The 62,156-nt window shown below is 39.2% G+C and overlaps 1 protein-coding gene and 1 pseudogene across 7 annotated transcripts; both read right to left on the minus strand.

Moving 5' to 3' along the window:
• Positions 1 to 779: 779 nt before the first annotated feature.
• Positions 780 to 40,007, minus strand: KLHL24 (kelch like family member 24). Of its 6 annotated transcripts, none has more exons than XM_082840150.1 (9): positions 39,942 to 40,007; positions 35,053 to 35,179; positions 33,589 to 33,630; positions 28,816 to 29,796; positions 17,291 to 17,475; positions 16,011 to 16,129; positions 12,256 to 12,444; positions 10,956 to 11,144; positions 780 to 5,886 (listed from the first exon to the last, which is right to left on the minus strand). In XM_082840150.1, the coding sequence occupies exons 4-9, from the start codon at positions 29,733 to 29,735 to the stop codon at positions 5,686 to 5,688; spliced, it is 1,803 nt and encodes a 600-aa protein (XP_082696276.1). In that variant the 5' UTR covers positions 29,736 to 29,796; positions 33,589 to 33,630; positions 35,053 to 35,179; positions 39,942 to 40,007; the 3' UTR covers positions 780 to 5,685. The 6 variants fall into 6 exon arrangements, with proteins under 6 accessions (XP_082696276.1, XP_082696275.1, XP_082696280.1 ...); XM_082840149.1 differs by having other exon boundaries at positions 35,049 to 35,179; XM_082840154.1 differs by lacking the exon at positions 12,256 to 12,444 and having other exon boundaries at positions 35,049 to 35,179.
• An 8,421-nt stretch (positions 40,008 to 48,428) lies between these two features.
• On the minus strand, positions 48,429 to 48,610 carry LOC309961964 (translation machinery-associated protein 7B-like; annotated as a pseudogene). Its single transcript has one exon. The product of its transcript is annotated as a translation machinery-associated protein 7B-like (transcript).
• Positions 48,611 to 62,156: the final 13,546 nt, after the last annotated feature.

The raw sequence follows: 62,156 nt of genomic DNA on the forward strand, positions 1-62,156 counted from the left end.
ATATAAAAACTAAGCATAACAAGCTAAAACATTGCTTGCACTTCTTTTTTTTTTTTTTTTTTTGCAGTACGCGGGCCTCTCACTGCTGTGGCCTCTCCCGTTGCGGAGCACAGGCTCTGGACGCACAGGCTCAGCAGCCATGGCTCACGGGCCCAGCCGCTCCGCGGCATGTGGGATCTTCCCAGACCGGGGCACGAACCCGCGTCCCCTGCATCGGCAGGCGGACTCTCAACCACTGCGCCACCAGGAAAGCCCCTGCTTACACTTCTGTAATATATCTTTTCAAGATTTTACTTTTGCTAATGTAAAATCAGACATTGCCTCTGCAGTAAACAACGTGCCCTCTTCGACACCTGCAATAAAATTTCTTAAGTTCTTTACTCTTGATATTACTATAAGGGTATTTTTGAGAGCCAAATCAAAAGAACACTACAGTGCAAATGTTATGGATCACTTTCATAATTAAAAATTAAAATCATAATAAAAAAATTCTGAATAGTAACACATGTGGTTCACACTAAAAAATTGATTATGTGCATATTTATATATAATTACACACAACTCTATAGGAGTATGCAGTGAAGTTGCCTTTTTACTTGTCCCTAAGCCACCAATTCCTCATACACACCAATGTTTTTAGCTTTTTGTTTAGCCTTCTAGTTACTTTGTGAACACACTAGTAAATACATATATTAACTTGTAATTTCCCCCATTCCTTTTTCAAACAACCACTTGAATATATTTAAGGTAAGACAAAACAACGAGCTTTTGGTAAATAAAATTTAATACAACCATAGTCAAGTAATAATGGTTAAAAGACATTTTTTATTAGATACAACTTTTTAAAAATTAAAGACAACTATGCACAAAGTATATTTATACAAGACATGTAAGTATTAGTGTGCTGCAACTAAATTGAAAACAAAGAAATACAAAGCTTTTTTTTTTGTCCCCACTGTGAAGACTCTGGAGCATCTGAAAGCAAAAGACACTTGGCTGCCACAAGTCTGTACAAGCTGTAAAGCACATTATGCTTTTGTTCAACTCTATTATCGTGTTGTCTTAGATAGCTCCAGAAACTCTCAACAAGATTTAAATTAAGAAACCATGGGGAGGGGTGTTGGAGAAAGAAAGACTAAGAACTTTTTCAGGAAAGATAAATGAAAGAGCCTGTAGAAGAAAAAACAAAAGAAACAAAACAGTACATAAGAATGAAACAAAAATAAGTAGACTTACTTTTTTTAATTTAGATGCAGATATTGCAAATGATGTTTACAAGGGTTTAATCAACCTAAGATAGATGTTTTTCTTAATATCTTAAAAAGCACCCTGGCATCAAACAAAAAAAGTCCCCCCAATATAATAAAACTCCAAACACCCAACAACCTTTCTTAACATTTTCTTTCAAGCAACCACAAGGCTGGTGCTCATTAAAGAATTCAAGAAGGGAAATTCACTCTATAGGAAACAAGTATGAAACTTATCTAAGGTAAGCTTTATTTAGATTGAAAGAAAAGTTGAAATAGCACTAGAGAACTTAAGGCATATAAACAAATTCAGATGCAGTTATTTTGAAAACATTAAAACAAATTCTTTTCTTTGGGACAATACATAAGTTATAACTACTGGTATTCAAAACATTTTTTAATGATGATCTTTAGCACTACAAAACTTTAATATCTAAGGCAATCACACAAATGTAAAACATTCATAAAAAACATTTTTAAAAAGTCTGAAGTATGTTGAAACTGTCTCTGGAATTATCAATTCACACTCCTGGCTCAAGTGGTTTCTGATGACTAGCATTAGATGTGACAGTAAGTATAACTAGCTAGTCAAACCTACTGCCTTAAAGGCCAACCAAATTGCCCCATTCTGGTTTCTTGGTATGGTGAATTTATTTAACTAAAAGGAATAATGGTGTGAGGTGATATAAACCTGGTTTTCAATATAATGCACAAGAAATTCTAAGAAAGGCCAAAATTATGTTGAGGTTAACTGGTGTCTTGAGTTTAGGAAAATAAAGGCAGTCCACAGGAAGCCTTTAAGAGACGTTATCTTATCACTTGGCACCACATAAAGAGCAATCTCTTCTCTTTGAAAATACAGTCTGGAGTAGAAGATATCTTTTCCACATATAAATCTCAAGAAACAAAAGGCACACACTGATGATTCAACCCTCTCTTTTCATGTATGGGTTCTCACAGCATTTCTTTTTAAAAAATCTATTGCCATATCCACACAACAGGAAAAAAAAATACACCTGGTTTGTACACTGACAAAAGTAGTATAATTGAACCTTTATATTTTCCTGAGTTTCATTTCAAAAGGGTATGACAGTAGAGATACATAAACAATTCATATTCACTAAGAGAAAATGTATCAGTCCACAAAACATTTTCATCTTTCTAAATATAAAAAAATGAATGTTTAACCACCGCCATGTGTGAAGCCCCTTTACCAAACTGAATTTACTCTAGAATCATGAACTGCAAGTTACTTAGATATGGCACTTTAAACACTCCAATTAGGCAAAAATGACAAGTTAATACCCTCCCTGAGTATTTACATCATTTTTTTGTTAACACCTGGTTTAAATGGAGTAAATACCTATATTTCAGTCATCCAGGGGAAAAAAAAAGGTTACTGAAGATACAATAGGCTACCATTTCATACCTGTGCAGTAAAGTCAGTGGGAAGATTAGAGTAGAAAAGGAAGAAGGCCTTTTTGTTGTAAAAACTAGACCACTTTATAGCTCATTCACATATAGGAACACATGAAAAATGATTAAAGTTCATGGAGAAAAAACTGTACATTTCTGTTGACCCACAAAAAATACTTTTGAATTCCTTCCCCACTGAGGTATATCAAGGGCTAGGTTTAGCAAACTTGTATCTCCCGTCAATTTGTTTTCTGATCTTGTAAAACTGTATGCATTATATAGATTCTGACTGTATATGAGTCATCATACTAATATTCATCATGTACTTTCATATGTAACAAAGTATTCTAGAAATGCCCAAATTAAAAAAATATACTTCTGGAATTGAATTTAATAAGATCAACTAATTTTTACTTTATGTGCCTTTTTCTGATCAGAAACTGATAAAATTCTTGATGTCTGTATGTATGTGTGTAGATGAGCATACCATCTATCTACATATATACACACATGTATTGAATATATACATACACACTAACCCAAAGGCGTATACGAGCATCACCCACCAAAAGAAAATCTGTCAACTATGTGATGAGAGCATGAATATAATCTGATACCATTTTGGTTGATAAATCCCTTTTGATATACTAATTATACCCTAAAATTCTTTATTACTTTATCAATGCTAACATCATTATTTATCAAAAATCAGTAAATGAAAATAAATAATTTAAGAAAATTAAAGTATCAGTTGGGTAACTTTAAAAATTGTTACTTTAATTTCATAGGATTCAAACTAAGTTCTCGGTGGCTACTTAATTTATGTAGTTTTAAATTATGTAGAGAAAAAAATTAAGCAATATTGGCATGAGGTCCATGTTTAAACAAATTCTCTTTTATAGGATTTCCAATTTACTACAACAGACACCTGAACATTAAAAATAAATGTATAACAAAATACAAGTAAATAGTTAATACTTTTATAATAGACGAAAGTACTAAAATACAGGTTATGTTGAGAAAGTCTTCTTTGTGTGAAGTGTCTATTTATGGATGGGCATGATCTTACAAATACACATGAAAATAACAAGTGTCATTTGTATAATTCTCAGCATTTACAAAACATTTTTCTCATATACCACAGAGAATTTCTGAACTAAATAGTTTCCATTATCTACAAAAGGTATGATGCAGAAGTAGAAGTTTACTCTAAAATTAAAACAAGTATCCCAATTGTATCTACTACTGTCTTTCAACTAAAATGGTAGAAAAGTGGTTTCTGAATTGCTCTGATAATTATCACAAAAAGGTACACATCATTTCAAATTATGATCTGAAAAATAAAAATTCCTTAAAGATTTGTTAAGTGTTTTAGAGTTTTCCTCAGAATTCAGATTCCAGCTAGGCATTAAAAGTTGACTCTGTACAGGTTTATTTCAAATCTTTTCATCATTCTAAAATGAGAAAGAAAGAGTAGTTTATCAATGTTAGGTTTTTGATTACTACCTTGTTTTTAACAGAAATCTGGTGACACTATAATCACATATTTGCATCATTTCTCCTATGGCAAATATATAATTATGATGTGAGACAACAATAGTGCCTGGGGAAGTCGAAATATAGCAGGCTACCTGAACATCCCTAAAATGTTTTAAATTATATCTGTCCACCCAGGAATATCAATAATCACGTACACTATAGTTCCTGCCATTTCATTTGCCTTAGAAAAAGTTTTACACTCTTCTCTGAAAACCAGTAAGCTTTATAAACTGGAGTTGAAACATCTAGACAAAGGCAATTTGATGTAGAGAAGCTTGAGAATATTGATCACTATTTTACACAATGGGTACCAAATGAAAGATTTATCTTAGAAGACTGCAACTACTGCTGTTAGTTTCTTCAGATAGCTAATTTTAAAAGAAATATGGACCCACTGAGACAGGTGGTCCCTGCTTTATCCTTTAAGGGCAGCTTAACAGTAGAGACTCCCAGGATTTTTAGCTGTTCACAAGAAAGTAGGATAACCAGGAAGAGGTCCTCACCCAAAGCACCATAGTAATGAGGTCAAACCCTACTGGGCTACGGAGAAAATCTGTCCCTGTTTTTCACAAGATAATATTGCAAAGTGGATTTCAACTCTTCTGCCATGTTCAAGAAAAGGCGCATCCCTTAGAGGATTTAGAGATGATATATAAATACTTTTGAGAGCCACAGTGGGTCATTTTCCCTTCAATGGTCTTAGATGATTTTTTTCTTAGGAACTAACATGTAATTTTAATCTCCATTTTAAGGGCACTTGCTTCTGTATCTCCTCCCCCCAAAATACCTTTAATATAAGAAAATAATTCTAAGAATGAAGTCATAATAATTCAGTATTTTATGATACTCAGATTGTCATCATTACACTTTTATCAATTACAGAAAAAAACCCACAATAAAATTAATCAACTTGGATGTATTTTTTAGTGACAAAGATTTTTAAAACTGGTTTTTCTACCTTAGAATGATTCTAAGTATTCTAAGCATTATATGAGTCAAACTAAATGAAAACTTGCCATGCAATTATATATATATATGTATGTGTGTGTATATATATATATATACACATACATATATATATATACACACACACACACACATATATGTGACAAAGTAAGGAATATACAGTCTTGCAGATAAACATACATAAATGAAGAAACCATCACAAATTCCTAAAAGGTATGCAGGCAGACATTATTTCCTACTCCACATAGGTTTCTTACAAATACTCACAAAGGTACACTCTCAAAGCCCAAGCAAAGACCACTATTACCTTCAACAACAACAAATTTTTTTTTCCCAATTACAGAAAAGCCTTTATTACAGTTTGAAAGATTGATATTTTGGGAAGAAAGGCATGACAATTATTATTTTTACTTTTCTGTGCATATTGCAAAAAGGAGATGTGTCAAGTTCCCACTCTGGAGTTTTTAAAACCTCTCATCTTGGATTGCTGTGGCTTCTTGGGTGAGGTATCCTGGTTTTAGAGCTTAAAGCATTTCTCATTGTATCTATGAATAGTCACACATCCATGATAGGACACTGGCCTGGGCATTGCAGCTACCCCTGTGATGATACTTGTTGCAGGATCATAACAGAGAATTGTGTCTGTGGCTTCTCCATTTTCCCGTCTTCCACCCAGGATATATATTTTACCATTACATACAGACATACCACAGTTTTCCTGTTCAACCAAATTAAAAAAAAAAAATTAACTGTTGACAGTAAGGGATTTGGCAGCAAACTGAAAAGTAAAATAAGACATGCTTTAACAAGTCAAAAAAGGAGACATGAAATAATAAGCTCCCTTTTGCCCAACTCCTATGTGTGAATACTAGGTAAATTTGCATGGGTGAAGGGAGTGTTAAGATAGAATATATGTCACTAATTGGGGTCAAGATATGGGAGGTGAAGTGGGGGTGGTGGACTGAGAGAAGGGTTTTAGTTAACTTAATGGTAGTTGAATGAAAACATCCTTGAAGACTTGCTTCTCCTATTACAGGAAGGTCCTTTATTATAGAAAGTGGCTATTACATGATCAAAGGGTAGGAACATTATTCATTATAGGGGATTACCCACAAGTTGAAAGAATGAATGAGAGTTATAACCAAATTAAAGAAGCACTGTTATTAGGGGCCTTGGATGGGGCACAGAAACTCCCCAGATAACATTTTATAGTTAACTTTCCATGCAATGAGACTCTTAGCTAAATTTTACTCTTCTCTGTCAGTAATACAATTATTATATAAAACAAATACTCTTGCAAGGATAAGAGTGATTCTTCAAAGAAAGAAATTATACTAAAATTGTCTCACTATTGCATGAATCTGGTTATGCTGCAGGTCAATTATTCTTCCATTTAAATTTCACTTTAATTCAGAAAGTTATTGTATATTATTATCCTGTTTCCACATAACCAACAATGAGATGGGTTCTACCAGTGAGTACAATAAACATTTTTACTTGATCAGATTTGCTATATATAAATTTCACTCTTGTAGAAAAAATTAAATCTTGGTGGATTTCTATAATAGAGGATAGTATCTTTGGGTCTAGAAGAATTAGTGAGTATTTTAAAATGTCTACATTAGAGTTTATATACACCCATATTGACTTGGGGCCCATTATCATCAGTGAATGACAAACTTTTATGTAGAATACCACCCATGAATTGTACCAATTATGTACCAGACTATAACATTTTCCATCGAAAGCACAATGAGCTCTTTCTATAAATTCTGAAAGTTCTGAACACAATAAAAGACAACATCCTTAGTTTTCAAGTACAAGCTGGCTTGCACTATTGAACTTTACAGTCACTTTGATGATGATTCTTAAACTATATAATTATAGGATCTATCTTGTTATTAACATCATTTCATAAATAGTGCTCAGAATTAAATGAAGCAAGCAACCTTCAGAACAGATATTCATTCATATCAGGAAATTACTTGCATAGTAGTTTATTTCACTCTATGAGAGTGTTAAGGGTAATGGCAGCTAGTAAGAAAAATAATTCATCAATACATGAAGTTTTAATGTTATTTTTCATGACTTAAATGAAACACAATCTTAATATTGTAAAATATACCCCTCTCCTTAATTATTATTTTTTATAATGCTTAATGCTTAAATGTTAAAACGCCAACAATAAAGAAAAAGAATCAGATTTCTTTTCAATTATTATTCTAAACTTTAACGACATTTTAAATACCTAATCCGCTGAAGAAGGGTAAAAAAAAAATCTTCGTCAGTAAAAAAAAAAAAAGTTCCTGATGAAAGTTAAAAAGCAAAATATGTTTAAAATAGCAAGTTGTGGAATTTAGGAATTATGCAAAGTCAAAAGGCATGGAAATGGCGAGGTAAAAACAGAGAAAAAGGCTGGGTCCATTAGGATTGGGGAAAAAAAGCTCATTTTTTCAGTTCTTTTTTTGTCATTCAACATTCTAAGCATTTAAAAACACCACAACCTTTGACTCAAATAGCTGTCTACCATGAAATTACGGTTGATTTATCATTTTTCATTTGATTAGTATTAAAAGGGTAGGCAGGACTTCCCTGGTGGAGCAGTGGTTAAGAATCCGCCTGTCACTGTAGGGGATATGGGTTCAAGCCCTGGTCCGGGAGGATCCCACATGCCGGGGAGCAACTAAGCCCGTGCGCCACAACTACTGAGCCTGTGCTCTAGAGCCTGTGAGCCACAACTACTGAGCTCACATGCCACAACTACTGAAGCCCGTGTGCCTAGAGCCTGTGCTCTGCAACCGGAGAAGCCACCATGATGAGAAGCCCGCACACCGCAACAAAGACTGGCCCCTGCTCTCCACAACTAGAGAAAGCCCGAGCACAGCAGTGAAGACCCAATGCAGCCAAAAAAAAATTAAAAAAAAAAAAAATTTACCGAGCACCAATCAATCAATGCAAGATACATGAGATGAGTTAGAAAACACAGTATCCTTAAGAAGACTGAATTCCAGTATAGAAATGAACATTTATAACTATAAGGAAATTTATCACTTGCATTATAGAGGTGTTAAGTGTAGTGACAGATCAGAAAAACAAGAGATTAATTCTGAACAGGGCAACCTCAGTTTGTTGTAACTGTGAAGTGGTACTTGAAAGATGAGTAGAATTACAAATAGAGAAGGTAGAAAAGGCATTAAAGGCTAAGAGGACAACATGAATCAAGGCAAGAACACATACCATCTGGATAGCAAATGCAAGCAACAGATACTTAATGTAATTTGGGTAAAGGTGAAGAAAGTGAAGCTGAAAAGGCAAGAAGAGGTCAGACAACAGGAGACCTAGAATGAAGTGGGAAAACTTTTAGATTTTATTCAGTACATTTCCAGAGAAGAGACATAATTTGATTTGCTGAAAAATAACTGGTGGTAAAATGGGTTAGAAAAGCAAGACATTAGAGAAAGGAACACTACTTAGAAAATACTGTTTTAGTTTAGGTAAGAACTGATGAGAACCTGAACAAAAGCAAGAACCACAGGAATGGAAAAGAATAGGAGAAACTCTTGAGGACACAGAACTGATACGATGGATTGATTCAATTTAAGAGAAATCAAGAAAAATTTTAAAAATTAAGTTTCTAAGTGTGAAATAATAGAAAATACATATCAGCCTCTGCCCCCAGTTCCTGACACAGAGCTCCTAAATCCCTTGCAATTTCCTGGTTGATGGGAGTGTCTTTTGTTCTAAGGAGGGACTGTTGCTGGGCTCCTAGATAGGGGTTGGTCACCAGAGAAACCAAGCCATAATTAGAAGCTTGTAAGTTTCACCCCACCCTCCCTTTTCTGGAGAGGGGAGCAGGGCTGGAAACTGAATTATAACTGATCATGTCTACATGATAAAGTCTCCATAAAAATCCCAAAAGTATAGGATTTGGAGAGCTTCTAGGCTGGTAAATGCATCTATGTCCCAGGAGGGTGGTGCACCTCAAATCCATGAGGACAGAAGGTTCTCTGCTTAGGACCCTTCCAGACCTGGCCTTAGGTACTTCTTTATCTGGCTGTTCATCTATGTCCTTTGTAATATACTTTATCATATAACAAACCTGTAAACATAAGTAAGTGTTTTCCTGAGCATTATTACTGAACCCAAGGCGGGGGGGCTGTGGAAACCTTGATTTATAGCTGATTTGTCAGAAGTACTGGTGAAAACCTGAGACTTGTGACTGGCATGTGAAGTGGTGGCAGTCTTGCGGGACTGAGTCCTTAACCTGTGGAACCTGAAGCAAATTTCAGGTCATGTCAGAACTGAATTGAATTGTAAAACACCAGCTGAAGACAGAGATCGGTTGGTGTGGGAATAAACCCACATACCTGGTGTCAGAAGTGCTGTCAGGGAGAAACAGAGTTTTTCCATTCACTAGGTTGTTTGGAAACAGAAGAAGTAAACTTGGGGAAGAAGGTGAATTCTGTTTTAAAGTCTTGGAATGCCACGGAAAACATCAAATAGGCAGTTGGAAATTTGAGTCTGGAGCACAGGAGAGAGGCTTTAATGGAGAATAAGATTTGAAGTCATCAGTACTGAGCAGTAAATGTGATCACTCAGGAACGGAGTATAATCTGGAAAAAGGGCAGGGAAAAGAGGCTCAAGGAATACCCATATTTAAGGGTTGGGTAGAAAAAAACAAGAGAACATGAATGAGACTCAGGAGATTATTAATGACCTTTGGGAGTACAATCTCTCTAGAGTGGTACAGGTAGAGCCAGATTTCCAGCATCAGAGCCATCAAGCATTTTGATGGTGGAAGGAAAGAGGGTAGAGCCACGAAACAAAAGGCCAAGGGAAGGCCTTTATGGGGCAGGGGTAAAGGCCATATAAGGGTACAAGTGCAGTGTGGATGAAAGAGACCCAAGTACAGCCATTTTCTTTATAGCAAAAACAACAAATTACCTAGTTTCTAACTGCAGAAGGAAAGAAACCAGTTTGAGAGAATTTCTTCTCTTTTGAAAATGTGCTAGAGCGAGGGATAAGAACTGGAGTAGGAGTCTCAAAAAGGTTAAGGGGGAAAAAACCCAACAGCCCAAGAGCAATACCTACTTTACCATGGGATGGTAAAAAGTAAGTTATTTCAGGGAAGGAAGTCCAAAAGGGAGGGGATACCTGCATGTGTATGGCTGATTCATTCTGTTGTGCAGTGGAGGCTAACACAGCATTGTAAACCAACCATACTCCAATAAAAATTAATTAAAAAATTAAAAACAAAAGTAAGTTATTTCAATAAATTCCTTGGAAGGAGTTCAAAACAAGAATACCATATGCTTTATGTGGAGTTTAAACAATTTTTGAGGGACTTCCCTGGTGGCTCAGTGGTTAAGAAACCGTCTGCCAATGCAGGGGACATGAGTTTGAGCCCTGGTCCATGAAGATCACACGTGACGCAGAGCAACTAAGCCCGTGCGCCACAACTACTGAGCCCACGTGCCACGACTACTAAAGCCTGCGCGCCTAGAGCTCGCGCTCCACAACAGGAGAAGCCACCGCAATGAGAAGCCCGCGCACTGCAGCGAAGATTAGCCCCCGCTCTCTGCGCTAGAGAAAGCCCGGTGGGCAGCAACGAAGACCCGACGCAAACAAAAATAAATAAATTTATTTATTAAAAAAAAATTTTTTTTTTTGGAAATAATCCAAGCATACATGAAACACATAAATAGTAAAGTTACTGTATATTCATACTGGTCCTGTACTTGGTCTCTCCTACATTGATTATTCTTTTGGACTGTTTTATGTTATTACCTGTCGGCTGAATGTATTCTGTACATGCATCCAGTAATCTTCAACGGGATCATAACAGTATATTGCCTTGGTCAGTCCACCAGCAACATATATCAGGTTGTTTAAGGATACGGCTGTTATACACCTCTTGGCAATTGGGATAGCTGCACGAAGTAGCCAAGAATTGGTTTCTGGATCATAAGATTGAACCTAATAATATATAGAAGTACTTAATTAAAATTTCTCAACAAAAATGCAAATTTACATAATAACTAGTCTGCCAATATACAGAAACATGATTAAAAATAAAATCCCATTAATTCACAGAATTAAGGGAGGTTGGCTTGAGAGTAAAATATCTGAATTATGAAATTCTCAAAAGAAATACTAATTTATTACTATCAAGCAGAATAGAGTAAGAAATACAGACCGTTTCCAAGATGAATGGCTAGCAGGTTTGCTTTTTTTTTTCCATTAAAAATAAGTCTTCAAAAAAAATAAAATAAAATAACAGTCTTATAAATTCTGTTATATAGGATAAGTATGCCTCAATTTGAATATAATTTCTTCACATGTTTAGGGAGTCCTTTCTTCAGAAGAACACCAGCGAACCTCAATTCAGTATACTTTGAATTATCACAAATTCTGAATTAATGAATTCTAAATATGTAACATTTGACATTATATTAAAATTTAATTTAGAAAAAGAATTTATTGATTGACAAAGTTCAGTAAACTATTGCTAAATGAATTAGGCATTAGACACTTGTTTGCAGAATAAACGGGGTATTTTCTGAGACGTCAGGATGGCACATGTTCTTTTGTCTCACGAATTCAATGAACTGCAGCAGCTTTGAGCCATCCTATATTTACATTAGAGAGGTTTTCTTTTCTTTGTTCTAAGAATATTTTCAAAGTATGCAGAAAATGACCCAGTTGGAAGCAGTACAGTATCTTACCCTTTGCTAATTCACTTCCCAATTGTTTTATGTGAATAATTTTTTGATTTTGTAAACTATACCAGTAAAAAGTTTTAAAATGGTTTATAGTATAACGCTGAGATCAGTTTCATCTCAAAAAAACTGGATCACACTTTTAACAGAAAATTGTTGGATATGTTATGATCTCACTTTATGATCTCACTTTAGTAACTTGAAACTCAATGTTTTCCTCCCTAAGTATAAAGTACCAGACAATTTTTAAAAGCCCCCTCACTCTAAGGGACCAAACTACCTACTTGATAGGCCTTCCATATTTCTCTTCTTGTGTATATCATTGGTAATTTCTATTTAAAAAAAAAAAGAGAGAGAGCATGGCTTACCTTATCAGAACAAGTATTATCATCAGGTCCTCCACCAATCACAAACAATTTGCCTATACAGCTAGTCACGGCAGGAGAACTCACTGCTTCCTTAAGGGGGGCAACTTCAGTCCATCGATTTGAAAAGGAATCATAACATTCTACACTGCTAAGTCTGTTTTGCCCATCATAGCCTCCAACAACATATACCTATATGTAAAATACATGGAGAAATCTTAATTATCAAAAGTTTGAATTTTTAACTAGTTGGCTAAAGAATTAAGGGATGGGGGCTTCCCTGGTGGCACAGTGGTTGAGAGTCCGCCTGCCGATGCAGGGGACACGGGTTCGTGCCCCGGTCCGGGAGGATCCCACATGCCGCGGAGCGGCTGGGCCTGCGCGTCCCGAGCCTGTGCTCCGCAACGGGAGAGGCCTCAGCAGTGAGAGGCCCGTGTACCGCCAAAAAAAAAAAAAAAAGAAAGAAAGAATTAAGGGATCTCTCCCCTTTAAAAAGCCCTTGGTAACTGTAATTCCAATATATTTAGCTCAGTTTCTGGACCTTTTAAAAAAATTATCATTCTCTCACCACCACCAAAGAGCCTTTTTAGACATTTTTTTCATAGTAGCCCCCTCCAGTGAAATTTTTAATACCACAGATATATTGTATATCTGTTTATATATTGTATCTGTGCTTTATACACAAAACAGTATGATTTTTTTTCACCCGCCCAAGAACCAATCTTCATCCCCTTAGGAGCAATATTGCTTGCACTGAGAATTACAGGATTTAGCATAAATGCTCATACTCATGGATGGTGAAAATACTTGAATATTATAAAATAATAAAAGCTATGAAACTAAAGTATTAAGTAAGGATTACTAGACTGTGAGATCTTTGAAGGCAGGGCCTATCTTGTTCTTTAATTTAGTCCCTGTAGTACCTAGAAAAGTACCTGATACATTATGAACTCTAGAATGTGTATTTCAAAGGGCTTCCATGTACATTTTCTTTTCACAAATATGAGGAAGGTAGGGCAGATGAACTAATCAACAAGCCATTAATTAAATCAGTTACATGCAGAATAATCCATTAAGCATCACAAGATATACAAGAAACTTTTAACCTATAGAAGCTCTCCTAAAAAAGAAATAAAAAAGCTCTCCTGTTTAACACCTATAATTCTTTTAATGAACAGTCATCATCAACTCTCTTCTGCATCCATATCTAATTAACTATTAAGTTCTACCAAGCGTTCTTTCACAGCATCTCTCACGTCTGTCCCTTCCTTTTGTTTCCCACTGCCACCATCCTTGGGGTCCATATCATTTCACACCTCTCAATCTCCTGGTCTCCACTCTTGTACTCTCTGAACCACAGATTAATCTTCCTAAAACACCTCATCAACTCCTTTTACTAGTTTAACAATGAATGCCTAAGGGCCAAGGCCAAACTTTATACACTGTCATTCAAGTGTGTCCACAAATCTATCTTTCTGTACTCTTCCAAATTTCCTCAGCAGCCAATGCTATTTCAATCTTGCATTTCTCACATTATGTGAAAATTATCTGTTGGTGGGTTTGTTCTCCCAACACCAGGCAGCCCAGAGACGTTAAGTAACTTATTCAAGGTCATGCAGCTAGAAGGGGTATGGAAACTGTGGCACAATGTAGTACTTAAAGGTATGGGCTTTGAAATCAGGAGAGGTAGGTCCATATTTAGCTCTGCCACTGCAAGTAAGACTCTGCTTGGGCAGTTTACCTATCTTCTCTGAGACTCCATCTTAATTTCCTCAATTTAAAAATGTAGACAATAATAGTACCTATCACATAATATAATTTTGGAGATTAAACTTTATTACTATTCCCCTACCTGCATAAACTAAAAACATATGCTGTGCGCCTTAAGATAAAAGGCCTCTAGGTTAGGAAAATCTGAGCTTTTACCCCTGCTTTATCACTTTCTGTGCAACCTTGGGCAAATGACTCGATCTCTCTGGATTCAGTTTCTTTGTAAACTAAAGAAGTTACATTAAATATTCTCTAAGATGCCTTCTTGCTCTAAGATTCTATATTCCAAATCATCCTAGGTTTCCTTAACAGAGTGCATTTACAACTTTAAATAACTTTCTGTGTTTGAATTCAGCCTATATTGTAGTTTTTGGAATAACTGTTTTCCATGAATTGAGTACTTGCTGTGTAAGGTAGGAAGGATTCCTTTTATTTCTTGATTTAGTGCTTCCAAGTTTTGGGCACCTTCAAGTCAAATATGCTAATATTTGTCAAATAAATTTGTGTTCATCAATCCATATATGGTATTTGAGACATCAATCTTTTTCACATGCCTCTGTATGTTCAGACTAAATAATTATAATGTTTTTAGTAAGACCTCATCTCTTTTCAATACCTTAATTATTTTAGCTGCCACTTTCCAGTAATATTTTGTCATCCTTGAGGTATAGCTACCAAAACTGTATATAATATAGTAGGTACTAACAAACCAGTGGTTTTAGAAAATACTCTACTAGTATTTTATTTCCATTACATCTACCTCAAAGTCCTCATTATTTCATAGCTCTTATAGACAGCAGCAACACAGTAGATCAATACTCTTAGGAATTAACAATACCTTTCAAACTGCGCTTTGAGAAGCTCTAGTATTCTATAGTATAGAGATTTCAAGACCTTTCTGTGGGGAGATAGGAGGAGGGAATCAGAACTGATGGGTGGCTGAGTAGGAAGGGTTCCTGGCATTATCTCTGTTCCAACTAGAGCAGTTCTGCTTTCTCACTGGTGGCTCTAAAATGTCTTCAAGAGAGGGCTTAAGAGGCAGCAATCTTTTTAGAAGAGAGTACTAGGGGACCAGACAAAAATATACGTGCAGTATATTCAATATCTTATGATAACCTATAATGGAATATAAGCTGCAAACAAACAAACAACACCCCTAAAACACGAATCACCATGCTGTACACTTGAACACAATATTGTAAATCATCTATACTTCAAAAAAAAATGTGCGAGCAAGTATGCTGCTTTTATTTAGATTGCTCGTTAATTTGAAGTGGCTTTGGAGGAGATGATAGAGACAGAGGCAGGGAAGGGCTACAGAGTCCAAGTTAGCCCTTGATACACAGCTGTATTTTTATCTGCTTTATGTAATAGCTTTTTATATTAGATTTAACTTCAAAAAAGTTACTAGTCTACTAGTGATTCAAAAATCACTAGTCTACAAGTGATTCTCAAGTTCCTCAGGACAGTAAATGGTCCAGAATCAAATTATATGTTTTTCATATTTATTAGCTGCAGCCAATAATAAGCTTGCTTTAAAATTATGTTGGTGAGTTTATCTTAACACTTATTTGTTTTGTCCCTACTTGTACAAATAAAAAAGATAAAATAATATCACTCTACATAAATATATCTTGGCCTGAATGCCAAAGTCAGTAAAAGGAAAAAGACTGCTTGGATTAGACATTGGCCTGTTTTTGTACTTGATGTAACTGCTTTATTTTCCAGTGCTTCTCAGTCATTTAGACCGCATTGGTGCCTGAGAAATGTGCTGCACTGCTACAAATTCCTAGTTGGGAGAACAAAATATCCATTCAAAAGTACAGTGTCAAATTGTTTATATCTTCAGTTTATGTATTGAGGTTAGAAATGGAAGGAAATACAATCTGAGTTCAAAATACCCAGAGGGTGAGTAAAATCAAGGATTCATCTGTGGTATTCATTCTGGAAACGTAACAGCAATAATAATAAAAAGTGGTTTCTCTTACTTTACCAAGGAGGACAGCCATTTTGTGGCGCCATCTGCCTTTATTTAGAGAAGCAACTCTGATCCAAATATTCAACTGTGAGTTATAAATCCAGACATCACGGCCATTGATTCTTCCACCTTTAAATGCAAAACAATGCGCACACACTAACATGTGTATCACCAAGGGATCTTTGCCAAAGGCATAGATAATGAAAACATTGAGTTATTCACCCAGTCCAAGAATTTGAGGATTCAGTTCAATAAATGAAACAAGGACCCTCTTAAAACTTAAAATGCAAATGGTTCTACAGAGCAGATTTAACTTTGTCAGTTGTTATCCTGAGAAATAATAACTATATGTCCCAAATAATAAAATGCAGAATATGAATTTACCAAATGTGTAAGACTGTTCATTTAAGAGTCAGACAACAGAAGCACCCAGACAAAAGAGTTATTCTAGAAAGATTTTAAAAAATCACCCGTTTTTTAAAAAGCATACCATTGTACAAAATGAAGTATGCGTTGTTATATTGTTCAACGTGTAGTAATATAGGAACCTGCAAAGGTGGTAAAATTAAATTTAACTAACAAATTAATCAACAAACTTAATTAAACTTCAGATCATAGATCCTATAGTTATACTTTGTATATAAGTCTGTGACTTTATTGTCTGTTTGATTTTAGAGGTAACATATCACATATTATAATAAAAGTTCAAGTTAAGAATTTTAAGGAAAATCCTATTTCATAAACGTTGGGGAGAATTTCAGAAAACATGGGTGGATTAGAGATGATTAACTGAGTACTTTTCATTTTGCATACGTTACTGTGTTCCTTAAAACAAAGTAAACAGGTAAAAGTTTTAAAAATTGTACCATATTCTATATGCATTTGAGAGCATTTAAAATATGATATGGCCTATTGTTTAGTGCAGGGAACATAGTCAATATCCTGTGATAAACCAAAACGGAAAAGAATATGAAAAAGAATTTATATATGATAACTGAATCACTTTGTTATACAGTAGATATTAACACAACATTGTAAATCAATAAAATAAACTTAAAAAATATGATATAGTTGAAGGCATTTTCTGGGGAATCTTTTGTAAATCATTCTGCATCATCTTGTGCCTGTTTTTAAGAGCAAAAAGTCATTTTCAGTTTTATTTGTTGTATATTGTGATCTGCCTAAGGTGGGCATATCTACTTTCACTGTTTTCTTTTGACACTGTTATGGTTTAAAATGGCCAAGCTGTGATTAAATTAGAAGTAGCTACTGTAATAATTCTTTATTTACCTGAAACAAGAATGTCATTCCTTAGAGCACAGACCGCATACTCTGATTTGGTAAATTCTGGAAGCTTAGCCAAAGACTTCCACTCTCCTGTCACAGGATCATAGCACTCAGTGTATGGAAGATTAAATCCTCCAACTCGTTCACAGCCTCCAACGACAACTATCACCTCAGAATAGCCAGTTGACCTAAAATAATTATTATAAGAATGCAAAATTAAAATACCCTCAAGATTGTTTAAAACCCTAAAAGCATACCATTGTCATAAAGAAAGTAGAACACTATTATAAAGTAAACTGTTTATTCTCTCAGTATATGCCAACTAATACAGCTTGCTAATTACTGACTTTGAGAACGTTTACAAGGGATTTAGTGATATCATCTTTCCACAGAAAATTTCTATGGGTATTTTTTTCTATGAGTTTTACTTTAAAAGTTATAAAATGGTCCAAAGATCCTACCTAATTCAATTGGAACCCTGGTAATATCAAGGATGACTTTCAAATGCAGTCTTGCAGCAATTCAGATATGCATAACCACACAAGGTAAGATAATGCACTTTTTCTAAGTGTAGGAAAATGGAGCTTTTTCATCAGATTGCTGGTTCTAAAAAAACATTCACAGTACAATCTAAGTACCCTTTAGAGAAGTATATGTACTTGTTCAGACACTAGTTTTAAAAATAAACTTGGGCTTCCCTGGTGGCGCAGTGGTTGAGAGTCCGCCTGCTGATGCAGGGGACACGGGTTCGTGCCCCGGTCCGGGAAGATCCCACATGCCGCGGAGCGCCTGGGCCCGTGAGCCATGGCCGCTGAGCCTGCGCGTCCGGAGCCTGTGCTCCGCAACGGGAGAGGCCATAACAGTGAGAGGCCCGTGTACCGCAAAACAAAAATAAATAAATAAACTTTTTTTTGGCTGTGCCTCGTGGCTTGCGGGATCTTAGCGCCCCAACGAGGGATTGAACCTGAGCCCTAGGCAGTGAAAGCGCAGAGTCCTAACCACTGGACTGCCAGGGAATTCCCTAAAAGTAATATTTCTAAAGTTAAGTAAATTAAGGTAATCCAGTTCAAAGTGTTGGGTGGTCACTAAAGATGTTAACAGAGTTTATAACAAAGAATGCTAAAGGAAAAAAGCAAGATGAAAAATTGTACAGAAGGTCTGATCAATACTATGTAAATAATGTGTCTGGAGAGAGCATACCAAAGTGCTAATGATGGTTTTCTCTGGATTGTGTGGCTTCCTCCTTTATATCAACACAAATTTTCAAAACAATAATGAGCATGGGCTACTTTTAGAGTGGAAAAGACAACTTTTAAGAGCACTAAGGGAATCCAAAGTTTACGTTAATTACTGGCTTCTTTTACTTTGTAAAAAGATACTGACAGGAAAAACTAAAAGCTTATCCAAGACTTTTCTTTTTGTTCATAAGGCTCATGGAAATGAAAGTCTTGTAATTGCACTTTATGACTGCTACAATATTAAGTCTCACAAAGAAAAATGCTAACAATGCCTCTTCTCTTACTTAAATGTGGAGGGAAAAAAGACAACATCAGAACACTTATTTGTAGTTTTAGAGTGATGTTTTACAATTACACTAGAAAAAAACAAAGTAAAGCGACATTGGTATGTCCCTTTAACAGAGCTGCTATATTCTAGCTACACTTACAGCTATTTCAACTAATAATCATTCACCTAGTCCATGCCAGGCATACTTTTTCCATTATAAAATCAAAAATATATACTGTAGAAAAGAATTCTGTTCACAGATGCAATAAAAATTACTTTCAGGAACCCAGCAAATTATATTACTCTAACCTAGAATATAGTAAAATATTATCAGAAGGACTCAAATACTATCAATAATATTTACTATTTTCCAAATAATTCCCAAATGAAAATATTAAAAGTAAATAGTGGACAACACCAGACACTTAATAGTATAACTAATGACTAATTTATCCTTCTTTCCATAGAAGTATTATTTCCTAAAATCTTACTTAAAATACTTCTAAGACAAACCCAAGTGATATTCCTCAAAGTCTTATTTACTGATTGAGCAAAACAAAAATTGTTAAATACTGTCAATGGGGTTCAGTCACTCTTAATAGTTTTAATACAAAATGAAGTTAATTATTACATAGAATTTTGACAGAATTTTGTTTTATACTTTCCTTATAGCAGTTTACTTGTTTTATACTTTCCCTTTGCTTGCACTTGCTTGCTTTTTCAAGACTTCTTAGCCCAGTAAACATATATTGTCTGTTTTGCACCTTGGAACAAGAAGAGAAAACAGCACAAAAAGCTAATGGCTAAAACATTTAGTCTCACTAAATAAGGGATTATTTTAGTGTCTATATGTGTAAATATCTGAAAGGATCAGCAAACTAGTAATTTTGCCTGACTGAAAGTCTTATTTGTGACCAAATGGCTTTTAACTTAATTAGAGATGAATCTGGTGTTCTCATTAGAGACCGTTAACTCAATAAAATAGTTATTTTTATTTCTTGAGCTCAGAAAAATACTTATCTCAGGCAGGAAGATGATTGCCTTAAAGGAAATGAGTTGCTGCAGCTGATAATGGTGACTAGAATAAAAAAGCGGCCAAGATGATAGTATAGGATGAATAAAATTCTGGATACCCATGCAATCTATTTTTTAGGGTAAATGTTACTTTATTAACCCTTTTAAATGAAAATTCTGATTTTCTGCTGTGACAAACTAACAAATATTTGCTGCTTTAGTATTACATCTCACCATTTGTTCCTATGAAAGTGGGACAAGCAAATTATCTTTTTTCTACATTGGTAAATATTTTTTAAAAAGCCATCACACTCTTTTATCATAAACTTGAGAAAAGATCAAATTAAAAAGTCACATTCTCTGATTTATGTGAAAGCTAAAATAATTATAAATCCACAGAATATTCTAAACCTAATCAGTAAAATGGATAGTAATTACCAGGTTCAGTTAAAAATCTCAAAAGGTGAAATAAAGGACTTGCTAGCTGAAATAACAGACCTACTTATTATCAATGCAAACATGCCAGAGCCAGATGAACTGCCAAACTAACTTTCATCAACAAAAAGGGTTCAGGGCTTCCCTGGTGGCGCAGTGGTTGAGAATCTGCCTGCCAATGCAGGGGACACGGGTTCGAGCCCTGGTCTGGGAAAATCCCACATGCCGCGGAGCAACCAAGCCCGTGCACCACAGCTACTGAGCCTGCGCGTCTGGAGCCTGTGCTCCGCAACAAGTTCAGAAGGCCGCGACAGTGAGAGGCCCGCGCACCGCGATGAAGAGTGGCCCCTGCTCACCGCAACTAGAGAAAGCCCTCACACAGAAACTAAAGCCCTCGCACAGAAACTAAGACCCAACACAGCCAAAAATAAATAATAAATTCATTTAAAAAAACAAACAGGGTTTCCCTGGTGGCACAATGGTTGAGAGTCCCTCTGCCGATGCAGGGGACACGGGTTCGTGCCCCGGTCCGGGAAGATCCCACATGCCGTGGAGCGGCTGGGCCCGTGAGCCATGGCCGCTGAGCCTGCGCGTCTGGAGCCTGTGCTCTGCAACGAGAGACGCCACAGCAGTGAGAGGCCCGCGTACCGCAAAAAAAAAAAAATAAAACAAACAAACAATATCTTAAAAAAAAAAGGGGGGGGTCAAAAGGTGATCCTGGCTAATAAGAAAAATAACAATATATTTAAAAAACACAAAAGGAAATGTTTCCATATAGTGGGAAGTTGGAAGGGAGAAGGGGGAAGTGTTAGTGACATAGTCTACTTACCATTCCAAGACTCAAAAATACCTGAAAACCAAGCCATCACACCAAAAACTGAACTTAAATAGAGATATGATACTTTAAGCCATAAAGAGAGCAAATGGCTCTCTAGTCTGCAAGATATGACAGTTAATAAACTTAATATATTAACTATATATCAAAAGAGGGGATTGGTCAGCCCTAGAAACAATAAGTAAATGAGTGAACAAATGAATGAAAGAGTAAATAATAATCACAGAGGCAAACATTTTCTGTGCCCATTCAAGTTATTGTCTAAAGGAAAAGAGAAACCTTAGCTAAGCTAACTAGAACATTACTGGGTTTTTGGTAAGAATATTTTATGGTGGGTGAGACTTTCTCAAGCCATACTAGCTGAGAAGACTCTGGTTCTAAAGACCTACTAGATCCCTTTGTTTGGATTCTAAACAACCTTTTTGAAAACTGTGGTTCCTCAACTGGTAACCTGCACATAGTAAGAGAATATGCTGGAAAGGTTGACTTAAAATATCTAGTCTATTTGACAGTTCCACTTCTTATTGCCAATACATGTATATAAACTAAAAGATAAATGAGTTAATCAGTCTCTCATAATTAACATTGAATCTGCCCCTAACAGTCTGATCTTACTGTATCAAAAAAAAAAAAAGTTTCTAAGCCTAGAGGAATCACTGGATTATGGTTCATCAATATAAACGAATATAAATGACCCCTTAAGAAGCTTATGCCAGCCATAAACCTAATGGCTTTCTAAACTTAGTAAGGACAGTTTCAGCTTGTGTGGTAAGGCTTTCCACCTGAAACTGGAACAGACAGAATGGGTTCTATAAAGAAATGGTTGTACTGAAAGATTCAAAATGTTTACTCTTAAAAATAAGCAATTATATAAGAATTTATTATCAGGAGCTGATCACAGATGTGCTTATATAGCCACAAAGATGTTCATCTCACTGGTAAAAAATCAGGAAGAGTTCAAATATGGGTGGGATGGCTATGGTTCACTGTAGATTTCATGTCATGAAAACATGTTTACCATCTATTAAATAATAACAGCAGACTATGAAATAGATTACAACTTTGTAAAAGAAATAATAAATTCCTAGAGAATAAAAGGGAAGAATAAAGCCAAATGCCACAGGGCTACCTCTTGGAGATGGGAATATGGATATTATTTTTTATCTCCAATTAACATAAATTACTCCATCCCCTCTTTTTGCCTCAAGTTAAGAAAGAAAAAAGGAGAAAACCCATACCTTTCTATTAATAGCCACTACTGGGTTGTCTGCCGCTTACATATGGGACAAGCATTTCTGCTATCACTTTTCTGCTACATGATCCTGCTCCCAAGGCCACAGGTAACTGTTCAGAGAAGGCTGTCTAGCTGAATCAGAGATTATCTCTCCATATGAGATGGGAGACATTCAGTCTCTCTGAGTGACTGAACTTGTAATATAGAAACCAAATCCCATGAGTGGTCATATTCAACCAGACTAGTGAGAGAGAATGATGCAGACATGCAGAGAAAAGCAGAGGCAAGCGTTAAGAATACACAGCTTGGTTTCTGATGGCTTTTCCGTAGCCTGTTCTAGTCTTCTTGGAAGTCCTGTTGAATTTCTGCCCTCAGGTTCTACAAGATAACGACTTCCTGGACCCTTTTAATACATATATCTGCCTTCTATGCTTACAGCTGGTGAGCTGGTTTCAATTACTTGCAATCAGAATTCTGATACACTAGAGTTCAATGAACTGCAGAAAAAAACAACCTACAAATGGTTTTCAAACTCAGGAAAAGAGGCTCAATCTTCCACATTAAAGAAAGGCAAATCAAAATTATGGGATATAAATTTTCACTTTCCAGAATAGCAAAGATTTACAAAAACTAATAATACACTGGGCTGGGAAAGGAGTGAAGAAATAGGGACTTTCGTATTTTTAGATGAAGTATAAATTGGAAGTCAATTTTTACAATATCTACCAAAATTTAAAATGCACATAACCTCTGACTGAGCAATTCCACTTCTAGTAATTTATGCTATAAATTATCAGACATATGTATAAGAATATTCACTGAGCACTGTTTGCGATGAAAAAAATCTAGAAACAACCCAAATGTCCATCACCAAGAGATGGATTAAATAAATTATGGTATCCATAAATGTGATACTATACATCTCTTTAAAAAGAATGAATTTGAAATTTTCCATAATGAAGAGTAAAAAAAAAAAAGAATGAAGACCTATAAGTGCTAATATAGAACAACCTCCAAGATTTTTTTCGGTACGCGGGCCTCTCACTGTTGTGGCCTCTCCCGTTGCAGAGCACAGGCTCTGGACGCGCAGGCTCAGTGGCCATGGCTCACAGGCCCAGCAGCTCCATGGCATGTGGGATCTTCCCGGACCAGGGCACGAACCCATGTCCCCAGCATTGGCGGGCGGACTCCCAACCACTGCGCCACCAGGGAAGCCCAACTCCAAGGTATTTTTAAGTGATTAAAAACAAGGTGCAGGAACTGTGAGAGAAGTACACTACTGTCTGTATAAAAAACAGTAGAGACATGTGTACACACACACACACACACACACACACACACACACACACACACTTCTATATGCAAAGAATATTTCTAAAAAGTTAAAAAATACTGGTAACAGGGAGATATCCTTTGGGATGAGAACTGATATATCAAGGGTCAAGTAGAGTGAGACTTAAGCATGTATACAGTACTTTTATGTAAAAATGAATTCAAAATAACAATGAACTAACATGTATAAAAATGGTAAATCATGCATCCGATGATATAGTAGATTATCAGTCTTAAGAGGGACTGGAACAAAAATTCAGAACACTCAGTTCTAAAATTTTATTTCTTAAAAAAAATCTTAACCTTAGTTTTCTCACTGATTTACTCAATAAGAACTTGAACCTTGTCCTCATTATGACAATCAGGTTCCTATTTTCATTATATAGTAACTGCTTATCAGACAAGAGGTAGTAGAAAGTATTAGAAGAGACAAGTACTTAATTAACCAATTCCAAACTCAAAGTGATGAACTTATTAAATCTTAGCTATCTCTATTGTTTAATGGAGTGTAGCAGATATTTTTCCATAGTATGAACAATTTATACTTAAAATAAACCATTTGATAGCAAGCATTTCTGTCTCTCAAACCACATTTCCTATTCTATAACAGTATAGCTCAAATTTAAAATGTATTTTGATTATTCACGAAACCAGCAATAATTTTTATTAAGCATTTTTGTGTCAAATACTAGGTTATGCATTTTTCATATGACAGTTCTAGTCCTCACAACAATCTTACAAGGTAGATGGTATTATGCTTATTTTACAGATGAGGAAACTGACACATAGAGAAGTTAAAGTGCTTTGCCCAGCATCACAGAATTAACTAGTTATTAGAGCTAGGTTCTAGTCCAGAGGTCTATCTGATTCTGAAGCCAGTACTTTTGACACATCGTGGGGCTTGCACTATGTGTTTATTAAAAACACTATTATACATTAGTACAGAAATTTAAAGTTGTATAACATATATTAGTAAAAACAACTATTCCTAAGCTTTACTCCTTCTGTGATTTGTCTCCACTATTTCTTCTTTATATACCCAAGGTTTACAACTGGCAGTACCGATTATCAAAGTTTTCATGGTCTTATGTTCTATATCCTCTTCCTAGAAACCTGCCATCACACACCACTTCTAATATAATGTATCTTGGGTTTTTTTCTGCCATTTAAGAGATACATGGGTGTATATAGGCAGACTATCCAGTATGGCTTGAGCTCTGGAAAATACTTGGCACACAATAAACACTAAAGAAATACTGGATGATGTGAAGAGTATAACCTAACTGCACAGTGGTGGGATGGGACTGTCACTGCCCTAATCCAGAGCTGATCTTTGCCATCACTAATGGTGGAACAACCAGATACGCTGTGTCTCCCAATGTGATGCAATGTGATATATACATTACCTAGGATGAATTCTAATCAAAAATATTTAACTTGTCTCCATCGAGCTGAAGCTAACTTCCAGTTTCCAGGAAACAGCTAAATGCAGCTAAGTGACACCATAAGGAAGCAATCAGACTAATACAGAAGGTGGAATATTTTTCTGGACAACTTGACCATGAACAAGTCAGAATCATAAAAAAGAAACTTTTGAAATAAAAGACTTCATGGAAATAACCAGATGCAATAAGTAGTCCTGGACTGGATCCAGATTCATTAAAGGACAGTTTGGAAAAGACTGGGGAAATATGAATACGGATTGGATATTAAATAATATGAAAGAATTATTCTTAACTTTGAGGTTAATTTTGCCTATGTTATTGTTTTAAAGATGCATCTTCAAGTAAATATATATATTTTATATATGTATAACTATATGTATATAATTAAAAAAAAACATTGGCTGAATGACTGAACGAATGAAAAAGTCTGGGCTGGAGATATAGTTTTGATAGTCAATAGCAAGCATGGTAATCAAAACCATGAGAATAGATGAGATCATCTAGGAAAGTATCAAGGCAAGATGAAGAGAGGTTAACCAAGGGAATATCAACATTTCAGACACTAGAAAAAGTGCTATCAAATTGAAAATGAGTAGCTGGAGAAGAGGACCATGAGGGAAATTGTACTCCTGAAGCTAATGGAAGAGAGTTTCAAGACAGATTAAAGCAATTAAAAATGTCAGTTCCTAAACAGAGATCAAGGTGAATAAAGACTGAAAAGAGGCTAACAAATAACAAACAGAAGGTCACTGATGACCTGATTGAGAGGAGTTTCAGTAGACTGACTGGAGCAGAAGTCAGAGGAGTGAGCTGCAGTTGAAGAAGTGGAGGCATCACTCCTCTTACAAAGTTTGTAGCTTCTCAGAAAGATGAGAACCTGTATAAATAATACATATTGTTCAGATAAGGAAATTCGTAGTGATTAGTACTAACATGCAGTAATAGGTAAGTGGAAGACAGAATATAAACGATAGAAGGTGATGGCAGAGTTGTAAAATAAAGGATTCCTCCAGATTCCTCACGTAATACATAAAATATAAGATTTACATAAAATAAATATCTGCTATTATATTTACAATAGTTTGCAAATTCAATAAAACTATAGTTTGATTTTTTTCCTGCTGGCCTCCTATCATAATCTTATATAGATGTGTTTCACTGTATGAAATGGATTGGTTCCCTTAAAAATTGGATCCCTTAAAATTGTAATTTTGTGAATCAAATAACTAAGAAAATCAGAAAATTCTCTAGTTATAACGTAAGCCTAATTACCTTTAGGCTGCACTCTGATTTCATTCCGGTCATATCTTTATAAACAAATAATTTTAATATAAATGACTTTTGATTCTACAACATATATTCCTTGGTCCCTATTCTAATCCTATGCAGATGGGAGATATGGGGGATAGATATTATTAACTCTATTTGACCCAAAACCATTCTGTCTACCACAGGGGATTCTGTTTGTAAAAATATACGATTCTACCCTTGGAAAGACCCTGTTTGCCCAGAAAAGTTCTGGAACAGCCCCAAAGCTGTTTAGCTTTCTTAAGTAATACATTTAAGAACCTTGGTCTGTCACATTCTCAGGCTCAGCCGAAGTCTCTTAACAGTCCTAAATGGAAGAACTTAAAAAAAATCATCAGTATATTTTATAGAATAAAACTGCAGGTTTTGTTCTTTGTTAAAAGACTAGGAGTAAAGTATTTTATATTTCTTTTTTTTAAATTTGTTTTATTTTTTTTGGCTGCTTTGGGTCTTCGTCGCTGCGTGCGGGCTTTCTCTAGTTGCGGCAAATGGGGGCTACTCTTCGTTGCGGAGCACAGGCTCTAGGCGCGTGGGCTTCAGTAGTTGTGGTACACAGGCTCAGTATTTGTGGCTCACGGGCTCTAGAGTGCAGGCTCAGTAGTTGTGGCTCACGGGCTTAGTCGCTCTGCAGCATGTGGGTTCTTCCCAGACCAGGGGTCAAACCCGTGTACCCTGCATTGGCAGGCGGATTCTTAACCACTGCATCACTAGGGAAGTCCTTATATTTCTTTCTTATAAAACAATTACTTTTAACTAAAGTAGCCTGACTTTGAAGAGAAAATGCACTCTAACCCTAATACGAAGAAATATTATGTTAAATTTTTTTTTAAATAAATTTATTTATTTTTGGCTGTGTTGGGTCTTCGTTTCTGTGCGCGGGCTTCCTCCAGTTGCGGCGAGTGGGGGCCACTCTTCATTGCGGTGTGCAGGCCTCTCACTGTCGCGGCCTCTACCATTGTGGAGCACAGGCTCCAGACGCGCAGGCTCAGTAGTTGTGGCTCACGGGCTTAGCTGCTCCACGGCATGTGGGATCTTCCCAGACCAGGGCTCGAACCCGTGTCCCCTGCACCGGCAGGCAGATTCCCAACCACTGCGCCACCAGGGAAGCCCCTACGTTAATTTTTGTAATAATAGTTACTCAATATTGTATCCAATTTATAAAGAAGTTCAGACTGTCAAGTACTGGGAGTTTTCTTAAAGTGGGTCAGACCAACACTACACTATATAAATAATAATGGCCAATAATTTTTAAAGCACTTCCTATGTACCACTTTCTATGCTGAGAAGCTTAAGGATTACTGCATTAAATAGTTTCAATGGCAAAACCTGTGAAGTAAGCACCATTTATCATAATTTTCATTTTACATATGAAGAAACAGATTAAATATTGCTATATCCAAACTAGTGTAGATTTTAAAGACATGTTATCTCACAATATGCTGAATTTTAATTAAAAACATGCTATCTCACAATATGCTGAATATTAATCACATGCCAAAAGAATGATAATCAAAATCAATGCCAAAAATGTGGTTTGAGAGCTACGCTATAGTGAATTTATAGAAAAAGTGAAGGTGGTATGGGAAAATAAACATCAGTTTCACACAATGTGAATATATTTAACACTATTAAACAGTACACTTAAAAATGGTTAGGATGGTAAATTTTATGTTATGTGTTTTTTACCACACACACCAAAAAAGTTAGCTTTGTTAGAAAAATATTTAAAAGATTCTTTACTATAATATTTCTCACAATAGCCAATTTTGGCTTATTCATAGTAAAACACGTTTAATACTATTCCTTCCCTTATTAAGGCATAGAGATTATTTTTCTACAGTTTATGAATTAAAATCTATAGGTGTTTTAAATCTAGTAACTGTGGCAATGAGAAAAGATCTGAAGCCTTGGTTTTACATCTGAGAACCCCCTCAATCTATATTAGCTTACTTACTTCACCTCTATATTTCATGCTGTCTGTTAGGAAAACGGTTAGTCTGTGAATATACAAATTGTTTTTTATAAGTAGAGGCAGTCCAACAGAGTCTAACAAAGTCTAGCTACCTTACATCCAAAGATCTTTAGGGGAAAAAAAAGTGGAATAAATTTGTTACCCTACAAAGGTTAAGAGAAATTAAAGAAATATGTTGAAACATACATAGCTGCAAAGACCCTCTGCAGTGCCATCTCGTAGCTCAGAATAACAGTAACGAAAAATGCTATTGTTGAATCTAGTCTTCACTGGGAGAGAAATTCTAATGATTTGTAATCCAAAACAAATCTCAAATTATATAAAGCAACATGCAGATGATACATATAAATGACTACACTGAGATTACACTCAGGAAGTTTTAAAATATTTTAAAAACAAAAATTTTTGTTAATTATGTTGTAGTTAATATGTAAACAGTCTTCTTACCTGCGTGGCCTTGTCCTTGGGGACATCATTTCATTCCCAAGTATGTGGTACCGTCTTGCTTCATGCAACAGCTGATAACACTCAGGAGAATTCTGGATCAGTTGGTCCACCTCAACTGTCTGAACAAAGTAGTTGGGATGCAACAGCGGGAGTCTCACATGTGTCAGGAGCTCATGTAACAGTGGTCTTCTCAGATCAACAGCACGATAGACCCAACGCATGACGGCTTCAAAAACCATCTCCTCTTTGCCAATGACAAGTTCATCACTACAAATATAATCAATAAGTTCATCTTTGTCAAGCTCAAGAAATTCTTCATGCTGGGACACATCCTCAAAAGTCTGTAATGCAAAATGCTTGCATTTTGTGAAGAGTGTTTTGAGGGAATGGGTATCAGCAAAGCGCTGGATTCCTAAGCAATTGCAAGGATCAAGTTGCTCCTCCAAGAACTTGGCACATGCATCACGGAGAACACTAATCTGAAAAAGGCTTGATGTTTCAAAGAGATACTGTACATTCTCTGTAGTGATCTTCACTTTTCCAGTATAAACATACTGCAAAAAACATTCCATAGCTTCAGCTAAAATACCATTGATCTCAACCAACATTTCTCGGCTTTCCCTGTGGTCATTACAAAACATAGCTCTGAAGTAGCTACTACAGGCTGAGAGAACAGCTCTATGGCAAGGAAATTCTTTTCCTTCCACACAAATGATAACATCTGTGAACAAACGACTATCTCGGAATTCATTAAATATCTGGAGTATGTTTTCAGCATGGGATGATCCTGAAGAGAAGTCAAAAAACTCACGGCCTGTCAGAGATTTAGGGTCCATTTCAAAAACTTTACGCTTTGTTGCTGGTGAATCACGCACTCCGAGATCCTCTCTGTTTAGTCTTCGTCCCAATATTAGTACCATTGTTACATCAGTTGACTATATAATTGTTGAGAAATAACTGTTAAGGATCTTCCTTATGTGGCTAAAAGTAAAAAAAAATTAACCTATTTCAATATGTAGAAAGTTCAGTACTCAACTGACATTTCATTTTGATGTAAACACTACAATAAAATTACACAATCAATATATTTCATACAGGCTTTAAAGCACTATATCTCATTTTAATAAAAACTGATAAATAAAAATTTATACAATTAGAACATTAGGGGTAATTTGCAATAGTAGTCCTTAAACCCCCCCAGTTGAAAAGATGCTATGTAAGTTGTTACTAATAATGTAAGTTGTTACTAATTACTAATAACCTTCTGTTTCCCTTTTACACAACTGGGTTTCAGTTACTGAATGTAGAGTTAAGTCAGAATGCTGTAAGACACAGAACTTGAGTACATTCAAACCCTAATATAAATGTTTATTATTTTAACATAGTGCTGCTAAGAAGAATTCAGCTATATCTATCAATGGCCTTTAAAAATATGTATGTTGTTTGAACAGTAAGTAGATAGATTGCTTTCTAGCAATCTATCTTAAGGAAATAATCAGGATTATACGGAAAGATTTATCTATAGTTGTTCAATGCTGTATTAATAGAAAATACTTAAAACAACCTAAGTACCCTACAATAGCGGATTAGTTAAACCATAGTACATATTAAGGATGGAACACAGTCCCTGCAGCCATTAAAAACTATATAGACTATTTAATGACACGGGGAAGCATTAACCAGGTAGTAAGTAAAAAGCAGATATCAAAACATATGCAAAAGGGTATAAATACACTACCAAATGTAAAACAGATAGGTAGTGGGAAGCAGCCGCATAGCACAGGGAGATCAGCTCGGTGCTGTGTGTCCACCTAGAGGGGTGGGATAGGGAGGGTGGGAGGGAGACACAAGAGGGAGGAGATATGGGGATATATGTATATGTATAGCTGATTCATTTTGTCATACAGCAGAAACTAACACACCATTGTAAAGCAATTATACTCCAATAAAGATGTTAAAAAAAAAACTGAAGCAAGAGTTAGAGCTGGACTAGGGGTATCTGATAAGGATTTTTCTCAGATTCTCCCCATTCTAGGTAGGTCTCTAAGAATTTTTATCTAAAGCAGCTGGGAGACTTATGAAGCTCTCTGTATGCTACGTAAGCACAAATTATAGTATAGATGTATGTATGTATAAATGTTTTTACTGCTGGAAAAGGAAAAAAATACACAAAAAACATACAAACAAAAAACATATGCAAAGAGGGGTGCAGTGGATAAGACTCTGCACTCCCAATACAGGGGTCCTGGGTTCGATCACTGGTCAGGGAACTAGATCCCATATGCATGCCGCAACTAAGGAGCCGACATGCTGCAACCAAGAAGCTGGTGAGCCGCAACTAAGGAGTCCATGTGCCACAACTAAGGAGCCCACCTGCCACAACCAAATAAATAAATATTTTTAAAAATACGCAAAGAAAATAAAAAAATTTAAGTATCATTACATCTAGGCATAGAAAAAAGGAGGCACGTATGTCAAATGATAAGTATTTATTTATCTTCTGTCTTCCTCTATTTTACCCAAAATCTGCACTATAATTATATAGTACTGGGTTTTTAGATTTTTTTAAATGTATGTTATTTATGCCCTGCTCCCTTTCACTGATAAGAAACATACTCAAATCTCCCTCAAAAACGGCTCTGAATAGGTAACTGATGGATTGAGGCACTGGACTATAGCTACCAATTCTCTTAAATTTTGATTTTTAAGGTGGTTCTTCTACTCCTACTCTCTTTTCACAAATCTCTATAAGTTGATATGTGATCCAAAGTGTTATTTGTAATTGGCTTCTACCTCCATACATTTAAAAAATATATAAATTTATTTATTTTTAATTTTGGCTGCATTGGGTCTTCATTGCTGTGCGCGGGCTTTCTCTAGTCGCGGGGAGCGGGGGCTACTCTTTGTTGCAGTGTGCAGGCTTCTCATTGTGGTGGCTTCTCTTGTTGAGGAGCACGGGCTCTAGGCACATGGGCTTCAGTAGTTGTGGTGTGTGGGCTCAGCAGTTGTGGCTCATGGGCTCTAGAGCACAGGCTCAGTAGTTGTGGCACATGGGCTTAGTTGCTCCGTGGCATGTGGGATCTTCCCAGACCAGGGCTCGAACCCGTGTCCCCTGCATTGGCAGGCGGATTCTTAACCACTGTGCCACCAGGAAAGCCCCCATACATTTTTGCTTTCTCAAAGTTTAAATGAAAATGTGTTCAGAATGCAAAACAAAATAACATACTGCAAGTACTAAGAATTTCCCTTTGGCTAAAAGTGACAAGTAGGAAAAAATAAATGAAAAGACACTCTGCTTTCTGTATCCAATAATTTTACTGTATCTGGTATTTGTTATCTGGTATCTTATTGTATCTGTATCTGATAAATTTGGGGATAGCATATTGAGTGAGTTGGATTAATATAAGGCTGATTAAAATTTTATATAAGTTAAAGGTCTTTTTATGCTATTTTCTGCCCCTGAATTCTCACGGCTATTTTCTTTGATTGTTGACTGCCAAGAGGTCTTCCACTGCTTTACCAGAAAATCCTGAATTAGAATAGCTATAAAATCACCTGGTATTAAATGCATTCAACAGCAACAAGATACTTGTCTACTGCTTTGTATGTAAAAGAGACTATCTCATAGATCTGGGCTATTTCCTTCCAAGAAGCTTCTGTGTGGCTTTTTGGACAGCCTCACTTTCTCTGGACTTTCTGAGAACTCTTCCATGAACTAGTCCACAACAGCACGAAATATAAACTCTTTGTATTGATGACACACTAAATGATTTATGCAATTGTGTCTTAGGAATATGAGATGCATTTCAGAGTGTATCCTTTGGGCTTCCAGATGTAATTCAGTAGACTTTAAAATTAGACTGAATTCTTCTAAAAATTTAGCAAATATCAAAGCATCATTATTCCCATCAGGAAAAAGTAGTAAATAAGTAGGCAAAACATGACGACAATGTTTGTTCCCAAGAAATATAATGACTGAAAATAATACCTACATAAGTTAGTGGATGCAAGGGTGACTGGACTCTCAATGACTGACTGCCAAAGATATATAATTTGTCTAGAAAAGGTAGTATCCCTTTCTTTCTCTCATTTCCTTCAGGAGCTTTATTCTTGGAACTAAACTCTCACTTAAAAGGAAGATTTTTAAGAGAAAGATTCTTCTGGTTAAGAGTACACTAGAGTTTATTTCCAACTACAGAACTCATAAATGTTGTAGACCTAGTTTCAGATTGCTAGGTAGATTTAAAAATTACCTGTTTTTGGCCTATGTCCCAGAAAAATGAAGGGAGATAACTTATTTTAGTGTCTTTTGGACTGGAGAAACGGTAGAATAGGGACTGAGGATATTCGGAAGGAGTAGAAAGGAGTGTGTAAACAGCTTATCTGGGGGCTTCCCTGGTGGCACAGTGGTTAAGAAGCCGCCTGCCAATGCAGGGGACATGGGTTGGGTTTGAGCCCTGTTCCGGGAAGATCCCTCATGCCACGGAGCAACTAAGCCCATGAGCCACAACCACTGAGCCTGCGCTCTCAACTAGAGAAAGCCCGCATGCAGCAACGAAGACCCAACGCATCCAAAAATAAATAAATTTATTTTTTTAAAAAAAAGTTTATTTGGTAACAGAAAAGTCTGTGATGCTGCCTTCCTATCTGATCTTGAGGATAGAATTGTTCCCTGTTACTCTGATGGTCTGTGACGCCTGGTTGAAGGAAAATGATTTACATTTTCTAATAACAATGCTTAGAGAGTTTATAAACGTTATATAAATATAATACCTTTTTAACATTTGCTTGATCAAAGCCCCAGTTTTTCCACACCTAAAATAAATGGAAAACAGCAACACATAAATCAGATAGTAATCACTTTGTGTATAATTGGTGTTATTTACTAATATGTTGAAAGAAGGTTTTAGTAGATTTCAGTTTGTGACTGGAAGTTTACTTCTGCATAGGAAAACCAATCCTGAATAATCCTTAAAGCAAATTAATAACTTTATGCTATATCTAAAATAGTTTCCTTATTTATCAACTTCCTTGACAATTTTATCCTGCAGTAAGGTTTCTTGAGTGAAAGATGAGTAAACAAATATTCATGTCAACATCAAGCTAACGGTGGAATTGAGATGAGGAAACACATCCTATGATAACTCTGCACTGGATATTTGAAGAATGTCTGGTAACTAATGTTTCATCTGAGTTTGGGGTCATTAAATAATTCTGAGTTGGTCTATCAATACTACCCAAAGCAAACAGTTTAGTCATTATATATTTTATATAACTATGAAAGCAATGACAAAATCTCAAGTATTCTGGGTAATTCAGGAAAAAACATTTCAGTTTTTAATTCTTAGTTATCTAGATTATCCATATAGAATCACCATGCTTATCAAGTAATTATGTTAAATTTTTTAGTATATAAATGCATATTTCTTCTGCTTTTTTGATCCTTATAGACTTTAGTACCAGTAGAAACCAACAAATTCAGCACAATTTTTCATTGTTGTTGTTGGAAGGGGAAGAGAGGAATGCTTAAGAGAGAATACTGGAACCTTGAACTGTACACAATACCAACAGTATTTAAGCACAAATGATTCTGGTTTCTGGCCTAGATATCTATAAATAGAACTCATAAATTCTTAACAAGTTTAGGCAAATTCAAAAGTGGATCCAGAAAACCAAGATATGGACTACTGATTTTTTTCTACATGTATACACAAACACACATCTCTATACTCTGATTATTGTTTGATTGCGAAGTGAATGTTATCTTGCTTGTTTCCTTATTTGCAAAAGTCAATCTAACTTGTGTATATCTTGGTAAAGAATATTTCAACTTGGTCAAATTAGGGGATTGTTAGTCCTAGCTAAGTAAGTTTTTCCCCCAATAAGACAATAAGATCCTGAGCCAATGTAGGGATTCGAGTCAATTCAAGAAACAATTGTAGAGAGCCTACCCCCTGTCTGCCACTGGGGTGGTAAATATTGGATTCAGATCCAATTTTAGATGCTGTGGGGTTGGCTAAGATTAGAATCAAACAAGAACTCAAAGATTGATACTACAATAGATTCAAATTCTCAGTGTTTCTCTAGCAGAAAACACAAATTGTTCTTCTGCTGGAGTGCAAATGGGAATACATTCTCTCATGACTGATCTAGTCTAGAATTATACCTTAAGGAGTAGAAGGGCAAGGCAACTCACCCGGGCATTTTCTGCAGGGTTTTTAGGTAATACTTACCAACCTAATCAGTAAGGGCTAGGGACCGAGGAGGTCAGTGTAGGAGGTCCAAAGGTGTTATATAGTATCAGAATTGATTTTAGAGTGTAGAACTGCAATCAAGCTTATTTTTCCTTTAGCATGCAGGACCCCTATACAAAGAAACAAGTTACTATTAGCCTTAAGATAGCATGGATTAGTGAGGGGTTTACAAAGACTAATAAACACCAGATGGTAAAGGAAACTAACAACATTTTGACTAACATGGTCCCTGCAACTTGCAGTAATGAATTGCTACATGCTATGCTCCACACTACTCCATTTTCTCAAATTGAACTTTGAAGAACAACATAGCAGAAACAGCAAAATTACTAAAGAATTAAGAGTTTTATCTTTAAAGATATACAGTAACTCAACAGAAGGAAAGTCAGAAAACACTGTAACATAGTAAATCTATTATTTAAAAATAACTAGGAAATATTTAACATGGAAGTATCTGAAACCAAGCAGTTTTTTCCACCACATTTTCTCAAACGCTAATTTATTTGAACCATTCTATTTAATGACCACTTTTTAAAAGTCGTAAATTTATACTCTTCAATTTAAACCTTTACTCTTGGAGTAGTGGTTCCTGAACCAAATTTTACAAATGCAACACCTGAAGTCCAGTGTTCAAGCTGTTATTTTCAACATTTCTCTTTTTCTTAATGAAACCACCAATAACATACTTACTCACCATAAGATATCAGAAACCAAAAAAAAAACCCTTAAATTTCTTTGTCTAGAATTATAGCAAGTGATTATCCCTTGTTTACATGAACCTGAAATAGTCAATACATTATTACTTTGATTAATGAGAGAAAGAGAAATAAGAGGTATCTGATGATGAAAAATTTAGGAGTTCTTAAGCAATGTGTCAGACTAAACAATTATGGTTCTATAACTGAAAAAAGAATACTGTCTTCTCCCAAATCACAGAACAAAAAAATTGAACTTATCCATTCACTGTTTCTCTCCCTTGCTTTAAAACTTTTGGCTACTAATATTCCCCAACCCCCAAAGGAAGAAAAAAAAATTGTTAATCATCATACTTGATATAAAGCTGTCCTACTGAACCTACTTGACATGTAAACTTAATGTCCTTGGTTTTATCTTGCTAGAAGATATCTAATGCATTGTTTTATTTTAAAATCTTAAGACCTGTAGATATATAGTTATGTTTTCTTTTAGCGAAGTTGTTTTTGGGGGCTTCCCTGGTGATTCAGTGGTTAAGAATCCACCTGCCAATGCAGGGGACATGGGTTCGAGCCCTGGTCCAGGAAGATCCCACATGTCGCAGAGCAACTAAGCCCATGTGCCACAACTACTGAACCTGTGCTCTAGAGCCCGCGAGCCACAACTACTGAAGCCCACGTGCCACAACTACTGAAGCCCGCACACCTAGAGCCTGTGCTCCGCAATGAGAAGCCACCGCAATGAGAAGCCTGAGCATGGCAACGAAGAGTAGCCCCCGCTTGCCGCGACTAGAGAAAGCCCGCGCGCAGCAACGAAGACCCAACGCAGCCAAAAATAAAAATAAAAAAAATAAATAATTTTTTTTAAATTGTTTTTGGTTCTCTTATTAGAATTAATTAAATCTGCAAGGACATGACCCAGTACTCTGCCACTTGAACAAGTTTGAGATCCAACATTTTTCGTGACCTCTTTATGGATAAAAGCACTTTGAAGTCAGTGATTTTTATTTACCTTAGTGGTGATACAAATTATTTACAGAAGTAAGTTTTAGAAAGCACTGAGTAAAGAGCAAAGCCTAATGACTTTTAGACATCAATTTAGCAGACTTTAAGATGTGCCAAATGCTAAAATATTGTAGCCCCTGGGTGATGAATTTAGGCAGAGTGACAAACTTTAATTTAAAAAAGCTAGTTTAGCTATTGTTTGTTTGTTTTTTGCGGTACGCGGGCCTCTCACTGTTGTGGCCTCTCCCATTGCGGAGCACAGGCTCCAGACGCGCAGGGTCAGCGGCTATGGCTCATGGGCCCAGCCGCTCCGTGGCATGCGGGATCCTCCCGGACCGGGGCACGAACCCGTGTCCCCTGCATCGGCAGGCAGACTCCCAACCACTGCGCCACCACCATTGTTTTTAATAGGAGAAAGAATAGGGTTTTAAAATATCAACAGTTGTCAAGTGGCCACATACTCTTTGTTTCAGTCACAACAGAAATAGAATCATACAAAATATATATGCTTATATATTTCATATACTTATGAGGATATACTAGGATATTTTATTTACATTTTTTATACAATCCATACCTAAATATTTATTGAAAAAGGATGTCCCAAATTCCTAGGTAAGAAAAAAGTACATACAGGGACTTCTCTGGTGGTCCAGTGGTTAAGACTCTGCGCTCCCAATGCAGGGGGCCAGATTTCGATCCCTGGTCAGGAAACTAGATCCCGCATGCTGCAACTAAGAGATCCCCCCGTGCTGCAACTAAGACCTGGTGCAGCCAAATAAATAAATATTTTTTTAAAAAAGGAGTATATACAAAAAAATAACTGCAGTCCCTCATTTAATGAATAGTATTTGTTTTTCACAGGCTTGACCTTTGGGTTTTAATAAAATGGCAGAAAAACAAAGAAACTAATACAAAGTTTTCTGAAAAAGCATTAAGGTTTTAGCAACTTGGACAAAAGCCAAGAAAGTTTAAATTAAAGGTGATAGTAAACTCCAACTCAGAATATTATTTCTTCTTCCTGTTTAGAGACTAAACAGGCTTTGTCTGGATAAGCAGGCTTTGTCTGGATAAGCAGACTTATGAGTGGTGGTTTTATTTTTTACAAAGGTTAGAGGTTTGCAACTTGTACTTATTTAGAAATGTTAAATGCCTTCAATGCACAAGAGATGAGGCAGTTCAGGATCACAGAAGCTGCTCCTTCGGGCATAGTCATCCCAACTTGAATTTTAAAAATAAATTAAGAATGCATACAATGAGAACTGTTCATAGTCAATTCCTGCTTCACTCAGGGTGCTCAATCTACCTCCTACAGAAATGCACTGTCTTGGGTGAATTCCTACAGATTTATAGGAAAATAAAATCTGATAAAACCCAAGTTACCTATTAAATCACAGATTAGGAAAACCGCATCTTCAACACACTGTGGCTAAAATCTAAAATGATTGTTCTTGTAGATTTTATTACTGTCATCATAGAAGAGTGAGCTATAATCCCCCAAACAAGGAAACAACTCATCTAAACCGGGGTATAGAAGAATCTTAACTTTTTTGGGGGGGCGGGGGGGAGGATAGCCTCAAGTTATTTTTTTAAAAAATAGAATTCTAATTTTACATCTTAGTCGACAGCAAGCAGATTTTTCATCTATTTTACGTATTTGACAAAAACCAACCTCGCCGGTGGACATAAACAGTCTGTAGCTGCAAATACTAAGAGATGATTTTTAAAAAGCTGTTCAAGATAGCAAGTGATTAATCATTAAAATCCACTAACATTAACTGCGACAGGTCGCTGCCTCAGGGGTGACTGTGAGGCACTCTAAAATGTGGCTTTACGGTCCTTATTTAGCTATTTAAACCCTGTTTACAGAACAGGCAGGAACTAATTCGCCTGATGGCTTTCTTCCCACCATCTGGGTAGACAGGGCGACAGGAGTTAAAGAGGGATAATTTTCCGGTCCTCCGCGGGCCCCAGAACAGGCTCAGGCAGAAGCCGCGGCAGCCACCAAAGGATAGCGGGTCAGCTGGGCTTAGCTCCCGAGTCCCCCGGCTCGGCAGCGCGCGCCGCCAGAAGCTCCGCTCGGGTCTCAGCTGCACAAGAGGCGAGCGCGCGCTCTCGCGTGTCCTCCAGATCACCTTCAAGGGGGCGGGGAAGAACTGCCTGGGCAAGTCCACCTCGCGACAAGACATCCACCAATAAACACTCGGAACTCGCCCAGTCGTTCCGCCCGAAAGCACCCGCAGGGCCCCAATCCCCGCCGCGTTAACAGTCTTCGCCCCGAGTGTCCAGAACCTGGGGGCGGGGCCATTAGGAACTAAATTAAGAAACCGAGGCCTGGAGTGGTGGGAAGGGGAGATTAGGCGGGGACTCCGCCGGCGGAACGCCCGCTGCCCCGCCCGCGCCCGCTTCCGGGGGACCTTCTTTCTAGGGCCCGGCTCCCGGAGCGGGCCCCCAGGCGAGCGGTGGTAAACAAAGGCTCGCTGGCGGTGGGGGCGGGGGTAACGGTCAGGTGACGGCGCCGAGCACATTTCGCAACTGCTTTAATGGAGATTCTATAGCCTGCAGCCCTGGGACCTAACTTGACCCGTCAGTCCTCCCTGTTAGGATCAAACTGTCGCCCCCACCAAGCGGGAAGGTTTGATTTCAGACCTTCGCATTCTCAGCGCTACCTTCGATTAAAAAAGCGACGTTCCGTTCGAAGCCCATCGGCAAAATGCGGGACCCCTCTCCCCAGCCCTGTCTGCCAGCTGCTCCCCGTCCCCCAGGGTGACCCGCACCTGCTACCCCCCGCCCCGGCGGCCATGCCCCTCCCAACCCGCCCCCGGCGGGTGCGCCAGCAGCGCCGCGGTTCCGGGGCGGTAGTGTCAGGAATTGGGGGTGCCCTTCCTTTCAGAGTGTGGTTGCGGAACCGGGGCTGACAACCCCCAGGGGAGCCCCGGAGACCTCTCGCCCCAAACAGGGGCCCTGCAGCCCCACCCGCAATCTCTCCTCGGACCCCTCCTCTGGCTCCGAGAGGCCGACCGCCGCAGGCTTCCCTCCTGCAGACATCCCCGTGGTCAAGACCTCGGCCGCCCCTCCGCCCCCGGCTCTGGCCGGTTCCTCGCCTTTCGGCCGGTCCCGGAGCTGTCATCCCCAGGTACCTCTCAGCGAAGGCTGGAGGCGGCCCCCGCCGTACCTTAGCTTCCGGCGGCGAAGCGCTGTCTCCTGCGGCGGCGTCTCCTCGAGCCACCAGTCCCTCCGCACCTCACAACAAAGGAAACATGTGACCGCCCGGGCCAAAACACTGAGCGTCACGCAACCCTGGCCAATCCGAGTGGGCGCCCCCCGCCCCGGGAGACCCTGGGAGTTGTAGTTCCTATTCCGGGGGGGTGGCCGCCCCGGCAGCTTGGATTTCCCGCTATGGGGCGGGTGTCGGACGTGGGGCTTGAGATCCAATCCAAGGGCTATTGACTCGGAAACAGTTTTAGGTAGAGATAGGTTAAGAAACTGCATCCATGTTAGGAGCCTAGTGGGAAACCTCAGTCGGATGTTTATTGCCACGTCCCTAGGCAAAAGCACATAATCAAGAATTCTCAGAACCCTAGAGTTTGGGACCAGGCTTTAGAGACCTTTTAATTTGACCCCTTGGTATAGAATCGGGAAATCTGAGGATCTGAGAGATGAAAGGGACTACAACCCTAGTAGCTAGACAGCGCAGGGAAACTAAATTTCACTGTAAATCTATTACTGTCACCTGTATCATCCTGGGTTAACTTTCTATTTTAAAAGTACATGCAAATCAGACAAAGTTTTCACAAATCCCTGTTTTCTGATTCCCCAAAAGACAGTATTATTTTTTTAAATTTAATTTTATTTATTTTTTTATACAGCAGGTTCTTATTAGTTATCCATTTTATACATATTAGTGTATATGAAATAGAGACACAGATATAGAGAACAAATGTATGGACACCAAGCGGGGGAAGCGGCGGGGGTGAGGGCATGATGAATTGGGAGATTGGGACTGACATATATACACCAAAAGACATTATTTTATCTTTTTGTTTCAGCAAATATTTTTTTCAAGGTTGAGTACACCTCCAGATTTTGAAACATTTAACTAGTTTTTGGTTTCTGATATCAAAATTATAACTTCTCTCTCTTCCATAATTTATGAATACAGTCATGCTTTTATTAAATAAGAGGATGTGTTCCAGTGATCAGAGGTGTATATAATATAGAAGGCTTGTGTCCAGGCCTTTTAAACAGGCATTTTAGTTCTCTTTTCCATCTGTTATTAAAAATGAAAATACCTACCATTTATTGAGTTTCTGCTAAGCTCCAGACGGAGTGTTAGGCACTTTACGTATATCCTTTAATCTTCATAATAACCCAGCAAGATAGTGTTATAATCCCATTTTACAGGTGAAGAAACTAAGCCACATAGGGGATAAACATTTGGCCCTCGTCACTCAGTTATTAAGTGTTGAGGCTGGGGTTGACACATTTAAAATATATATATATATATATGTATTAATATAGGTACATAATTGTCTAAAAAGTGTATTTACAAAGTTAAATATTACAAGTCTAGTAGTACAACAGGAGTACCATCTCCCACCCTTCCTCATTCTTCATTCTCCAGAAGCAGCCACTTTCAACAATTTGAGCTATTCTGATATTTACATTTATCTTTCCATATAATGTATGGCTATTTCCCATTAAGGGAGCTGTCATCCCTGTCCCCCATCCTTCCAATATCTTACATTTCTGCTTAACTAATTATTTAATGTTTATGTTATTAAGACTATGTATTTATTGTTCAACGATGAGTTAAACAGTATACAACTTCCTTTCTTGGATGGCTTTTTATTTTTCCTTGGGTAGAAAGGCAGCTAAGCACCTGGGGGTCCTCAATACCATTATAAAGTTCCAACTCCCTGAGAGAGCATTTAAGGATCTTCCTGATGCACCCTGGGGCCCAACTCTGCAGCCTGAACACCAGCCTCAGTGAACTTCCCACAGGACTCTTGCCCAAAGGACTCTCGCTGTCTGTCTCCAGGCCATTCCCATCCATATCCTGCTCCCTATGCCCCTTATGCCCCCTCTTCCCCTTCACCCCATTCACTAGGTTAGCTCCTGCTCTTCCTTCCAGGAGTCAGCCTGTGAGTCCTCTTTCCAGGAAACCCTCCATTCATCCTCATTGCCCTCTGGGCTAGGTATCTCCCCTCCTTCTTCCCGCAGCAGCCCATCCTTACCTCCTTCCCAGCAGTTATCATACTAATTGTGTGACGTCACACTAATTGTGTGACATCACACTAATGCAGGGGTTAGGGGCTCTCATCCTCTGCACACCTGAAAATCTGTGTATAGTTTATAGTCAGTCCTCCACATACCCAGCTCCTCTGTATTGCTTCCACATCCACAGAGTCAACCAACCCTGGATGGTGTAGTACTGTAGTATTTACTACTGAAAAAAAAATCTGCATATAAGTGGACCTTTGCAATTCAACCCTTGTTGTTTAAGGGTCAGCTATATATTTACATGCCTTTCCCAACTGAGTATCCTCTGAAATGCCTGAGGTCAGGGATGATGTCTTATTCATTTTGTGTTGCAGTATACCAAGTAGATGTTCCATATGTATCTGTTAACCGGTGAGTGATCTCTACTTCTTGAGGTTAAGGGGCCTTGAGAGAAATAAAAGTGCCTCCAGACCACTTGGGACGCCCTTGGACTGGCCTGCATGACGAGGCCCTCAGATTCTCTTGGGGCAGATGGATGCCGGGTGATCAATCACAATTCTGAGAGTGGAAAGGAGTGAGGGGACTCACAGGACAGCAGCCCTGGAGACAGGCAAGGGCCTATTGATGGGTGTGGGAGCTCCTCAGGCAGCCCCCGGAATAGAGGTGGTTTGGGCATTGGTAGAGGGCCCTGGGAGTTAGGCGTACCCCACAAATCAGTGAGCATGCCCGCCTGGCAGCCTTTTCCTCAGCTGGGACTGGAACAGAAGCAGAGGTGTCAAGTCCAGGGGCAATCTGCTGAAATTGAGTGATTGTAATATGAATTAAAAAAAAATTTTATTGGAGTATAGTTGATTTATAGTGTTGCGTTAGTTTCAGGTGTACAGCAAAGTGAATCAGTTATACATATACATATATCCACTCTTTTTTTTTTTTTTAGATTCTTTTCCCATATAGGCCATTACAGCGTATTGAATGGAGTTCCCTGTGCTATACAGCAGGTTCTTATTAGTTTTTTATTTTATATAGAGTGGTGTGTATATGTCAGTCCCAATCTCCCAATTCATCCCTCCCCCCTCCCCCTGTAACATGATGTATTTTATGCAGTGTTTACAATCCAGGTCAGTTTGATCATTTGAAGTAGGTAGCTACTGAGGGGAATCCGAGGGTCTTCAGACCAATTTCCTCTCCTTTCAGGGATACAGTATATTGCTGCATATTCTGACTTCTTGCACACACCACATGGAAGTTCTTGTTCTGCTCTCCAGAGCATTCATGACAGCCTTTAAGGTCTGAAGGTGGCCAAGCGTCCGTAGCTCCTCCAGCCATTCTTTTATTTCTCGCCAGCCTGCTCCCCTTCCCCATGCAGACAACAGTTGGGACATAGTAAGTCATCACTCCCTAGACATACCACACACTTTCAGACTTCCCTGCCTCTGCTCTAGGTCTCTTGCACTTGAAGTCCCCCTGTCCCAAATTCCAGTAGAAATATTGGTCATCCTTTAAGGCCCATCTCTGGTGCCACCTGTTCTGATCCTCTCCTCTCTCCCTCACCTGTTGTGAAGCTGTGCACACCTCCCACATCCTTTATAATGTGGCACTAGCACTGTGTTTATACCCAGCCCTTGAATGCAGCTGGATCCTTTGACCAGCTACGGGCTCGGCACATTTGCCCCTTCCCTGCAACAAGCCCCAGCTGCAAAGCACTTGATGAATGGAGATTTTACTGAAGGTTTCACAAAGAGAATTATACAGCATCTCACATCGCAAAACTCCTTAACAATTCCCTTTAAACATCTCTGCTCCCTCACCTCAGCTCCTCCTTGGTACCAACTACTCCTCTTTTCCCACCATACACCCTTTCTCTGGGCCTCTGTCCAGCCACAAGATTGGGGTTCCTCCCCTTCCATGATCTCTGCCACCTTCCCCCTAGACAATCCCCTCTACCCTTCCACCCCGCCCCCCGCCATCTCTTTTTCAGTACTTTGCATTTTCACACTCATCACCTTTCAAACAAGAGAGTTCCACTCTTCAGAAGATACAGAATACCATAAATAACAAATTATCTCAGCGCACTCCACCCCCACCCTTTTTTCCTCCACAGACATGTTTAACATCTCAGCAAGTCTGTTACACAATAACTCCTCAGAGTGCTGAGTGGAGACAAGAGTGAACACAATACACTATTTGCTCGTGGCACCTGAGCCTCTCCAGTCTTGAGGCCTACCCCTTCCCTCCCTTCTCTGGTGAAGAGAGATGTGACTCATCTCTGCAGCTCTTTTGGATACAGAGGTCTGACTCTCTCTGACTCTGTAGTTACCAGGAAGGCTGTCTCACCCAGGCCCAGACAGTTTTGGGCCCTACTAGGCCAGTTAAACCTTGGAGTCAAACACAGTAGTATTAGGATTTAGCAAGGAAAGACATAGATGGAAAATTTTCCATTTTGAGATCTGGGAAAAGAGGTAAGTCTTCTGCCACCTAGAAGGTGAGCTCCCTACCCCTGCTCCCGAGCTTTTCCTTCTGAAACAAGAAATGTTTCTCTTGGGAGTGGTATGGGTGTGGTGGCAAGGCTTGCTTTATTCTCGAAACCATCCTTCACAGGTTGAAGTCGATGAGGTGCCAGGAATTGGTACCTAGGTGCCTCGGATCCTGTTTGTGACCAAACTTGCCACACCAGATGCAGGTAAGGATGACTGCTTACCACCGTGAGCCCTGGGCTCTGACTTCAGGGGACTGAGGCATACTTGCATCCTCCCTGCATGTGATGCTGGTCCCTGTTTTTCTCTTCATTCTTCTGCCCCAAGGACATCTGATTTCACCTCCCTCTATTCTTCCTGATTACTTCCCCAGTAATGAGAATTTAGGTGGCCCCTCTGGTCTCTGAAGAAACCTGATGTTTTGGAAGTTACTCCTGCCCTGACTGCTCTAGGTAGGCCTGATTCTCCAAGGGACACCTCATAGCACCTTGTCCTATGACTTGCTGCAGAACCCTCTCAGGTATGAACACATATGGAAAGTGTCTTCTGCTCATGGCATCTGGTCACAAGTTTAGGCCAGTTTTTAAAAATGACCATAATCCCACAGGCTGCTCAGCAGTCTGTCCCACAGATGGCTGTGAGTCCACATAGAATTCCTGCTGCTGGTCCCAGCAGACTTTGACTTCATCTCCAGTTTCTTGCCACCCTGTGACATTTAAGAGGCATGTACTAATTCCAAGTTGATGTTCCTCTGCTGTCTCTGGCACTCTTCTTCCAAATGCCTGCAGTTTAGGACAGTGTGTCTTGTCCATCTTGTGTCTTATCCATCCCTTTTGCTTGATGGGCAGCCTTCCAAGAATCCTTCAGTAGGTATGAAAGGGCTAGACCTGACCACGAGTATCTGCAGCAGACGTTTCCTATTCTTGAAAGACTGCATCCAGTTTCTTAGGAAATTGTGTTGGTTGAGGTTGGCCCACCTATCTCCAGCCCAAGAATTCTCACTGCTCATTGGATGCTCTGTCTGAAGCATCTGTTGCGAACAGTGCAACCTCCCAAAAACTTTAATGCAGATCTCAGAGCAGTTCCCACACACTGCTAGTCCAGGACCACCCTAATTTGTGCTGTTATTTTTCACTCCCTTACATAGCTTAGCGCTTTGACAGTCATGTTCTCTATCTCCCTATGAAGATTTGAAACCTACGTGTTTCCACTGGCGCTTTAGACTTGAAGAGTCTAGGTTCAAAACTTAGCTTTTTTTCTTACTAGCTATATAGTCTTGTGTAAATTACTTAATCTTTCTCAGTTTTCTCATCTGTAAAAATGAGGATAAAAACACCTACCTCATAGAATTGTTTTGAAGATGAAATGAGAAAAAAAATATAGTGTCTGGGATATAGTAAGTGCTCAATAACAACCAAATTTATTACTATTATTACTGTCCCCTTCCCCACCAATTCTAGCTATGTCCTCTATGCTCTGTCCTTTGCTTTAGGAGGGGTAAAGAAGGAAAGAAAGGAGGAGTAAAAGAATATATAGCCTTTGTAAACTATATTTGATAAAAAAAAAGCCTGAAGACATGAAGTGATTTAGAAAAGCTAGAAACCAAAGGCAGACTTTTTGAACATTCACCAGGGTGCTGTCCTCTAACTTCTTTTGTCTTTCCCAATGGGCATTTATAAGATTAAAAAAGAGAGAGACCGCCCACAAGATGTAGAAAAGCAATTTGCCTCTGCTCATAAAATATCCACACTCAAAGGCCACATCGCTGAACTTAAACCATGGTTGCCTTTGCGATGCAGACCAAGGGACTAAGAGTAGGGGTTGAGACCTTTGTTTTTTTCAGTAAGCTTTTGACAATTAAAAAAAACAAAAACAAAAACTACCTACATATATACACTTTTCAAATTTAAAAAAATGTTTTAAAAAGTGCTTGCCTGACTAATGTGATTAAAAATAAGCACCTGTGCTAACTATTGTGCAATCTCTTTTGCTTCCAGCCCCAGATCTCTCTGCAACTGGCCTAGAAAACAGCGAGGGCTCCTAGGTCACCAGCACACAGGGACAGATACTCGACGCTGCTTGTGACAGCATTGCAAGCACATGCCTGACATACTTTGGAAAGGCTGCCTGGTTCTATTACTGGTGCATGAAAGTTTTGCTCCGGTAGGAAATCTCTAAATTTAGATGATTTTCAGGATGAACTCTGAGTGATCTTTGTCCCCAACACGAGTAAGGAATTGGAGGTCACCTTGCTTTTTACTATTTATTTTTTAAATTTATTTACTTTATTTTAAATGCCAGAGTTGATGTTTTATAATGCAAAACTTTTGAAGATTGCCATTTAAAAAAAATAAATTTATTTATTTATTTTCAATAATAATAAATAAATAATAATAAATAAATAAATAAATTTATTTTTAATAAATAAATTTGGATCTTCGTTGCTGTGCGTGGGCTTTTTCTAGTTGTGGTGAGCGGGGTCTACTCTTCCTTGTGGTGCGTGGGCTTCTCATTGTGGTGGCTTCTCTTGTGCGGAGCACGGGCTCTAGGCGTGTGGGCTTCAGTAGTTGCGGCTTGCAGGCTCTAGAGCGCAGGGTCAGTACGGTTAGTTGCTTAGTTGCTCCGCGGCATGTGGTATCTTCCCGGACCAGGGCTCGAACCCGTGTCCTCTGCATTGGCAGGCAGATTCTTAACCACTGTGCCACCAGGGAAGTCCCAAAGAATGGAAAATAAAACAAACAAACACAAGGGAGTATCTAAGATTTCTCCTTTACGGTTCTCATAAAAATTTTACCCTGAGTTCCTTTTTTTTTTGGCTTGAGTGTGCAAATCATTATTATAATAATACATCATAATAATACTTTGCACACTCAAGTGAAATAAAAACAAATCCAAGTAAAAGCTCTATGGAGGTGTTTAGGATGAATCCAGTTTAGGGATTTAGTTCTTATATAATGTCAAGATGCTTAAAGGTTGCCATTTTAATTGAAGAAAAGACAATTTCACTAATGAGATAATTTTTTTTTTTTCTTTTGCGGTACGTGGGCCTCTCACTATTGTAGCCTCTCCCGTTGTGGAGCACAGGCTCCGGACGCGCAGGCTCAGCCGCCACGGCTCGAGGGCCTAGCCGCTCCACAGCATGTGGGATCTTCCCGGACCGGGGCACGAACCCGTTTCCCCTGCATCAGAAGGCTGACTTTCAACCACTGCGCCACCAGGGAAGCCCACTAATGAGAGAATTTTAAGGAATGCTGAATTTAATGGAGAATCAGCTCCTTGAAAGATGAGACTCAACAGAGGATTTTTTGGTATGTGTACAGTCAAGGTATTTTTATTTATGTACTTTAAAAAAATTACTGGGGTGTATTTGACAGTACAGTTTGTACAGTTTAATGATTTGATATACGTACACATTGTGAAATGGTTACCACAATCAAGCTAATTAACATACCTATCACCTCAGATAGTTACTGGTTTCTTTTTTCCTTTTTTTTTTTTTAACATAAGTTTATTCTTAAATGTAGAATAGGTTCTAAGACTACACTTCAGGGACTTCCCTGGTGGCACAGTGGTCAAGAATCTGCCTGCCGATGCAGGGGACATGGGTTTGAGCCCTGGTCCGGGAAGATCCCACATGCCAGAGCAACTAAGCCCGTACGCCTCAGCTACTGAGCCTGCGCTCTAGAGCCCGCGAACCACAAGTAATGAGCCTGCGTGCCGCAACTACTGAATCCCATGCGCCTGGAGCCTGTGCTCTACAAGAGAAACCACTACAATGAGAAGCATGCACACAGCAATGAAGACCCAACGCAGCCAGATATAAATTAATTAATTATTTTTTTTAAAAAAAGAATAAGACTACACTTTTCTAGCTATAGGTGGCAACCGATGTTATGGCAGGGGATCCAAATGTTTAAACAGGAATGGAATTAAGGACCATCGTTGCCTCAAGCACAAGGAACAGCTTACTTTTTGCCAGATTTCTTAATTCCACCTGTGACCTGGGGGCCCTTCCCTGAGGCCTTCGCTTTTAAATCGCTGAGTTTCTTCTGCTCCTCTTTCTGTTTCTGCTTAATGCCTTATCTTCCTCATCCAACTCCTTGGCCTGCTTCTTGGGCTTCTTCTTACCACCTTTGCAGCTGGACATGGTGTCTGCCACTCCTTCCCCAGCTTCTTTTCCTTTCTTATGCAGTGAGAACACTTAACATCTACCCTTTTAGCAAATTTCAAGTATACAACAAAATATTGTTAACTGTAATCATGTTGTTCTACATTAGATCTCTAGAACTCATTCATCATTCATAACTGGAACTTTACATCCTTTGACCCACATCTTTCCGTCCCTCTGCCCCCAGCCCCTGTTAGCACCATTCTGTTCTCTGGTTCTATAGCGTCAACATATTTTAGATTCCACACACAAATGATATCATGCAGTATTTGTCATTCTGTGTTTGGCTTGTTTCACTTAGCATAATGTCCCTCACATTCATACATGTTGTTGCAAATAGCAAGATTTCATTCTTTTTTAAGGCTGAATAATATTCCATTGTGTATATATAGCCAACAGTGTTTCTTTATGGAGAATCAGGAAGGTAACTTTGGATTCAGATGGACTGGCTTCAGATCCTGACTCTGCTACCACTGTCAGGGTGACAGTGGATGGTTTATTTAATTGCTCTGAAGCTCAGCTTCTTTGTGTGAAACCTAATAATACCTTCTTATTATGAGAATTAAATGCTTATGAAAAGAGCACATAGACCTCAATAAATGATTAAGTATTATTCAGCCAGGACATAATGGTTAAGTATTATTTTGTCAAAATATAATGATAATTACTATTATGACAGGACATAATGGTGCATTGACAGATCCTAGCAAAGAAAGATTCTTCCTGTTTAACAAAGAACAACATGGGGTAATGGAAAAAATACATAGAAAAGAGAGGGATCCTGGGGAGCCCTGCCATAACTTACTCAGTCACCCTGGACAAATCACCTAATCTCCTTGAGTCCCAATTTCCTCATCCCTAAAAGGAGCACTGTGCCTTCCACCGTGAAGGTGTTTGGGTGAACTATTTCTAAAGGCCTGTCTAGTTTTAGAGGTACAGGAAGTTTGTGTATTTTTTTTTTTGGTACGCGGTCCTCTCACTGTTGTGGCCTCTCCCGTTGCGGAGCACAGGCTCCGGACGCGCAGGCTCAGCGGCCATGGCTCACGGGCCCAGCCGCTCCGTGCGGCATGTGGGATCCTCCCGGACCGGGGCACGAACCCGTGTCCCCTGCATTGGCAGGCGGACTCTCAACCACTGCACCACCAGGGAAGCCCCTTGTGTATTTTTTTGATTGAAAGGACTTCAGTGGAAAATTTCTTTTGGTTCAACAAGCACCCAAATCAAGACATTCCTGGGAGCACATAGAATTCTTTGGGAAGGAGTTGGGTGGCTGTAAGAGGCTACGAATGACCAGAAATCAGTTTCCAGCTCTGGGAGTGAAAAGCCTGCTTGATAGGCTAATGGGATTTGGGGGAGGACACGTCTGCTTCCTTTGTGATCAGACTGAACTCGGTTTCTCTACTGAACCTTTAAAACAACTCTCCCACTCCTGAAGCAATACCCTCCACAAAGTCTTTCCAAGCTGGGTCCCCGGACCAGCACGCCCTGTTTATGTAGCCATACTCTTAAGGGTGGACCCCAGTCAACCACCTTTCCCTCCAAGTCACCCCACTCCTGTACTTCACCTCAGTTTGCCCTGCTCACAGCCCTTCTTGTGGGACTCATTACCCCCCCCAAATTCAGCCCTCAGCTCTTTCTATTTTTAACTTCCAACTCAGTGACTTTTGGGAGTGAACAGTCACATGTGCTGGGGAATTTATGACATTACTGGCTCACACTTTCCCTCTTACCTTCTCATTAATAATCCCTTGCTTTAAAAAGGAGAAATTAATAGTTTTTAAAGTTCCCTTCCTCCAAATTTAAAAGTATTACATGCCAACTGTAGGAAACTTTAGAAGGGATAAGGAAGAAATTGGATATCATCTATGATCTTCCAACCCTAAAAGAGCTACTGTTAGCAATATATTTCCAATCTTTTATTTCTTTGTATTTATATTTATAGTGTGTCTATAGCTATTTATACATATTTTTGCATATTTGAATTAATACTTACATGCAAAATAAACTCTTATATATCACCATTTAATAGGTGGCTTTCTGTTTCCTTCTCTCTGATCTGTCTTGATCTTTCACCTCTTGGCAGTCCCAATGACACTGACCTGCAGCTTGGAACTAGCTTACATCAGCATGTTATTACTAAATATTGAGAAGAGTTAGAGTTTTATATGCTAATAAAAAGATATCTGTCTGCAAAGTGAAGATGATTTAGGTTCATCAACTCTGCAGACATGAATACCAGGACAAATTTATTGATGTTTTTTGAATTTCTCAGCATACAATTTCTTTCAGTGTTCCCTTGCTTTTTATTTTTAATTTTATTTTTATATCCCCCTTTTCATTTTTTATTAAACAGAAATTTGCAATAAGGTTAAAGTAAATCTTTCATTAAAATATTACTCATAATGCCATTATGCTACCAATACAACTATTTAAGCATTTCATATACATTTCACATAGGCTCAGAATTTGATTACATACTATTATATAAATATACATATTTTTAACTTAAGACTCTATGAGGAATATCTTCTGTGGTGTATTAAGTCCACCCAATTAACTGTTTTCTTTGACTTTATATTAATAATGAGAACAGTAATGGCCAACATTTATTGAGCACTATTCCAGGTGTTTATTAAGTGCTTTGCCTGCATTTTCTTATTTAATCTCCACAGCAACACTGTGAGGTAGCAACTATTATTAGCTAGCCCCCGCTTTTATAAACAGGAAAACTGAGATTCAGGAACATTAACTAGTTTGCCCAAAGGCTGGAGCGTAGAAAATCTGACTCTGGGGTCTGTGCTCCTTCTGAATCATTATACAGTTCTTTTTGCTTAATAATGTGCCTTGGTAGATATGCTATACTTTGTTAAACTACTCCATTGGTTTTGGATACTTACGTTGCATCAAATTTTTTCCCCCAATTTCAATAACTCTGCAATGAATCAGTTTCTGCATATAGATTTCTGCTTCTACTGCATGATTTCCTTATGGTTAGTTCTCAGAAATGGAAACGGAAAATAATTTTATTCAAAGGGAGCTTATTGGAGGAGCTGTTGGGAGAAGACAGGAAAATTTATTCAGTTTTTTAGCCACAGGCTCTGTTCCTGAACCCCACACTATGGAGTTGAAGGAGGTGTGGAGGTAGGGATACTGGGGCATTATGGAATCTCGTCCCTTTCAGGCTGTGTTTGGGGCCTCTCCAACTATGGAACACTGGACTTCCTGTTATTGTAATGTTTATTAAAGACACTTAAGCTTATTTTATTTTGTTACCCCCTAAGAAAAGGACTGTCTATTTTTCTTTTTTGTATCCCAGGGCTTAACATAGTGCTCATTACATAGTAAGTGCTTTGTATATGCTTGTTGAGTGAATAATGAAGGTTAGAGAAAGAAAGACCTCTCTTAACTGTGAACTCTCAGTTTCAATTGAATTAACTGTGATAGTAAGGACTAATACCTAGTCAGCGTATGTATTAAGAATCGGGATGGGTTAAGTCTTTTTATTTTTGACACTTTTTGCAGCTTAGCTGACACCGGAAGTTTCTGTCTTCCCAGGGTTAGGAAATTCCTACAGATAAGCAAACAATTCCCCTGGGAAAGCAAACCAACCAACTCAAGATCACACCCCAACCACCTGGTTTATTGGGTGCTCCCAGGACTCTCACCTTTGGGCCACTGTTCCCCTGTCCTAATCACCTCAGGGCTAGGTACCTGGCAACTAGAGACGGCCCCAACGCCCCAGAGTCTGCTGAAATTATTCAAACTAGACAATCCTAAACCTACGTACCCTGCCTCACCTATTCCTTCCTGTGAAAACCGTAATAAAGGGTCTTGCCCACATTTTCCCCTTGATTCTTCTGCCCCCTGATCCACACTAGTGCTTCCCCTTGTGGCCCTGTGTGGCGTGATGTGCCCCCACCTTTTGGGAACCCTGAATAACGAGTTATCTTTTCAATGGCAGTCACCTCCTCCTGTGCTGGCCTCACTATACTTGAATAATAATGAAACCTACATCTTAAAACAGGTACTAAAGTTAACAGTGACTGAGATGATGGTGGGTGAAACGTTGTGACGATGTAAGGGGAGAGTAGGGCTGCAAGATGTAACTGACAGTAGTAGTAGCATTAACTAACAAGGTATATGGTTAAAAGCCAGGGAGAGGGCATGATAATTATGATAATTAATAGCAATAATAATCACATAAACTTTGCACTTTAATAATATTAATAATCTCACTATTTTATACAGCACTTTCCTACATATTATCTAATTTGCTTCTCACAACACATACCTTTTAGATAACATTATTATCCTGTCTGATTACAGAATGGCCTAGGCCCATTCATAGAACCAGAAATAAGATTGAATATCACCAGATCCAATCTCCTCAATGTACTTGAGGAAGCTGAGGCCCAGTGAGGGTGTGATGGTTAATTTTAAGTGTCAACATGATTGGGCCATGGGGTGCCCAGACATTTGGTGAAACATTATTTCTGGGTATGTCTGTTAAGGTGTTTCTGGATGAGATTAACGTTTGAATCTGTAGACTGAGTAAAGCAGATTGCCCTTCTCAATGTTCGTGGGCTTCACCCAATTGGTTGAAGACCAGAATAGAACAAAAGGTGGGGTAAGAGAGAATTCTCTTTCTGCCTGATGTCTTTGAGCTGGGACATTGGTCTTCTCCTGCTGTTGGGTCACTTGGGCTGGAGCTATACTATTCATCCTTTCTCTCCAGCTTACCAACTGCAAATCCTGGGGCTTCTCAGCCTCCATAATTGTGTGAGCCAATTCCTTATAATAAATCCCATTGCTTCTGTTTCTCTGGGGAACCCAGACTATTACAGAGGGGAAAGGACTCTGACTTTGTCTTACCCCATCCCTCCTAACTGTGGTCGTAGATATCCACTGCTGGCTAAACCCAACCTAATTTAGGAGCCCTCTCAGAGCCCAGTAGGAGGCGGGGCAGAACCCCAGCAGCTGGTGGTCTTGGGATCAGTTTCTAAGGCTCCCGTCCCATTGAGGTCTGGCTGACACCCCTTGATTACCACCCAAGGTCCATCCCATTTACCTTAGGCCAGAGGTAAGCCAAGACCCCAGGGTGGGTCCTCTTACCTCTGCTCACAGCACTTCACAACAGCACCTGTCAAGGCACCTGAGACAGTACTTAAGAACGACATGGCTCTTCTGTAGGGTAACTGCCTTCATATCCCTGGGATGCCAAGCTGGCTTGGACTTGGGAACCCAAGAAGGGGATCAAGGTCATCTGAGGTTTCAAGACAGGGGCTTGGTTATAAACCATTCCCATTCCATTAGTGGGTTCAAAGTGGAACTGGCCACAAGATGAGGATACAGAGGCCTGAATTATTGGTCCAGGTACCTCAGACTTCCCAGGAATGAAATTTGCCCTAGACTGTAAAGTGAATTTGCAGCCTAGAGGGAGGTAATGTATAAAGCCCTACAGAGCAGGGAGCTGGCCAGTGCTGCTAGAGACCTTTACCTCTGTTAGTTTCACAAGTTCTCAACCTTTATTAAAGAACCACTGGGAGCTGGAGGACTCAAGGTCTAGCTGATGGGTCTGACTCCACTCAGAATCAGAGAACTTCTATTTGAGACAACATCTAACGGTGACAGCAAAGCTTGGTGGGAAAAGAGAGGCAGCGGAAAGTGCAGACAAAGAGAAAGAGCAAAAATGGAGAGCACGCGAATTGCCTGAGCTAGTTTCTGTGCTGTCAACTCTAGCCAGGAGCTACACAAACTCCTGCTGATGTCACCATCAGAAATAAAATCTGACTCCTTTGCATCTCTACCTTCACTAACAAAATGTTGTGTCTATCTCTGTGCTGAGGACAAGATCAAGAGCTGGTGTGAGTGTGCTGGCTGGGTGGGTAGCCAGCAGGGGCAGAGCAGGGAATCAGGGGCTTGGCAGAAGCCAAGGGCTGGGTCACCAAGGGGCTCAGACAGGATCCGGGTGAGCTGTGGGCATAAAGAGGTATCAGATCAGTAAACCCTCAGAGGGAAGCTGGGTTCTCTGATTTACAAAAAGATTCTGAACCAGAGGAGTGGATAAGGCAGAAATGGAGGCTGCAGGGCTGGAGACAGCACCAGGGAATTTCCAAATTTCCCTGAGAGGAGAGCACAGCCCTCCTTGGATCAGAATTTTTCTCCCTTTGCGGAGCATAGGCTCTGGACGCGCAGGCTCAGCAGCCATGGCTTACGGGCCCAGCCGCTCCACGGCATGTGGGATCTTCCCAGACCGGGGCACGAACCCGTGTCCCCTGCAACGACAGGCGGACTCTCAACCACTGCGCCACCAGGGAAGCCCTGGATCAGGTTTTTTTAGAAAAAGAAATTGGATTAAGTTTAATTAATCTGGGATGGTTCAGGTTTTTGCATTTAAATTTAACTTTAAAATTAATTAAATTTTACAGACAGCTGGACGCACAGGATGGTCTTTCTAGGCCTGCAGGGACCAGACCTCTCAGGGAAGCCCAATGCCCACCTGCATCCTCACTTCCCCAGAGGCCCATGACAGATGGCAGGCTGTACCTTTGGGCAGAGGGGATTCATTTGAGGATCAGGGATCATGTTTGGATTTTTCCTTCAGGACTCAGCCTCCCACCTTTTGGGATAAGAACAAGTGGTGGAATTATAGAAAATATAGAAAGCAGGGTAAAGAAATGGAATAAGCTGCCCACAATTCCACTCTTCAGAGGCAATCACCCTGCTTCTGCACCTGTGGAGTGGGCACAATTACTATAATGGATTTTCATATTAGATGAGGGAGAAGCTATTTTAACATTTTGGTGTGTTTCCTCCTATTCTTTTCATTAAGCATTTTAAAATTGGAATCACACTATATATATAATTTTTCCCCACATTTGTTCCTTAATAAATATCATGGCTATTCTCATAGCCACAAATATACTGTGTGTGTGTGTGTGTGTGTGTATGTCTGTGTATGTATGTTCCAGTAAAACTACCTACAGAGCAGATGATGGGTCAGATTTAGTCGTGGGCAGCAGCTGGATGACTCTGGGTGTAGAGAGTCCAATGCCTGGCCTGCCCCAGTGCAGAACAAGGGGCAGCCCCCGATAAAATCACAGCTGACAATGGAAATGATGATGCTCTCCTCCTCAGGGATTCAGAGGTCAACTGGTCACATTTCTACTTACAGGAAACTCACCATCTAAGATGTGTAGGGTGCTGGGGGCAAGAGACGAGATTTAAACAGATTGCATTCTGTTTAAATCTGTTTAAGCCCCATTTAGCCTGGGGTTCCCTGGGTCCATATTTAATACCTAACACAGTGGTATGAGTTCTGTGAGAGAGGAAAGTGAGGACCTTATCTCATAACTGAAAATTTCCTGGAAGCCCCAGAAGAGGTGGCTGATTCTTGCCCTCTGTGGCCCTGCCTCTCACCATCATTTTGGAGGGTATCTGGACCGTGCCTCCAGGGCAGGGAAGTGCAGGCAGGAGCCAAGAACTTGGCAAAAATACTTTTTTCAACTGTCACTTTTGATAATTGCTTTATATTCTATCACATGATCAAAATGTAATTTATTTATCCCTTTTCATTATGTGGACTATTTAGGTTGTTTCTAGTTTGCTGTTAAAATACTATAAAGAGCATCTTGGTACATAAATCATTCACCTAAACTTAAGCTCTTTTGTGAGTATTAGATGGAAGGAAAACTATCTTAACATTTTGGTGTGTTCACTTCTAGTCTTTTTATTTGGCATTTTAAACATGATTGGAATCATACTGAATAAATAATTTTAGTCCACCTTTTTTTTTTTTTTTTTTTTTTTTAGCTGTACGCGGGCCTCTCACTGTTGTGGCCTCTCCCGCTGTGGAGCGCAGGCTCCGGACGCGCAGGCTCAGCTGCCATGGCTCACGGGCCCAGCTGCTCCGCGGCATGTGGGATCTTCCCGGACCGGGGCACGAACCCGCGTCCCCTGCATCGGCAGGCGGACTCTCAACCACTGCGCCACCAGGGAAGCCCCACCTTTTTTCTTAATAATATATCACAACTCTTCTCATGGTTATGTTTTGTTTACAGATACAATTATGTTAGCATCTGAAAGCTTAAGGCTCTTACTACATATTATCAAGTTGCTTTCCAGATAATTATACCATTTATTTCCAACAAGCTTTCGGTCTCAAACACAGACTTTGATTAAGCTTTTTTTTTTTTTTAAATGATTAAGCTTTAACAAGGATTTTTCAACTGAGAGAACCTGGGCTTGGTTTCCTTACTTCCATTTCAGACCTGAGTGGAAGAGCTTGGCCTCCTTGCTCTTGCCTGTTGGTCATGTCCTCTCTGGGGAGTGGGAGTTTGAGAGGAGGGAACACAGGGAGAGACTTGGATTTCCTTTCCCCACCCTATCTGGTACAGCTCACCCAGAGCTGAACCCATGTTCTGATCTTGTCCTCATCTCTCAATCTTGAGCTCTTTTCCCTGGAAGCAGTAGGCTGGTGTAGAAAAAGCTTTGGGTTCAAATCCCAGTTCTGGGACTTACTGGCTGAGTGAGGTTAGGCAAAGCTCCTTACTGTCTCTGAACCTTAGTTTCCAAATCTGTGAAAAGGGCATGATAATAGGCATGTAGTGAGAAGTAGATAAAAGAAACTATGTGAAGCATAGGTGTATTTAACAAATGGTAGTCCTTTCCTATTCTGTTCTTCTGTTATCCAGGGATGGCCTGGAGTTGCCATCTCAGATGAGGCACTGGAATCATCGTTCTCATAACTGTGGTATGATTTGTAGGGGAAGGAAGCCACATTCCCTCCAGGCTTTTGTACGTTTTGTTCCCCAATTTAGATCAATGATTCTTAAATTATACTATGCATTAGAATCACAAATACTGATGGGCCCAAAATGTAGAATTTCTGATTCTGTAAGTCTGGGGAAGGGTCTGGGAACTTGCATTTCTAACAAGTTCTCAGTTGATGCTGATGCTGCTGGTCTGGAAACACATTTTGAGAACCTCTGGCCTAGACCATTCTACTACCTTCCTATCCTTTTGGCTGACTCCGACTCATCCTTCAAGTCTCAGCTTTGATTTTATTACCTCTAAAAAGTCTTTCTTAAACCTGAAGTCCAAATTAAGCATCCACCCTCTATACGTTCAAAGCTTCCTGGACCTGCTTGCTCATAGGACTTATGACAATGTTCTGTAATTGTCTTATGACTTTTCTGTATCCCCCAGTAGACTACAACTTATTTGGAAAAGTGACTCTGTCTGTCCTGTCCATGGCTGTGTCTACAGGACCTTGTTTAGTGCCTGGTACATAGTAGGTGCTCAATAAATGCCTGTTGAATGAATGAGTGAGCCAGACCCTGGGTGATTGGAACCAGAGCCTAGGGACTCATGAGGGTGGGGCAGGTAAAGGAGTAAGTTCTAGTGGCCAGTGTCCAGGCACATCTAGGAATTCAGTGCTAAGGAGATAAGCAGAACATTGCAGGAGCTATAGGTCCAGGGACTGGACCTCAAGAGCTTAGTCTACCCTCTGGGTATGGAGAGCAGGGCAGAACCCAGTATCATAGAAACTGAACAGGGACTTAAGACTCAATTTCTGATTAAGATGCTTGATCCATGGATGAACCTCAAGGGCATTATGTTAAATGAAATAAGTCAGACAGAGAAAGACCTAAACCCCGTCTGGGGTCTTTACTGAATGACCCAGGTGCTCAATGGGGTTTCTGCACTCTGCCTGATCAGAACTCAAATGTATCCTAGATCTAGGTGAGCTCTGGGGATTTTCCAGCTTGCAACCACTGATAATTTCCCAGGATTGTTGTAAGGATTAAATCAAATTATTCATATGAAGAATATTGCAGGGGGTTGTTACCAAGAAAGGATACATGAGGGGCTTCTGGGGTGCTGGCAATCAATATATTTTTTTTATCTGGGTGGTGGTTACACGTGTGTTCACTTTACTTGTTAAACTGAACATGTTCTGTGTATATGTTATATATCACAATAAAAATTAAAGGAGAGAATATAGCATTGTGTGGACATACGGTAGGTGCTTAATGAATGGTAGTCAGCCTGATTAAATGAGATAAGATAGGTAAAATGCTTGACACAGAATCCAACACACAATGGGTTCAGAATCATTTCCTGTAAGTAAACTTTTATGCAAGTATAACCTACAAAAAGACAAATACACAAAGCATAAACACACAGTTCAATGAATTTTTCTTAGTGTGAACACACTTGAGTAACCAATAACCATGTTGAGGAATAGAACTGAATTGCTATCATAAACGGGTATGAAATGGGATTTTTCTGATGTCTCAGAATTTTGGCTAAATTCTCAAAGCCAGTGATAAACACCTCTCCCCCTTCTAAAGAATGTTGTTAGACATACCTTTAGGGCCTCCTAAAAGATGGCAGAGATGGTCCTGTGACTATCAGCCTCTGTCACCCACCTCCAGCCTCATAGGAGACTAGGATTTCAAAGGCGGCTCATTTGAGAGTCTGCCTAGGAGGGAGTGATGTGGTTAAGTGATGGACTGACAAGGGATTACAGCCCCCATGCTTCCATAGAACCAGAGCTTAGGGCTAAGAGAGTTTGAGGGAAGCCTGACATACAGACCCTGGGAGTGAGGTTAGGGACCAGTGTTTTCTTCCAGCCTGAAGAATTCTGAAAGTAGGAGGCAGGCTGGAGAAGACTATGATGGTGTAGCTAGAGAGAGGGCAATAGTTTGGTGGGGTAAGGATGGTGAGTTCCCTGGCCAAATGGAAGCTGAAGTGGGCAGTGGGCTTTTAGTTGCCTTGCTGGGGTCCTGTCCCAGAGGGCTACCTGTCAGGACTCCAGCAGTATGAGGAAGTGGTGGTTATCTCCAGAGGTCAGGAGATGCAGGGGTGGATTGTAGTAGATTAACCAGAGAGTACAGGACATCACCCACATCAGGGAACCATGCACTACAAAGATACTATGATGGCCTCTGAAGAACCCACAGACGTTTCCCCTCTAAAGACCTAGTATGTGAACCTCAGCCAACTAAGTTAGTCAAGAGAGACCACAGACTGCACCAGCCTGAGTTAAAAGAACTTTCCCTTCCCTTCCCCTTCCCTTTCCCCTAACCCAACCCTAGAAGAGCCAGAAGATGAGGTGGATGAGGTGAAACAAGGGTTGACATTGCAGACCACACATGTGTTCTTATCCAGTGTTGATTCCCAAGCCACTGGTCAAGCCTCGGGGGAGGTGGAGAGAAGTATTGAATTGGATGTGAGTTTTTTAACTTACTATGGACTGGACTTTTTTAAGGTCCCCAGTAGAGGCTATTCCTATAACCACAAGAGCTTGAAAATCGTTAAGATCTTCCTGAGATTCTGTCCAGGGGCTAAAAAAAGAGATCCGGTGAGGCATGTTAAAGGACAATGTTAGGAGAAAAATAAAGCCATTTCCTGTTTGTACCTCTTGAGTTCAGCCCAGTGTGTGTGTGTGTGTGTGTGTGTGTGTGTGTGAACCCACACGCACATGCACCCATTGCATTAGCTTGGCTATGACAGAGCATGGAGAATTTCTCTTCCACTATAAGGTGCACTTTTGTAGGGATTAGAATTCATTAAGTCCTGTCTCTCTCCTGCGGACAGTCCTAGGTAAATGCGGGTAGTTTCTTTCTCTCCTCTTTCATTATCAATCTGTATCTGAAGGTTTTCCTGATGATTCTCAGATCATTTAAATATCTACAGTTCCTCCCCAACCAGTTACATTTTAAATTCATGTCTTCGACATATCAAAGGCATTCTGGGTCCCTTCACAGAAATTGATGAAGCAATTACATTCATCAACAATGCATGTACAGGTTATGATTGCATAATAGCAATATTGGTCTTTCTGTATTTATCTCAGAATTTGTGAAATAAAATAAAACCATTGAAACTACATATTTATTATATTTCACATAGAAAAAAATTTTAAACATCCCACTAGTCGCTCCTGGTGTGGCTGTTCTCTTGGACTTCAGTTCCCTCATCTGGAGAAGGGGGCTGTCGTCATAGTGGTCTCCTGGAGTTGCCAGATCCACCGGCTTCAGTGTCTTTCTACCCTGCTCAGCTCTCAGGAGTGAGTTTTCAGGACCACTTGTCGCAGCAGTTTTGAATTCTCTTTCCCAGCTCTTGAAAGATGTGCTTGGTCCCTTCCGCAGCAGAGAGATCTGCTTCTTTGGTGGGGAGACATGGGGGATGGGTAGATGTGATGGGAAGAGGCAGGGAGGGGGGCGACTGGCAGGAATTGATTGAATAAGAGGGAGGATTTGTGACAAGGGTGTCAAAGAGGCAGAGAAAGTACAGAGAAAGGGTTTGGAGAGAGGGCCAAGAAGGGTGCATGAAGCGTTTGATTAAAAATGGTATTACATCAACAAAAACACTGGTATTTAGGTGATTAAAAAAGAGTACAGTGTTGAAAATTTGTATAGCAATCACAATTACAAATCTTGGGGCTTCCCTGGTGGCACAGTGGTTAAGAAGCCGCCTGTCAATGCAGGGGACATGGGTTCGATCCCTGGTCTGGGAAGATCCCACATGGCTCAGAGCAGCTAAGCCCGTGCACCACAACTACTGAGCCCACGTGCCACAACTACAGAAGCCCACGAGCCTAGAGTCGGTGCTCCACAACAAGAGAAGCCACCACAATGAAGCCTGCACAGCAAAACGAAGAGTAGCCCCCGCTCACCTCAACTAGAGAAAGCCCGTGCACAGCAACGAAGACCCAACATAGCCAAAAATAAAATAGATAAATTTAAGGAAAAAGATTACAAATCTTCCTGGGAAGATCTCTATAGGCGGCCAGTAATAGAGGATTTTATTCTGAATACCGCATCCTTTTGGTCTCAAAGATTTATGTCTTCTGACTTTTTCTACAAACTTTGGGGTTTGCCCTATTTGGATCCTGAAATTCCATGATAAAGTGGAAAGAGTTTTTGAAAGGTATTGGAGTCAGACAGACCTGATTTGTCTGTCTGCTATTATTAATTGCAGAGCCCATCACATAACCTCTCTGAGCCTTAATTTCTCCATCTGTAAATATGTACCTAAGATACAGACTATTAAGCAATTAAATGAAAGTACAAAATAGAATATTTAAAACACCCAGCACAGTACTTGACACATAGCAAGGGCTCAATAGGAGGTTAAAATTGTTAATATGGTTTTGTCTAGTATTCCATCAAACTAAAGTGTCTTAGTTTGATTAAATACTTACTGTAGCTGTAGTTTTTGAAGTTTCTCAGTTTTCTAAGATTTGTTTGTCTAAACTATTCAAAACAGGACTAGCATAAAAGCTTTTGCCCAGAATGCAAACTTCTTTGGTGCTGTATTCCTAGAAGTGAAATAATTAGGTCAAATGTGTAAACAGCTTTGTAGCCTGCCAGTTGGTGCTAAGAAAAATTGGACCAATTTGAAATGCAAATGTGATACCTAGGTGTATTTATTTCCAAAGTCTGGGCAATAATGATACTTTAAAAATGTTTACATTTGTGGTGGCTGCTGAGACCTGCTTTTATATAAGGTTCAA

Source organism: Leucopleurus acutus (genome assembly GCF_964270905.1).
Source record: "Leucopleurus acutus genome assembly, chromosome: 5".
In the NCBI taxonomy this organism is placed as follows: domain Eukaryota; kingdom Metazoa; phylum Chordata; class Mammalia; order Artiodactyla; family Delphinidae; genus Leucopleurus; species Leucopleurus acutus.

Excerpts from the sequence above, each read along its gene's own strand:
- KLHL24 (XM_082840150.1), bottom strand. The coding sequence starts at position 29,735 with ATGGTACTAATATTGGGACGAAGACTAAACAGAGAGGATCTCGGAGTG. Across the intron at positions 12,445-16,010 it reads TGGCTGTCCTCCTTGGTAAA|GTATATGTTGTTGGAGGCTA; the intron begins GTAAGAGAAACC and ends TTTTACATATAG. Across the intron at positions 11,145-12,255 it reads ATAATACTTGTTCTGATAAG|GTTCAATCTTATGATCCAGA; the intron begins GTAAGCCATGCT and ends ATATATTATTAG.